This window comes from Alosa pseudoharengus, unplaced genomic scaffold (assembly GCF_046254945.1).
Source record: "Alosa pseudoharengus isolate Yale_2024_CS ecotype anadromous, Long Island Sound unplaced genomic scaffold, YU_APseudo_1.1 YU_APseudo_1.1_scf_5, whole genome shotgun sequence".
Lineage (NCBI taxonomy): Eukaryota > Metazoa > Chordata > Actinopteri > Clupeiformes > Clupeidae > Alosa > Alosa pseudoharengus.
This window is the reverse complement of record NW_027468837.1, coordinates 40,767,918-40,825,417: the sequence shown is the minus strand read 5'-3', so window position 1 is coordinate 40,825,417 and position 57,500 is coordinate 40,767,918. Positions and strand designations below refer to the sequence as shown.

At 45.6% G+C, this 57,500-nt stretch overlaps 3 protein-coding genes and 1 long non-coding RNA gene across 4 annotated transcripts in view; all 4 read left to right on the top strand.

Moving 5' to 3' along the window:
* Positions 1-4,244, top strand: part of skib (v-ski avian sarcoma viral oncogene homolog b) — a 55,415-nt gene extending 51,171 nt beyond the window's left edge. Inside the window, exons 5-7 of the mRNA XM_076268001.1 lie at positions 234-469; positions 666-896; positions 1,841-4,244. Of these exons, the coding sequence (XP_076124116.1) occupies positions 234-469; positions 666-896; positions 1,841-2,089 (716 nt within the window). The 3' untranslated portion in view covers positions 2,090-4,244. The remainder of the gene's footprint in view (positions 1-233; positions 470-665; positions 897-1,840) is intronic.
* Positions 4,245-9,146: 4,902 nt separating this feature from the next.
* LOC143104654 (uncharacterized) lies at positions 9,147-12,167 on the top strand. The gene is made up of 5 exons (XR_012983114.1): positions 9,147-9,233; positions 10,846-11,169; positions 11,291-11,350; positions 11,833-11,946; positions 12,117-12,167. It is a non-coding gene; the product is annotated as an uncharacterized LOC143104654 (long non-coding RNA).
* A 20,356-nt stretch (positions 12,168-32,523) lies between these two features.
* Positions 32,524-38,443, top strand: LOC143104158 (uncharacterized). Its single transcript, XM_076268115.1, has 7 exons — positions 32,524-32,604; positions 34,217-34,540; positions 34,662-34,721; positions 35,204-35,317; positions 35,488-35,534; positions 37,411-37,503; positions 37,747-38,443. The coding sequence occupies exons 1-7, from the start codon at positions 32,553-32,555 to the stop codon at positions 37,783-37,785; spliced, it is 729 nt and encodes a 242-aa protein (XP_076124230.1). The 5' UTR covers positions 32,524-32,552; the 3' UTR covers positions 37,786-38,443.
* Positions 38,444-41,198: 2,755 nt separating this feature from the next.
* Positions 41,199-57,500, top strand: part of plch2b (phospholipase C, eta 2b) — a 33,714-nt gene continuing 17,412 nt past the window's right edge. The window contains exons 1-8 of the mRNA XM_076269257.1: positions 41,199-41,549; positions 47,847-47,993; positions 48,836-49,079; positions 50,903-51,032; positions 52,741-52,911; positions 54,570-54,663; positions 55,070-55,273; positions 57,469-57,500. The exon at positions 57,469-57,500 is cut by the window's right edge and continues 89 nt beyond it. Of these exons, the coding sequence (XP_076125372.1) occupies positions 41,258-41,549; positions 47,847-47,993; positions 48,836-49,079; positions 50,903-51,032; positions 52,741-52,911; positions 54,570-54,663; positions 55,070-55,273; positions 57,469-57,500 (1,314 nt within the window). The 5' untranslated portion in view covers positions 41,199-41,257. The remainder of the gene's footprint in view (positions 41,550-47,846; positions 47,994-48,835; positions 49,080-50,902; positions 51,033-52,740; positions 52,912-54,569; positions 54,664-55,069; positions 55,274-57,468) is intronic.

The following is a 57,500-nucleotide window of genomic DNA, read 5'->3' as shown; positions in this document are numbered from 1 at the left end:
TTTCTCGCATGTTTTTCGCGAGCTTCCTGAATACTGGGTGTCTGCCAACTAGTGGTCAAGAGTACAAATGAGATTTTACACTGTACTCGCGTCTATCGTCTGTTTTATTCAGTAATGACGCTTGTCGCAGTATTGCAACATGGGCGGTTAGAGGGTTAAGACTTAAGCACTACACATGAAAGGAATAAAATAAAATAAACTCTCTTATTACCCCCCCCCCTTCACCCCCACAGTGCCCAGACCCTCCTCTTCTCTGGCTCCTCCCCCTTCGCTGCCATCCAGCAGGGGATTGGTCAGCTCGCTGAGTGGGGCGGGGCACTCGGAGCTGGAAGTGCTGCGGCACACGCTGCAGGGAGACCTGAGCTCGCGCGAGGCTCGAGAGCGCTTCCTACAGGACGTGCTGAGAATGCGACTCAAACAGGAGGAGAAGCTGAGCGCCGCCCTGCAGGCCAAACGCAGCCTGCAGCAGGTAACAGCTCTAGAGTGTGTGTGTGTGTGTGTGAGTGTGTGCGTGTGTGTTTGTGTGTGTGTTTGTCTGTATGTGTGGTTCTATGTCTAATGGTCCCTGTGCCCCTCAGAAGTTGGAGTTTGTGCGCATGTGTGTGTGTGTGTGTGTGTGTGTGTGTGTGTGTGTGTGTGTGTCTAACGGTCCCTGTGGCCCTCAGGAGCTGGAGTTTGTGCGCGTGACGAAGAAGGGTCGCCTGCGGGAGGCGCTAGAGGCCAAGCGGAGCCTGCGTAAGGAGATGGAGCGCCTGCGTGCCGAGAGCGAGCGGAGGGTGCGCGACGCCAGCGAGGCCTGCAGCCGCCTCAAGAGGGCGCTAGAGAGGGAACACCAGCTGCACGTGTGTGAGCGCGACTGTGAGTCCGACTCCCTACGGGCACGCTACTCCACACAGGTGAGTGTGTGTAGCATGAATCGGGGTGTTTAGTGAGTGAGTGTGTGTAATGTGGTGTGTGTGTTTAGTAGCTACTTCACACAAGTGAGTGTGTGTGTGTGTGTGTGTGTGTGTGTGTAATGTGGTGTGTGTGTTTAGTAGCTACTTCACACAGGTGAGTGTGTGTGTGTGTGTGTGTGTGTGTGTGTGTGTGTGTGTGTGTTTAGTAGCTACTCCACACAGGTGAGTGTGTGTGTAATGTGGTGTGTGTGTGTGTGTGTGTTAAGTAGCTACTCCACACAGGTGAGTGTGTGTAATGTGGTGTGTGTGTGTGTGTGTGTGTGTGTGTGTGTGTGTGTTTAGTAGCTACTCCACACAGGTGAGACACCTAGGAGTTAACACCTCAGAATAGAAAGAACAGATTGTTTACAGTAATATGTTTTGTGTGTGAAAGTGTTTAATATGGTATGTGTGTGAAAGTGTTTAATATGCTATGTGTGTGAAAGTGTTTAATATGCTATGTGTGTGTTTAATATGGTATGTGTGTGAAAGTGTTTAATATGCTATGTGTGTGAGAGTGTTTAATATGGTATGTGTGTGTTTAATATGATATGTGTATAAGAGTGTTTAATATGGTATGTGTGTGAGAGTGTTTAATATGATATATGTGTGAGAGTGTTTAATATGTTATGTGTGTGAGAGTGTTTAATATGTTATGTGTGTGAGAGTGTTTAATATGTTATGTGTGTGAGAGTGTTTAATATGATATATGTGTGAGAATGTTTAATATGGTATCTGTGTGAGAATGTTTAGTAAGGGTGTGTAATGTAGTCTTTTAAAGTGTTTACAGTAATGTTTGTGATAGTGAGTGTGAGTAGTGTGATGTGTTTAAATCTAATATGGTGAGGGTGTTAAATCTTTGTGTGTGTGTGTGTGTGTGTGTGTGTGTGTGTGTGTGTGTCCAGATTGAGGACCTGCAGGTGAAACTGCAGAAGGCGGAGGAGGACCGTGAGCAGCTGCGGTCAGATCTACAGAGGGAGCGAGAGGCTCGTCAGAACCTGGAGCGTGTGGTCAGGGACCTCCAGGGGCAGCTGGGGCCCAAACACACGGGCACCGACGACACGCCACACACACCACGCACACCACACACACCACGCACACCACGCACACCACACAGACAGGGAGAGCAGAGAGAAAGCGCTGATATCTCTTAACCATAGTGCAAAACTGAGCACAGAACAGCCGTGTGTGTGTGTGTGAGAGAGAGAGAGAAAGAGAGAGAGTGTGTGTGTGTGAGAGAGAGAGAGAAAGAGAGAGTGTGTGAGAGAGAGAGAGTGAGTATGTGTGTGTGTGAGAGAAAGAAAGAGTGAGTGAGTGAGAGAGAGTGTGTGTGTGAGAGAGAGAGAGAGTGAGTATGTGTGTGTGTGTGTGTGTGTGTGAGGGAGAAAGAGAGACAGTGAGTGAGATGGAGATAGTGAGTTTGTGTGTGTGAGTGAGTGTGAGAGAGAGAGAGTTTGTGTGTGTGTGTCAGGAGGATCTGAAGACTTATCTAGATAACATGCTTTGTATAAACACCAGAACAAATATATCAGAACACTCAGACAATTCACACAGAAGTGTGTGTGTTAATGACGCTAATGGGGATTGCAACAGTAACTATGGAAACTGACCTCAGGCCGGACTGACATTGGGCCGAACCAGCACCGGGCCCGCTGGTACCTGAGATGGTCAGGCTAACACGATGAACCCAGAACTGGATGGGCTTTCACAATGCACCACCAGGATCCTTCACCGGACAGGCTTTCACAGTGGACACCAGGATCCTAAGCTATTCGAGGACGTTTCATGTCACATAAGCTATTTCTGAGTGCAAAGGTGTTTACTTGAATATATACGCGTGTGGACTGCTGCATCCTCTGCCTCCGTTACCACGGCGACAGCAGTAGCGGACGTGGGCAGATGCTCTGCTCCTGCCACTGATGCACCCTGTGCACAAGGTCACAAGGTCGTACTTACAAACCAGGACATGGAACTGCAGTGATTGAGCTTTTCTTGTTTTTGTTAAGGGGTAATTATTCTCAGCCATCTTGCATGTGCGGCAACCACAGGCTCCCATTGCATAGAGATCTACATTTACAAACAAGCTTCTTGTATTTGTATTTTTGTTCTTATATACAGAAAGACCTGAAGTATTGGCAAGTATTAATCTGAACTTAGTCATAACATTTGTCCTTAACATCAATATTTATGCAAGTAATACTAATTAGCATTCATGTTCAACATATGTTATATTATAGAGAGATAAGAAGCGGAGAAGAGCAAATATGAGTGCGGTTCTGTACGACATGTTTCACAGAGATGTCATCCCACATATCTTCCTGACGGAGTTGATTTTCTTCTGCGAGGCCCCTTGCGTGGTTTGAATTGACAGAATGATAAATGAAGACAGAGTTATAAAAGAATGAAAAATTACGTCTCTGTTAAGCAACAAAACGTCATTTTTTATTTTTTATTGTTTGGGTGAGCACTCCGTTTACATAAACATGTATAAGCGGTTTATGAAATAACATTTCTACTTATATACAGATACCAATGTATATTTTTTTACTCTGCAACAAATTAATTGCACTTTTAAGAAAGAAATAGTATTGTGCATTTTCCTTCCTTGATTGTTTTTAAAATGACCATAAACCAACATGAATATTGAAACAGATCTACAGACGCTTGTAACCTATGTAGACACCACTTTAAGTGTTGGAGAAAGCTCATCAGTGAAATAACTAATAGCATTTGCTTGCTCTATATCTGTTGTAAAATCGGCCACTATTGTGTATCCACTTCGATTCCCGTTCAGATTGAGGTTTTGTCTCCCAAGCTCTAAGGGCATTTTATAGGAACGGAATCTGAAGCTGTGGACTTTGGAAACATGGCGCCAAAATGACCAGGTGATCTCATGTCTGCAACACACAGACAGGATAGAGGCCGGGCAGTGGCGTCCAGAACAACACGGTGGACACGATGTACAGTATTTACCTTTAGCGACTTTGATATATCGTTTTATTACCTTGATATCTTTGTAGCCCTTCTCCTATCAGGTGACCTGTTTTTGAAGGAAGAACAACTCGTCTCGCTTTTCCCCTTCAATGGCTTTATTTATTCTGAGTTCTTTGCAGATCTTTACGGTAGAGTAACCATAGTAACCATAGTAATCATCCTGTCGCTTCGCGTCCTTCTTGCCCTGCGGGAATGCAGTCTTAGTGGACTTGCAAGACCTGCGCTCTCTTAGTTACGGTCGTCATGTGGTCTACTATGTTACTGCTTCTTCAATGTTGTTTTTTCATTTAAAATCCCTATAATACCCATTAAACAGAATCAACTATATGAACCTCTGTGTTTCAGAAGTGGATGTGTATTTATTCTATGTGTGTGCGTCGTGCGTGTGTGTGCGTGCGTGCCTGCGTGTGTGTGTGTGTGTGTGCGTGCGTGTGTGTGTATGCGTATGCCTGCATTTGTGCGCGCGAGCGTGTGTGCTTTGGTGTCATTCATGTACATCCCTCAGTTCTGCTGTAATATACATTTTCATTTCACTGATTCTTGAGATAAGCGACAAAACATGTCCCCTGTCTTTAAGTTGTACACTGTAAATCATAACAGCTTCCCTTACTTAAATTGTTCTAGTAAGTAGAAATCAGTTTTTGTCTTTTGTTGAGATTACTTGCCTAAAATGAGTGTTACTTAATTTTGAAGTTTGTGCTACACTGTAAAGTTAGTTTGTTAACGTTGTTAGTTAACCTATACTTTAAAAAAGCATGCAAACCGATTGCCCTTGAAATTACTAATCTGGAATAGGAATTGCAAACTTTGCAAACGCTTACTGAGTGTAGTGCACTCAGTACTGAGAATTCCTATGTCACCTAACTAGGTCACTAGAAGTAAAGTATACTGTATGCTTATTAAACACAACACGTGTATTGAAGTTCTGCTAACTAATGTTACAGTTCAGCTTACTAACATAACATTTCCCATAATGCATTTCCAGAATGCCACAGCACCGGCCTACATATTTTAAAGGTATCACATATTAATCCTGAAATTCAATCTTAAAATACATTATATACAGTACATATGGAAAGTATCCACAGCACATTTGCTTTTGTTGCAGCCTTATTCCAAAATGGATTAAACTCATATTTTTCCTCAAAATTCTACACATAATACCCCATAATGACAACTTAAAAAAGTTTGTTTGAGATTTTTGCAAATGTATTAAAAATATCAAATAAATGAAATATTAACAAAGAAATCACTTGTTCATAAGTATTCACAGCCTTTGTGATCAAGCTCAAATTGAGCTCAGGTGCATTCTGTTTCCCCTGATCATCCTTGAGATGTTTCTAAAGCTTAATTGGAGTCCACCTGTGGTAAGTTCAGTTGATTGAACATGATTTGGAAAGGAACACACCTGTCAATTTAAAGGCACACACCTGGAAAGGCACACACCTGTCAATTTAAAGGCACACACCTGTCTATTTAAAGGCACACACCTGTCTATTTAAAGGCACTCACCTGTCTATTTAAGGTCCCACAGTTACCAGTGCATGTCAGCGCTAATGCAGAAGAGAATTGTGTTGCTCCTGCACACACACACACACACGTACACACACACACACACACCATGGATCCTATACGTAGCGGTCTAATGCAGAAGAGAATACAGCAGTGTTGCTCCTGCACACACACACACACGTACACACACACACACACACCATGGATCCTATACGTAGCGGTCTAATGCAGAAGAGAATACAGCAGTGTTGCTCCTGCACACACACACACACACACGTACACACACACACACACACACACACACACACACACACCATGGATCCTATACGTAGCGGTCTAATGCAGAAGAGAATACAGCAGTGTTGCTCCTGCACACACACACACACACACACACACACACACACACACACACCATGGATCCTATACGTAGCGGTCTAATGCAGAAGAGAATACAGTAGTGTTGCTCCTGCACACACACACACACACACACACACATGAACACGCGCACACACACACACACACACACACACACACATGAACACGCGCACACACACACACACACACACACACACACACGAACACACACACATACACACACACACACACACACCATGGATCCTATACGTAGCGGTCTAATGCAGAAGAGAATACAGTAGTGTTGCTCCTGCACACACACACACACACACACACACACACACACACACACACGAACACGCGCGCACACACACACACACACACACACACACACACACACACGAACACACACACACACACACACACACACACCATGGATCCTATACGTAGCGGTCTAATGCAGAAGAGAATACAGCAGTGTTGCTCCGGTGGGGTTTCACGACAGCAGCAAAACCCTTCGTGACATTTGAAGCTTCGGACGTCATCAGTCACGTGCTTATGCCAATTTAATACAAGCTCCAACAAAGAATTTGCTTTGCGGGAGTGTATGTAAATTTTTTGGGGGCAGTTGTGGCCTACTGGTTAGGGCTCCCCGATTCTCAGTACTGGTTAGGGCTCCCCGACCAGTAGGCACGGCTGAAGTTGTTCCCTGGCTGCCTTGCACGCGATTTGATTCACGCTGCTAAGGCAGCCTGGAAACTACCGCCCTAATTTTTGCCTCAGATAGGGAACCAATCACAGAACAGGGGGGGAAGCAAGACGATGATAAGCTATGCACAGACGCATTTGATAGACATCCGTGGCACCCAATAAACGGATCTGGGCATTTTTTTCAAATACGAGAAAATGAACGTTTGGTTCCCAGACCACGTCTCATTGAGAAGTGGTGGCGCTAGCCAGGCTACCCTTGAGCAAGGCACCTAACCCCTCACTGCTCCCCGAGCGCCACTGTAGCAAGGCAGCTCACTGCTCCGGATTAGTGTGTGCTTCACCTCACTGTGTGTTCAGTGTGTGCTTCACCTCACTGTGTGTTCACTAATTCAGGGATGGGATAAATGCAGAGACCAAATTCCTTGTATACGCAAGTATACTTGGCCTAGTAACCTGATTTACATTTTTACACAAGCTTCGGGGCCTCAGTGTTGAATGTCTCATCACTACTTTAAAGGTCCCAATGAGCACAGTGGCCTCCATCATCCGTAAATGGAAGAAGTTTGGAACCAGCAGGTATCTACCTAGAGTTGGCCATCCTTCTAAACTGAGTGATCGGGGGAGAAGGGCTTTAGTTAGGGAGGTGACCAATAACCCGATGGTCAAGAGCTCCAGGGTTCCTCTGTGGAGAGAGGAGAACCTTCCAGAAGGACGACCATCGCTGCAGCACTCCACCAATCAGGCCCGTATGGTGGGGTGGCCAGGCGCAAGCCACTCCTTAGTAAAAGGCACATGGCAGCCCACATGGCAGCATGCCTGGAGATGCCAAAAGGCACATGGCAGCCCACATGGCAGCCCAAATGGCAGCACGCCTGGAGTTTGCCAAAAGGCAAATGGCAGCACGCCTGGAGTTTGCCAAAAGGCACATGGCAGCCTGCCTGGAGTTTGCCAAAAGGCACATGACAGCCCGCCTGGAGTTTATGTGGTGATTTTATCTAGACATAATAATAATACTTGTGTGTGTGTGCTGGTTTATTGGAAACATTCCATTTACTATAAAGGTGTTGTTTGTGCCACTGTTATGCAACATTTACTGGAAGTCATGAGACTGAGCTGTCAAAGGCTAAGAGTGAAAGTAAAAACAGGGCCTGGGAGAGAAAGGTGCTTACCAGAAGGGCATAAATAGAAGGGGCTAGCAGAAGAGGAGATGCAGGGACCTTCCAGAGAGGGAAGTGAAACCAAAGTTGGGATGACACATAGAACCAAATCAAAACATACCCTGCCTGGCAACAGATTACACATAGAACTTGATCACATGTATTCTGCCTAGCAACACACATTTTTTAATGTTTGTATGAGAAGGAGTTTCCACCAATATCTCAAGTCCCAAAACGTTCTGATTGGCTAAAAGGGGCCTGGTGACGTTCCTGGTGATAGGAACGCCTCTCAGGCCCCTGAGAGCATAAAAGAGAGAGCTCAGGTACATTCAGATCAGATCTCATCGGGGTAGCAGCTGCAACTCATCACTCTCTTGCCTGACGGTTCAGTCCTGACATTGTTTGGATTGTATCATCACTGCAATACGGTGAATAAAGGATCAACAGTCTTCAGCATTTCTCGTCTTGGTGTTCTCCTTCGGGTCTTTGACATCAGAGTGCTAGTTGGATTGGAGGTTTCGGGAAGTGGATAATTTCCACGACATTTGCCAAAAGGCACATGGCAGCCCGTCTGGAGTTTGCCAAAAGGCACATGTGCCTGGAGTTTGCCAAAAGGCACATGGCAGCCTGCCTGGAGTTTGCCAAAAGGCACATGACAGCCCGCCTGGAGTTTGCCAAAAGGCACATGGCAGCCAGCCAGCCAGCCAGTGCTAGTTCCCTTTCAGCATCTGGTGCTCCAGATCCAGCTTGTCTTCTCTAAATACTCTTCAGAAGTTTTGAATATATGAGAAATCTCCTTTCACATACAATCTTAACATTTTTAAAGTAAAATAGTGCAAAATGAATTAAACATTATTAACCTGGTAAATTACTTACAACTGCAAACAGCTTATTTTGAATGGCTTGAAATGCCCAATTTTTAGCAATCCTATTTCTTTTCAACATTAATTTGGCTAAGCCCACATCAAAGGCTAGTTCATATAGAACTAGTTTTTTCTTTTTTTCTGTGAGGAAAATCTATTGAAGGTATCTACTAAATGCAATGATTGGCCTGATAAACGTTCTTTTTGACCAAGCAGTTTATGCATGTTCATGTACACAACCAGCTTTGTGAATGAAACCTTGCTTCAATACTACACAGGCACTATTATGTCTCCACTTGAGGTCAGAGCACAGAATTCGGACCCAGAGTCGTAAATAAAGCCAATTCTGCAGAGTTAAGGACCGGTGGTGTTAAGGACACGTTTTAAATCAGCATGGGGGAGTCTCCCTCTATTGAGCCCTCGATAGCAAGATAGCCCTCGTTACAGAGTTCAGCTGAAAGCAGAACTTTATTCTGTGTGATGCAGTTTCAGGGGATGTTGATGAAAGACAAATCCAATGAGATGTGTAAAGAGACTGCATGAGAAGGAAGGATGTGACATCACCATGCTATGTGTGTGTAAGACCATTAGAGCTGCCAACACCCTCGGTGTGTGTGAGAGAAACACGGAGACAGCAAAGCAACGGTCAGTAGAAATGCAGCCGATTATTTGGCTTTTCTTCTGCTGCACGCTCAGAATTGCAACAGGTGAGTTATTACAACACCAGACTGAATTATGACTTTCCAGAATAGTCTCTTAATTCATCACTAGTCATTATCACATATGTCACTAGTCACATACATTTCAGACTGTATATTGCTGTGTTTACAAGGAGTGAAATCTCATCAACCCGTTTGTATTACAGTTTTTCTCAGTCGCTTTGGTGCTTTTCTCACATCACTATTAACATTTGCACAGCAGTTAGTGCAATTCTCAAAACAATTAGTGCAAACTGCAAAACCTAGCGGATGACCTGCAAAAGCACGTCACTTGCTCAAAATGGATAGTCCATTCCTCAAAAGCAGGTATTCATGTCAATGAAACTGTCAGTGTCATCAAAATGAGAAGTCTTGACACCATCGTTTATAAACAAGATAGTCAAATGGCTTTGTCATGTTTTCATTATGACAGTTCTCTCGGTGTTTTCCAATGCAAAAAAAGGTCAGAACCGGTGACACTACCTGAACATGCTCAAGACAGCACTATACAGCACTTGCACAGCCATTTGAAAACTACAGTAAAGTTACACATTGCTGTAGTTAGGTGAGTAAGTGAGTACAACACACTGAATACGTACATTTTTACTCTATGCTCTTTGCAATTCTACAGCATTGTGACAGAATTTGATAACTAGTTCAACAATTTTGTATGTAATGACTCAAGCAATGAAATGAAGACTATTAGTTTTATTGGGAACGACTATTCAGCATTCATAAGTATAGTTCATTTTGACTGACATGACATAAGCAAATGATAATGTTAAAAAACAGCAGAGAATTGTATGAAAGCAACTGATACATGTCCAAAAGTATTTGCAATTTGTTCAGAGAAAGGAGAAATTGCTACTATGATGTGCACAAATGACTAAATGTTGTGGAGGTTGAACTAATAGTTATGAGAATTTTAATTCTGATCTGAAAAAAGCACCAAAGCGACTGAGAAAAACTGTAACCACAGCACACTGAATAAATGAATTACAGTTTTTCTCAATTACTAAGATGCACCTAATGACACTGGGATCCATTTGATCTTCATCTTGTCCATCTTGTCTTGTGCACAGCAGAAATCATCACTTGCAAATATGTTAACACCTTTATTTATAACAACATAAATGTAATATCTTTGCATCACTCCTTATTTATAAAAGATAGCACCTCTGAGTCTGCACTGCTATTTGCAAGCATGGATCAAAGAGGCCAAAAACACATACAGTAGAGTAATGAGAGTAGCCTGATGTTGGTCATTTGGAGAAGAAAGCAGTAAAAAGTACAAGATATAAGAGTCCAGAGTTCTTACTGTCTATGTCAGTAAACACGGGCATGCACTGTAAGTTTAGTTGAATGTAAAAATTAGTGTAGTCTAGGTGCTTACATGACAATGAGAGTTACATCTGGGGAGGAAAGAATGCAATTCATACTATGAGTAGAATAGACTATTTTAGACTATTTTACTGAAACTGATTCAGAATGACTGCTTCAGCAATACAATTTGTGTTGTTATAATGTAGGCCTATGTGAAAAGAAGGGGAAAATGCTCATGACAAGAAACTGAGCTATGTTGGCTTTAGACAATATTTGATAAGTGTCATGTTTCTTCCAGGATGCTCTCTAATGGAAAAGGACACAATATTTGAGATTGTGAAAAGCTCAGGAGAATCTGTGCTGCTGCCCTGCTCTTGTTCTTCTCTGCATGTCAAACCTGAGAGTGTGATATGGAATTTCTACAGATGGAGAGGGTCTCAATATGACCCACGCATTGATGTATCCAGTACAAGTGGACCCTATAGAGGCAGAGTTCAGATGTTTAACCATCTTTCACCAGGAAATGCGTCTCTGCTCATATCAGAGCTGACTGAGGAGGACCAGGGAATATATACGTGCTATCTTAACGAAGAGGTCAGGAGAATTAACCTCCTGATCCATGGTCAGTATTTTTTATGTTTTATCATCTGATTATTGATGGTGTTAGTCATTACCATGACATCAGTGGTTCTTTCATTAAAATATATTTTTTTCTGTTCCATATCTTCATCCTATATCACCAGCAAGCACGTCGACACCTAAAGCACCACCTAAAACACACACACCAGCAACTAATGAAAAAGGTTTGTCCCCTTTATCAACATTGCATTTTACATTTAGGGCAATATTATGTTGTTAGTGATCTTTGAATGTTTAAAAAGCATTTTCACAGCATTAACATTGGCATAGCAACCCAATTCTGATTTTTTGGTATCTAATGTATTGCTCTTTAAAGAGTTTAGAGTTTGTGTGTTGCTCTTTAAAACTGCAGTGCTAGCTATGTGGTGGTGTGTACTGCTGGCTCTTCCTCCTCTCACATGTGTGTTATCTCTGGTTAAAAACTATCTTCATTTGCTGGCTGGTGTGTGTTCTTTCCAGCTGTACCAGTACCTCTGCTGTGCAGCATCTACTGGTGCCCTTGTGTTGCATGGTCATGTTGGCATGTTTAGTGCTTACTGTACTGTATTTCCAGACACACTGCTGATGGTGAAGCTTGTACAGTACACAGTGACATGCAGCAACAGCTCTGTGCTCTGTTCACACTGACTGCTGGGTTTGTTTCCAGACACATCGAGGAACGGAGGAACTGAAACACCTCCATACATCTTCATCCTGGTTGCTGTGCTGCTGTTGCCACCGCTGCTGGGAGGAGTCATATTCCTGTACATGAGACACAAAGGTAGGATGATACACACATATGCACCATGCCCCACTACACCCCTCCCCCAAACACACAGAGAGAGAGAGAGACGGAGAGAGAGAGAGAGAGAGAGAGAGATGCATAATATGATTTCAGACAAATGCACACACAGAATCATCTTTTAAATGCAAAATTGTTTGTTCCATTAGGCCAAAAAGGTGAACGTACACAATCAGGACGAATGCAGGAGCGAAATGTAAGTTGTTTTAAGGTTTTTTTTACAATTACTCTGTCCTGTGTGTCTGGTTTAATCCAAATGGCATTGCATGGACTTTCTATTCTTTTTTCTTGGATGTGTGTGTGCATGTGTGTGCGTTTTTGGCTCATTAAAGGCACCTATTTTTTCAGATATACGCAAGAGAGGTGTCACATTCTCTCTCACATTCTGTCTGCCACATCGTGGCCACATGATTTCCTCTTCACATACAGCACAGTCTCTGGGCTGCACTTGGTGAAAACAAAATCACCTGGTTGTATTTGTTCATTAAACACATCATCATAGAACTGTTCTGATGAGCTATGTGGAACAGCAAAAGCATAACTGAACTGAAGGTGGCTTTAGTCAGCGAACACAAAAAGCTAAAGATACACTGTAGACCTGAAAAAACCCAAACAAGAAACACTCAAAGGATCCAAAAATGCAGCAGTTCACAAAGTTCATAATACCGGTAGTCACATAAATGGGCTAACAAAAGTTTCAGATCAAAAATGCAGAAACAGAAGAAGCAGGTTTTGTAACCAGGGCTCAATAACAACACAGGATGTAAAGCAATAGCAGCTCGGGAGGGCTCTAGACAGAGTGACAAACAGGGGAAGAGCATAGAATACAACAGAGAAGAAACTCAGAACAGCGGTCAGTAATGAGAGCAGTAGGCAACAGGTGAGGACAAGGACCAAGGAGACATCCATGAAATGCCAACAGCTCCATCTTGTGGTGATATGTGGGAGGCACGGAAACCTCACAAATGTATACTCATAGTTGCTGTAATCAAATTATGGAAATCATTTATTAAATGAAGTGAGGGCAGAGCCATAGACCCATTCTCTAACAGTCTTGGTGAGGGCAGTACATTTCCACAGCTCTCTCTCCCCTTCCCCCCAAACAGGGGCAATAAGATATAAATCAGATCAGTTAACATCAAATTAACTTTTTTTAATCTCACAAGAGAAAATTCAAATACCAATTCAATCTCCCAAACAAGTGTAAACAGAAATAACTATTTTGACAAAATGATGTTGTAGCAGCATTATCAACGATACACATAATGTGTAAAGACAGGGCTGCAGTAGCAGCGCTGCATCTGAGACATTCCTGCTGTGAATACACACATGCAGGCTAACAGCAACACAACCGCAAGGCAGCTGTGACGTAACACACACACCAGGGAGACGGTCTGAATCAGGCGTCAGTTCAGCAGAATCTGCATTGTTGCTCTGCTCACATCTCTACATCTGAGACACAAAAACACTCCAAATGCAATCTGTGTACTTTTCTCTCTGATTCACTGAAGCGACTGCTAGTGGCTGCTGTTCAGGCCATTGCAGGTGTCTCTTCCATATGCTGTGGCTTAATCCTCAGGACAGGAAATAGACTGCTAGGGACAGGAAGTGACATCAGACAAAATGGGGCACAGACCAAGAAGTCGATGTAAGCAAATAGAATCAAATACTAGACAATCTAAAACGCAAATGTAACTCTTTTTGGAAGGCTCTACAACCCCAAACACACACACACACACACACACACACACACACACACACAAACACACACACACCACACCACACCACACCACACACACACACACACACACACACGGCTGAAGTGCCCTTGAGCAAGGCACCAAACCCCTCACTGCTCCCCGAGCGCCGCCGTTGATGCAGGCAGCTCACTGCGCCGGGATTAGTGTGTGCTTCACCTCACTGTGTGTTCACTGTGTGCTGAGTGTGTTAAGGATATTGTTTGTGCAACTGTTATGCAACATTTACTGGAAGTCATGAGACTGAACTGTCAGAGACTAAGAGTGAAACTTAGAAGGAATAGCAGTGAAAGTAAAACCAGACAGGGTTTAGGAGATATGGAGGGGTTTACAAGAAAAGGAGGCAGAACCAAAAGTGAAAGTACACATAGAACCAAACGAACACATACTCTGCCTGGCAACAGATTACACATAGGACCTGGTCACATGTATTCTGCCTAGCAACACACATTTTTTAATGTTTAGATGAGAAGGGTTTTCCACCAATATCTCAAGTCCCAAAACGTTCTGATTGGCTAAACGGGGCCTGGTGACGTTCCTGGTGATAGGAACGCCTCCCAGGCCCCTGAGAGCATAAAAGGAAGAGCTCAGGCACATTCAGATCAGATCTCATCGGGGTGGCAGCTGCAACTCATCACTGTATTGCCTGATGGTTCAGTCCTGACATTGTTTGGATTGTATTCTCACTGCAATACGGTGAATAAAGGATCAACAGTCTTCAGCATCTCTCGTCTTGGTGTTCTCCTGCGGGTCTTTGACATCAGAGTGCTAGTTGGATCGGAGGTTCGGAAAAGTGGATAGTTTTTCCACGACAGATCTGGAGGTCCTACCGAGATTTGAAAGGATTCAACAAGGGAAGCAGTTCCGTCCCGGGTGAAGCAGACTTCTCCAGTACAGCTTTCGGGCCCAAAACTAAGGTAAGCGTTTTGCTTATTATTAGGAAAGCTGTGCTGTGGGAGTCGGTGGGTAGGCCGGGAAGGGGTGTTTGCCTGAATCCTCAAAAGAATAGTGGAGACACAAGACAGAGATTGGGTTGTGCTGTTGATCTTAAAAAGCGTTTTGTAATTTTGAAAACCGGTTAAAAGTAGTTTTCAACGAGAAAACTGAGTTAAATGGCCATGTAATAATTTCCAAGGAGGAAATCTAGTTTTCAAGGAGAAAGCTAAAAATAGTGTTTTGATTTCCAAGGAGGAAATCTAGTTTTCAAGGAGAAAACTAAAATAGTATTTAGTGTAAAGGGAGCGTGGGCTGCCCTAAAAATATATGTGTGTTTCAGAGAGAAGAACGGGTTAATAAGTAAACTGCAATATTAGCTGTGAGTTAAATGTGTAAAACTGTCCTGAACAAAGGGTGATGAACAAAATATATTTTATCATAACCTTTTGTTGTTTCTGTGAAAGCTGAGTGTGCGCCGTTGTGTTTTGTTTTGTTGCCTGGGCGTGGGCCCAAAATAGATGCAAGACAAGTACACACACACACTTGAGGTAGAGGAGCTCGGCGAGGGAAGGAGGATCGTCACCCTGACAGACAGCGGACGTCAAACTCACATTATTGAAGCCGCAACTGCGATATTCATAAGAAAGTTGCGCGACAACCACAGTCTGAACATAAGAAAATTGTTGCGGTTGTTGGAGGTTTATACAGATACCCCCCCCGAGTCCCCTGTTAGAGCAGCGGTGCCCAAGTTTAGGATTGTGAGAGACGATCAGCCAGGCCACCAAGGAAAAGTCCTCTACCGCCTTGAAGTTTCTGACAACTCGGATGAGGGAGAGCCTGACACAGACTCCCCAGAAGAGTTCACTCCAAACAGTAGCGTGAGAGAGGTAGAGACAGACATTAGACAGGGGGAAGTCAGTGCCCCACCAGAGACAAGATACAGCAGCCTAGGGTCCGAAGAAGAGGGGCGCCAGGAGTCAGGTCAGTGGGGTCCAGTGAGAGCTCCAACTCCCTATCCAGGTAACACCGTATCCCACCGGCTAATCCGTAGTTCATTCCGTATAGTTAATAGCCCAACCAGCCCCCGATATAGCTCACCACCCTCTACAAGCTACAGCCCAACCAGCCCCCTGTATAGCTCAAGCTACAGTCCAACTAGCTAGCTACAGCTGGAACAGGAGCCGGAACAAGAGAGAGAGCAGGAAGAAGTTCACGGCCCGATTGAGCCCCAGCCAGTGCGGGACATAGAACAGGAATTAAGAGAGATAGTTGGCCGAGACAGAGGTAGGCTGGCCAGTTTTATGAGAGAGTCTTTGTCAGTGTCAGTGTTCTGGAACAAGGAAGGGAGCAGTAGGGATAAATATTCAGTTCACATTGACCAGTTGGATAAGTACAGAGGAACCCACTCGAGGCTAGGCACCCGCATAGCGCCATTGGCCCTGCAGACAGTGATAGAGCAGGTAGGAAAGTTTGTAGGGGTGAACACGAGGCCGGTGGTTGACCAGCTCTTTGCCCCACCTGAGGGCAGAAAGCGCAAGTTTGAGAGAGACTCCCCAGCTGCAAGAAGGAGAAGAACAAATGGAGATTATAGATAGAAAACTAGGGAAAGGTAAAAGGGGAGGTATTGCTGCAAGGCCTCTATAACGACTGCTTAGCTGAATAACCTCCATGATAACTGCTTAGCTAAAAACTTGTAATCTGCTAACCTTGCTTAAAATGAAAGTTTTGTACTGGCTTCAATAAATAAAAGAGGAAATAAAGCCAATAAATGTACTTTGTGAAAAAACAAAATAAAAGGTTAAAAGGTAATTTTGAGTGAAGAAATATTATTGAAAAGAAAGGTAAGGACTCAAAGTCCCCGCTGATAAAATAACGTTGGTAAAATAAAGAGGATAGTTATAAGGATAAGATAAAAGTCAGAATTTAGAGAGAATAAACAGAGTAACGCCCATAAATAGCGAATGAACTTAGAAAGTAAGTGGCATATCACTTTCATTCGACAGCGGGATAATAAGTGGTGCGTATTTACAAGAAACCGAGAGGGCCTAGTGAGCGGGGCATATAGGTGCCATAGTTACACAGAGCTACTGGAGAAAGTAGAATACCTGATAGGGAAAGCTTACCCATTAGAGTTAGGAACGCCTATGGACACAAGGAGTGACGATAGCGATACATCAGATTAGCAAAAGCTCAGAAACTCAGTAGCTAGGTCCAGGAAAGGCTTTGAGAGTATATGGAACATCAGCAACAAAACGTAATCTGGACCATAGATATCACTGAGTACGGCGAACACGATTGGAAAATAAGCATCCGAGACCGAGAGGATCGATCAAGAACAAGTGGGGTACGTAGGGCGGTTCCCCTTTGGGTGCAGATTCCCTTTCAGGTGCAGATACCGGGACGAAATAGACGAGAAGGCAGCACTTCCCCTGGTGTATGAGCTAACCCCTTTTACCCTGCCACAGAAAGAACAAGAGGGAGCACAGCCCCAAGCAGCCGGGAGCGAAGAGGGAGCCATATCCGGCAGCTCAGAAATAAAAGAGACGTGGACAATAAGGGTCGCGGAAAGCGGAGATAGAGGGTGGAGCGTGAGCGCCATAAACAATAGAGGGGAGGTACTCGAGGGAGGAAGAGCTGAACTAAATACGGTCCTTGAAGATTGGGGAGAAGTAAGGGACACCATATTGTATACGGTAAGCGACCTCCGACTGGACTGGGAGGAAAAGGACCAGAACCGGTGCCAGAGGGAGAGAGAGAGGCAAGACAGAGAGGACTCCCTCAAGTTCAGCGATAGGGAAGAAGAAGTGAGGGAATTTGAAAGAGACAGTTTCAGGTATATGTGGGGTAATAGGGCCTACCAGTTTACTGAAGACGCTGACATCTAAAAGAAAAGTGACACATCAGACTAACAGAGACTCAAGAGCTCCGTGGACAAGGACAGAAAGGATTCTAAGAGGTGTATGGAACAGGGACAGCAGAACGTGCTCTGGGCCATAGATATCGTTGAATACGACGAACACGACTGGGAGATAAGCGTCAGAGACGGAAAAGGCCAGGAATACGTAGGATACGTGGGTAAAGTCCCCTTTAAGTGCAAATTCCCGTATAGGTGCAAGCATCGAGGCGACATAGACCTAAAGGCAACGCTTTCTTTGTTGGGGGAACTAACCCCTAATAGCCTGCCAGTGAGGAAGCAGGAGGAACCACAGCCCCTCGCAGCAGGAAGTGAAGGAGGAACATCAGGTGATCTGAAAATAAAAGAGAAGTGGACGATAAGGATCTCCGAGCACGGGAGTAACGGGTGGAGCCTGAGCGCAGTGAACGATAAAGGAAGGACATTTGAAGAAAGAAGAGGCAAACTAAATACTGTCTTCAAGGAGTGGGACGACGTGCGGAATTCTATACTATACTTAGTGAGCGACCTACGGCTGGATTGGGAAGAAAAGGACCAGAACAGGTGCAAGAGAGAAAGGGAAAGACAGTACAAGAAGGACCATCTTCTGTTCTGCACAGACCGGGAGGACATAGCGGAACAGGAAAGGAGAGACTACGGTTTGGACCTCTAAGAAGAATGGCGACCAGAGTAATGACACCCCTGGAGGAAGTAGTAAAGGAGAATGCCATTGCTGAGAAAGATGTAAAGAGCATCAACCATAAGTGGTTCCTAAGATACAAAGGAGACCACACAGCATGGCCAAAGGAAGGGTCACTCAACCCGACAATAATCGCGCAGATGAGGGAGAAAATTATGAACTACAAAGGCTATGACAAGAGCACACGGAGGCAGGAAAAGAGAGAGAAGGAGTTGAACACTCTGGAGGCCTTCGCAAAAATATCGGAAAGGAAGAGGAGGCAGAGGGCTGACCAGAGTGACACACCGCCTGATACTCCGCCCGCAACGCCCATCACAGAAAAGTGCCCCCAACTACAGCCCACAAGAAGGGAACTGGATGCTTTGATTCAAACATCAGAACCAGGGGCTCCACCCATGGAGGAGCCACGTCCTCCCCCATACAGGGAAAAGGACAAACTATACCCGGATGTGCCACGAGAGGAAGATAACGCGCGGGAGATATTCCGACGCCTGGAGGAAAGAAACCCGCGGGCCCTGGCGATACAAGCACCAGTGTATGGACCACAGGCCCCAACGGTGCACCTGGCAGTGCAGGCCCCGCTAGTAGTAAAAGGAATCACGCTGGAAGGATCCTGCGCGGAGGTACTGAAGGAAATAAAGAGGATAAGGAGAGAGCAGGCTCACCCCCAGTCAAGGCCATCAACACCCCAGCCGGCGTCTGCACGACCATCCCCACCATCATCCCCCACCGGGACGACCATCCCAGAATACCTCCTGGAGGGCACAGTGCCGGATGGAAGGAAGGAATGGACAGGAGGAGAAGAAGCTACGGAAGAGCAGGTGGTGAGTGACTTCCACGCAAGCACAAAAGGACATTGGGAGACAAATGGATCTCCGGTAACCAGCCCCCAAAAACCCTACTGGGAGAGCCAGAAGACGGGTGCGGGTGACCCGGAAACTGGAAGAAGCGAACCCCCACGCCTCCCAGGCCAAAGGGAGGAGCAGGCCCCTGGGGGGAGAGAAGAAAGACAGAAACAGTGGTTTGAAGAGCTGTGGGACCACCTGGAGGCAGTCATGAAAAAATGGATGAAGGCCACAGGGGAGGAGGAGAAAGGGGCCCAAGATGGAGAGGCCCTGGAAACCCTGGCCTGGGTGAGGTTGCAGGTGGACAAGGAACCTGTGATGGAGGGGTGCAAGGAGCTATGGCGGAGGCTCAAGGAATACATCCAGGCATGCTGGAAGGAAGTGGAAGAGGCCGTTAGACAAGCAGAAGACAGACACCGAAGAAAAAGAAAAGAGGAACAAGGGAGTGAAGAGCGGTATGAGAGAAAAATGATGAGAATGGAAGAAGGTCTGAAGGAGTTGAAAGCCGCTAAAAGGATTGGATCAAAAGAAGGAAAGCTGGCCGAGAAGATTATGGAGGAAATAATAGAGGTGGAAAGGTGGGGAGACGGAGGGGCAGGCCCAGGGAGCACGCCAGAGCATGCCAAGTATAAAAAGGCCTGCAGGGAATGCTGCGAGAGCCTAAATAGAGAAATGACAGAAGTCCTGAAAAGAATGAAGACCATGGTAGCGCAAGAAGAAAGGGAAGGAAAGCTCAGAGAGGAAGAAATGAAGAAGGACGAGGAACTGAAAAGAAAACAGGAGAGTAAGAAAAGGGAAAGCTGTCAAGAACCCAGACGAGAGTCCTCCGACAAAAAGGGGGCCCGCCGACTAACCTTCAAACTGACCTGCGGTCCAAGCACGATAGCGGAAGACGAAGAGGAAGACATGGACGGAGCAGACAGCCAGGTTGGCTCAGGAGAAGACTATGAGTCGGCGGAAGATGAAGAGGAAGGACTGGGTATCTTGGAACAGTTCCTTGTAGAGCAAGTTCAGAGAGAACTGCCACAGGTCTCGAAAGAAGCGGACCCCGCAGTGTGTCTTGGCTGCGGAAGAACATTTAGAGGAGAAAAGGGTGTGAAGGCCCACCAGCGACAAGTAGAGGCATGCAGAGGAAAGGCCGGAATGCTCCCAATGATGATCCCGCCAAGTGTACTCGCCACAGGACTGTTCGGAATCAGCAGGATGAAAAAAGGAGTGGAGAAAGGCCTGGACGAGATCAGAAAAGGGGTACGGAAGGGACTCAACGAAATTGAAGGGGGAGTGAAAAAAGGCCTGAAAGAAAACAAGAAGGAGCTGGAAAAATTGGAAAAGGAGGGAAAAAAGGAGAGAGAAAGGACCAGAAGAGAAAAGGAAAGGAGGGAACCCATCCCGGAAGAATCGGATGAAGAAGAAACAGTGGTGATGGCACCATTGATAACAAAAAATCAAACGGCCCACTACCAGCCGTGGACCCACTCAGATGTGAATGGCCTCATTTCACGACTCCCTGTCCTGCATGAGGGTGCGGGCCGATGGATAAGTCGGCTAGAATCAGAAACTCAAGGCCGAAATCTGGCCGTGGGAGACATAAAGTATCTACTCGGCCTGATATTGGGAAAGGCGGACACAGAGGCTGTACTGGAGAGAGAGAACCTAGGGCGGTTGATGAATGCCAACAGGGATGCCCTGTGTTTCGACAGTGTCCGAAATGATGTATGGAAAGCCTTGAGGGCAGCATACCCCAACCAGTACAGCCCCTCAGCCGTCTGGATAGAGAAGCTCAAAGATAGTGATAATCCTGCAGCCTTCGTGGAAAAGGCAGCGCAGGAATGGACGATAAGGATGGAACAAAGGCCAGAAGATTCAGGACCTCTCACCATGCAATTCAGGAGAGCGGTCATGGACGCCCTGCCAAAGGAAGTGAGAACACAGTTGGAAAATGACTGGCGCGTGGCAGCCATGCCCAAAGAGGAATTCAGGCTGGCAGTAGTGCACCATGTAACTCTGTACAGACAAGGGAAAGACAGGGAGGAGCAACAAGAAAAGGAGACCATAAGGAAGCTGACCCATGTGCAGCTCCAGGAAGCAAAGGGGGCAAAGAAGGCAGCCACCCAAGCTCCAGTGATGCCCACTACAGCCCCCGTCCCACAGCCACAACAACCAGTGGCACAACAACCAGTGGTACAGCAACCCATGGTGCAGCAGCCAGTAATGATGCAACCACAGCCTGTGCAGCCCATGATGCAGACATGGCAGCAAGCGCCATATGGACCCCCACAACAACAGCAACAGGGACAACAATGGTACCAGCCAAGAGGCAGAGGAGGATCCCGCCAGGGAAGAGGAGGACAAGGCAGAGGAGGCTATGGAAGAGGACAATACCAAGGTCAGCAAAACCAAGGGAACAACATTGAATGCTGGATATGCGGAGGAATAGGCCACATCTCCAGGAATTGCCCCACAAAAGCCAGAGGCCAGAACAACCAAGGAGGACAGGCAAATCAAGGACAAATGCAAGGGGGAAACTATGCCCCCCAACAAGGGAGAGCTCCACAACAAATGCAGGCACCCTCTGGTCCAGTCTCCCCTTACGGGGGAAGCTGGAATTGACGAGGCCCAGAAAACCCAGGGGAGGGTCAGTTCCCCGCCCTGACAAGGGGAGCTGACGCAGAACCAATGCTGCAGGTTCTAATCGAGGGCATGGAGGTAGAATGTTTAGTGGATACAGGGGCAACGTATACTTGTCTTCACCCAAAAGATGCCCAACACCTCCCCAGGTCGTCAGGAAAGTTTATGAAGACAGTGGGTTTTTCGGGGAAAACGCAGCTAATTCCAATGACAGCCCCAGTATCAATCCAAATAGAAGACAAGGAAATCAGGATACCAGTCTTAATAGCAGAACACACGCCCGTCAACCTATTGGGACGAGATGCGCTGTGCAACCTAAGACTTCAAATTGAGTGTTCCCCAACAGGAGTACAGATAACAGGACTGGCAACACAAATGGCCCTAAGAATAAGTGCCCCATCTCAAACTGAAACTCACCAGGTCTACTGGATTGGACGATTGGAACCAAACATAGAGCGAGTGGTCTACAACGAGCATGCCTTTCAAATAAACAGCCTTCATGCTCAGTTGAGGACGCCAAGATGCCCTTTTCACTGCACGATAAAATTCGACCAAACGCCAAACAAAGAGAGAGAAGAAAATTGGAACAGGGAAGTGGGCAAGTGGGGACGCATCCCACTTGACATACGCGCACTAGTGGTGGCCAAAGAAGGAGTAGCCGCTGAGGTGAAATTCGTGGAAGGATGGGATCTAGGCGTAATCTTCAACATGCCCGGAACAATGCCACACATCACCCTGAGAGTGGCCAGAGGTCACAGAGCAAGAGAAATGGGCCTAGTAATGCTCGAGGCCAAGTGCAACAAATGGAAAGATACAGGGAATGACCGACTACAAACGGCCATAAGCTGTGAAGGAGAACCAATGTTCAGGATAAAGTTGGACAGACCAGTCACCGTGTGGGGAGTCCCACAAGTGATCGAGATCATGGACACAGAACCGCAGGAGAAAGAGGAGATACCCTATGCTAAAGGGTGTCCATATGGGAATCGGTTCTGTCTCTACCGCCTATTCCCAGGAGCGGGGCGCCGCTGCTGGGACAAAACGAGACATGTGCCATTCAGCAAAGAAGATGCGGAGTGGAGCACATACATGCGACAGCTGTCATGGTGCCCCAAGAAAAGGGCAGCACAACCAGCAACACACTCCCAGGAAGGCCATCAGGGCGGACAAATGGCCTCGGAGGAGGTTCATGACATACCCTACGTTAAGGGATGCCCCTATGGCAACCCATACTGCATGTATGGCCTACTGGGAGGAGCAGGATATCGATGCTGGGATAAGGAGAACCATGTGCCCATCAACAAATCTGACCCAGAATGGGAGGAATACAAGAAGTACTACATAGACAATGAGACGGATAAAAAGACAGGGAGGCCGGGACCGACCCCCTGGAAAATGATGATGCTACAAGAAGCGACAGAGACAGGCACCGAACGAACAGAGAGAATATTGAGAAAAGTGCCGCCTGTGGTATGGTCACAAGGAGATGGTGACATAGGATTGGTCAAGTCAGCAAGCCCTGTGGAGTTCAGACTGAAACCAGGAGCGACGCTGCCTTTCCAACCACAGTACCCCATTTCAGCAGAAGCAGCTGAAGGAATAAGAGGAACAATTGAAGATCTCCTGGGAGCAGGAGTCTTAGAGGAAGTCCCAAGTGCGAGGTGCAACACACCCATATTTCCTGTACTGAAGGCAGACGGAGTGCGATGGAGAATGGTCCAGGACCTCAGACCTGTTAATGAACGCATCGAGGACTATCCAGCGGACGTCCCACATGCTAACGTACTGATGACCAACATCCCGGCGAGTGCAACGACGTTCTCCGCCATTGATCTGGTTCAAGCATTTTTTACGATACGAGTGGCACCCGCGAGTAGGGAGTTCTTTGCATTCAAATATCAAGGCAAGACGTTCCAGTACACAAGACTCCCACAAGGGTTCAAGCACTCACCGCACATTTTCAACCAGGCGCTCAAGGAGGACTTAAAACACATCGTGTGCCAGAGCACGATCCTGCAGTATGTTGACGATGTCTTGGTATGCTCACCGGACCAGGAAACGTGTGAGAAGGATACAGTCTACGTACTGACCGTTCTGGCCGAAGGGGGGTACAAAGCATCAAGGAAGAAGCTACAATTTGCACAGCCCCAGGTGATCTATTTAGGTCGCCGAATTTCGCATGGACACAAGGGCATCGCCCCAGAACACATTGAAGCAATTACCAAAGCACCGAAGCCAAACACAGTAAAGCAAATGATGTCGTTCATTGGACTCATAGGTTTCAGCAGCGACTGGGTGGAATGCTATGAACAAAAGATAGCCCCACTACGAGCCATGATCGTGCAAGCTGGAACCAGCCACCTGAGGAACCGTCTCACATGGACAATGGATGGAAATGAAGCGTTTGAACGCATCAAAGGAGAACTACAGCAAGCACCTGCACTTGCACTGCCGGATTACGGAAGACCCTTCTATCTGTACGTGTCGGTCAGGAAGGAAGCAGGAAAAGACGCGTACATGACCGCGATCGTGGCACAGACACAGTGTCATGGACGTGGCAAACAGGCAATCGCCTACTACAGCTCAAAGCTGGACGCGGTGGCCCAAGCCTACCCACCATGCTTCCAGGGTCTTGAAGCAGTATATTCGGCATACGTCAAAGCTTCCAACATTACCATGGGGTGGCCAGTGGTGATACACACCAGCCACGCAATAGCGCAGTTAGTGGAACAAGGGAAGTTCTGCGTGACGCCTCAGAGGCAGTTGAGGTACTACAATCTGTCACTCTGCCCAGATGTCACTATAAAGGCATGCGACACGGCAGGAAACCCGGCGGATCTCATCCCGCTTGATTATGAGGGCGAGCCACATGACTGTGTGGCGGATTCAATCGCCTTCTCTAAGCTGAGGGAAGACCTGCAGAGTGAGCCGTTAGGACAAGGAATCACCTACTTTGTGGATGGTTCTAGCCATAACTATGACAACAAAACGCATGCAGGGTTCAGCGTAGTGCAGATGAAAGGTCCAGAAACCTTTGTGACAGTTATGAGCGAACCGTGCACACAACCATGTTCAGCGCAGCTAGCTGAATTAAAGGCGCTGACAGCAGCATGCTCTTTAGCAGAAGGGCAGGATGCAACCGTACACACAGATAGCGCCTATGCTCACAATGTTTGCCATGTGCATGGCGCCCAGTGGAAACAGAGAGGGTTCAAGAAATCGGATGGGAGCCCGATTCAGCATCTAGAGCAAATTCAGTTGTTGTTAGCAGCCATGATGCGTCCAAAAACACTCGCAATATGCAAATGCAAAGCGCACTGTAAGGGACAGGACTACATTACCCTAGGGAATGCACAGGCAGATGAGGCAGCAAAGGAAGCGGCGTTAGAGGCTAGGAAGTTGAATACAGCCCCTAAATCCCCACAGGATAATGAGCCGCACAAAATACTGCTTAACAGGGCGATGCACAGTATGCCTTGCCCTACAAAATGCCCCTACCCCTACAATACGTGTATGTGGTGCTCCCAATGGTGTGATGACGACCATGAGCACCAGGTAGATCCCGCCTGTTGCGCGCTATGCCAAAGGGCCAGTTGCCCTGAGTGCTGCGACAAGCCTTGTGAAGCGAGATACTCACCGAGCGTAATTGATCGCTATTTCACAGCAACCGACACAGTGATACAAGCCCCAGTGGTCCGAACCTCGCCTGACGGACGAACCTTTAGGATTGTGGATCCTTTACTCACGCTTAGCGCTATTAAAGACGCACAGAATGCAGCTCCGCAGGCCGAGACGTTGTTATGGGAAGAAAGGGGTGCGTCGAAAGGCAGGAATGGGGTGTGGCGAAGTCATGACGGAAGGGTGGTGGCCCCAAGTGGACTCCTTGATCTCCTCATTCATGATGCGCATGATGTGGATCATTGCGCAAGGGGGGAGGTCAAGCGGCAGATACTTGACAAAGGGTTCTGGGCCCCATACCTTCAAGATCGCATCAATTACGTGTTAAGAAATTGCCACACTTGTGCCACACACAATTACAGAAACAACATAACAATAGGCATAGGACCACGGCCCCTGGGACACGTGCCACTCCCAGAGGGACCGTTCAAACACCTGGTGATGGATTACATCGACATGGGTCGAACGGTGAACACGTACAAACACGTACTGGTAATAATATGCCGCTACTCACGATGGGTAGAAGCCTGTCCAAGCCGAGGGCAGGACGAGAAAACGGTGATTCGATTCCTAGCGAGGGAGGTGATACCCAGGTTTGGGATCCCAGAAATAATCAGCAGCGACAATGGCCGAGCGTTTACGGCCAACACATGGAAAAAGATTGCACAGGCGCTGTGCATCAAGACTCGGTTTGGTTGTGTTTACCACCCGCAATCTCAGGGGATGGTCGAAAGAGCGAACGGAACGCTGAAGAATAAAATAGCGAAGATCGTCCGAAGCGCGCACGACGATCCAAACCTGCCAAACCTAAATTGGGTCGACGCACTGCCAATCGCGCTGATGAAAATGCGTTGTGAAAAAAATCGAACCACGCATCTGACCCCGCACGAAATGGTGACGGGGCGGGCGATGCCCACGCCACGGTTCAGAGGGGATCAGAGGCCCCCGCTGGAAATTCTAGAACAAGAGGTGAGCAGTTATATTAAACAGCTTTCTCAAGTTCACAGGGCAGTTTTCAACGAGCAGAAGAGAAGAGAGAGAGCGCGGGAGCAGAGGACTGAGCCAGGACCGATCCAAGTGGGAGACTGGGTGTACCTGAGGGTGTTTAAAAGGTCGTGTCTCGACCCCAGGGCAGAGGGGCCCTACAGAGTGACCCAGGCTACCCCCCGGGCGGTAAGAGTGCAAGGATCAGATTTGTGGTATCACCTTAACTCTTGTTACAGGGCGGTGCCACCAGAAGGAGCAAGAGGTCCAGAGGAGTCGGAGGACGATGACGGGGACCAGAGCCCGCCAGGACCCCCACCAGACTCCCCCGGGGAGGATGATGGTGGTGGGGAACAAAGGGGAGGACCGAGTACGCGTAGGAGTACGAGGCGGAGGATACTGCCGGCTCCTGCTGATGGCCCTGGGCGCAATGTACCTGGGGTGCCTGCTGTTCTCCCTCCCCTATCTGTGCCTACAGGTGCTGGCGATGCTGGGGCCGAGCCAGGCTCGAGGAGGAGAAGGCGATATCCACCTGAGGTGGGAACCACTCCCGAATCCCAAGTACCCAGACCTGCCACAGCCTCAACCAGCGGTGGTCCACCAGCCGACCCTACAGCCCACTCTCATGCCACGGACACACCCGACCTCACAGGAAGCGACGCCGAAGAAGCGCCGAGGCCGGAAGAAGAAGCACCGCCATCGCCACCATCGCACCAGCGAGGGAACGACACCATCGACTTTGGGGACTTCTACAGCGACTGGGATTACCCATACCCAGCCGACGCCCCTGCCAACGACCAGAGTGGAGCACAGCAAGCTGCCGCAGAAATGGCCAAGGCCCTCGACGCACTCAGACTACCCGCTGTCCTTACGCCTCCCCCCCGGACACCTCCTCAGCAGGGCTCGCGGCTTCCTGCGGAGCCTGTGGTGGAGAGGCCGACGGACTCAGGGCACGACACGGGCGGCCCCCACTCCGGGGATGACCGCCCAGGGACCAGCCAAGAAACAAGACGAATTCTCCAAGGGACCAACTGGGGCAGTTCCCCCGGTACCCATTGGATTGGAGGCTTCGACGAGGCCCTTGACTGGCCCCTCCCGGGCTCCCCAGAAGACGACGAGAGCGACGAAGGGGGTGCAGACTGCCACCCCCAATGACTCTCTGCGAGAAGACGGAGAGGAGATGCTCAACGACAGTGCCCTAGACACGGACAATATTCTGTACATAGAAGGATCAGGAGATGAGACACACACACCAGAACCAGAAGCATCGGGGAGTAACGAATACATCCCGGTGCTGGACAATGCAGTGACTCAAAGCAAAAATGAGAGCAAGAATGTAAATAGTACAAGCATGCTTCCCGAGGTCTTGAAAAAGGAACAGGTTAATGGGACTCAAACCAAGAACAGAAGGAAAAGATCCACGGGCGCTTTGGGCGCCTGGGAGAATAATTCATGGATGCAATGGGCCAAATACACAGCAAAGACAGTAAAACCAGAAGGAGGGTGTTATGTGTGTTCGGCGGTGAAACCAAAGCTGACGGTGCTGCCAGCACCAGGAACTGGAGAAGAAGATATAGTGCACCAAGAGTCAGGGAAGCAGTACACGGAAGACAAGTTCTCCCCGTTTGGATGTCTTGTGCGACTGGGAAGCGAGGAGCTACGGAAAATATGGACTAAGATAGGCCCATCATCCGGAAAACAGACAGGGGAAGCGCACAAGCTCCAGCAGAACGAGGCAAGGTGCAGGAAGGACTACCCAGGCATGGGGACCAGGGTGATAAAGAAAACCCATCATCTCTATGAGATTCCAGGGGATGTAGAGTTCGAGTGTTTTGAAGTACACCCCACGGCAAACACAGTCAAGGAAGGTGTGAAGGATGTAGGAGCATTCGAAGGACGCTGTGCAGCCAAGTGGGTCCACGAACTCAACAACTTCTACTTCCGCCTGGTGGAGAATAGCGACCACGGGAAGAGGATTGGAGTTGAAATAAATACCACGATGCTGAGCGTGAATTGGATGTACGAACAGGATATTCCGCTGGCAGACTTATGGTGGGCCTGTGGAAGACGATGGGGACTGCGAAACACCCTTCCAAAATACTGGAGAGGAAAGTGTGCCAGGGTCACCCTGGCCCAGCAAACCTACATAGTCCCCTGGTCAGAACGCAACTCAACATTGAACTCAACCAGCCCAGGGGCCAACCAGCAAACGCCGATAAAAGGGAACCTGAGGAGAAGCCGAAGAGACGCTGACGATGGAGTGTATATGGACGTATTCGGACAACCCCACAACGTCCCGAGACAGTTCAAGGCACGGGACGAGGTACTCGCCGGATTTGAAGCCGCCCTCCCCTTCTACGGAGCATCCGTAGGCATCGCCAAGAATGTTCAATGGATCAACTACATCCACTACAACGCCCTGCGGTTCATGAATGCCACTATAGACGCGTTCAACGCGTTTGACAGGAGGTTGAACGCCACCACAAAAATGGCAATGGAAACCAGGATAGCAGTGGACTGGATACTAGCAAAGGAAGGTGGGGTGTGCGCGATCGTTGGAACAGACTCGTGTTGTACGTACGTCCCAGGTGAAGGCGAGAACATGGACGACTTCACAAACGCAATGAAAAGACTCAAGGCTGTAAACAAGGAAGCCCACGAGAACTCTGGAAAAGGACTGACGTTTGATGGAATCCCGGATATCTCAGGAATCTTTGCCCCTGTAACCCGGTGGCTGACGGACACCTTTGGGTCATGGGGGGGTAAGATTGTAGCATTTCTGGGGAAGTTATTGCTAGGAGCAGCCTTAGTGGTAGGAATGTTTTGCTGTATTACTCAATGTTGTGGAAAAGTTTGCTCAAAGGTGGTTGCTAGACAGCTCTTGGTCCAGAATGTAATGATACCATGGGATGAGGAGGATGAAAGTGAGAGAATTCTTTTAGTGCAAACTAGTGTGGGACGAATAATGGAAGACGAGTTCAACGAGGGTCATGTAATGGAGAGCGACTTCCTCGCTCGAATGCTGGAACAGGAGCGGGAGCAGGAGCAGGAGTTTCCTCCCCCGGAGTTTCCTCTCCCGGTCATGTACGAGTAGAGGTGGGGTCCTGCGAGTCACCCATCTCTACACACGCACACTGACTCACGCTCACATACACAACACTGACAGGTAATTCACAAGACACATGCCTGCACGCCCAGGTGACAGAGTAAAAAAGTAGGGTTATGGGCTGTGACCTGACACGAATAAGTCGCACGAATAAGTCGCATTAAGTAATCTTGATTCAATTTTATATGAGGTTTTAGCCCTCAACTGCAAGGCCATCCAAACCCGGCCAGGTATAACCAAGGCTTGCTACTAGAAGCGCTCACCTCACCCCAACTTACCGTACGTCGGGCCTGGCCCGCCTAGTGGTGTGGCAGGTGTGTGGCGCGGTCAGCGCTCGAGGACGGGTACGACCCCAATGGCCAGCAGGGGCAACCTAAGGCAGAGCATGGCGGCCCGTCCCCTCGGTGTGGCGCGCCTGCGGCCGGCGCGCTCACCCGTTCTCACGCTAGTGTGAATGCCCGGAGGAATCCGGAGGAGTAAGGGGATGACGTTGCGAGTAACAAAGGGGGGTGGTGCATAAAGGCCAGACAAGGGCCATATATACACCATTTACATACTCTATACAAGAATTTACTTAAGGAGCCATATACCTGGGAGAAGGATGGGTGAGTGACGAGTGGGATCATGAAGTTGTTATGTAACTCCGATTTGGCACCGATGGCCGTTGCATGAAAATTCTTTTATGCTCAAAGTGACTAGCACATTAGCCGCTTTGGGGACAAATCCGTCTCGGGTCCTAGCCATATGTTCATAACAAGGAGTTGGTCGTTCTGTCACCTGCTCTGGGCGTCCAGGGCTCTTGATTCATCATTTACTCTTATATATAAGGTTTGCGGAATAACCTTGCGCCCGTAGGGTATAGATGAGTGACGGATTAGGCTGCGCCAATGCCTGATACCATACCTAGTGCATTGAGTGCCATGAAGCATGGGGTTTTACTTAACCTCGTGTGCAAAAAAGTGACTGGTTGAAATATATGAGGTTTCAGGTCACTTTGGGGACGTATCCGTTTCGGGTCCCAGCCATTTGTTTTAGTCGATAAATGGGAAGATTTCACAACTCGTTCTTACGAGTAATTGGTCCTTCTGTCACTTGATCTGGGCGTTCGGGGTTTGCTTACCAATGTTATTACTTACTCACATAAGGGCAGTGATGCCGACACATTCTTATTAGTTCTTACATAAGGTTTAAGGTTTCATGTTTAACATTAGGTTTTTAATAATAGACACTATTCCCCTGTAACTTGCTCATGTGCATCTAGCCTGAGGTGTCGCGACGATATATAAGAGGTTATGGCACACTCCTGTGTTTAAATACTGCTTATGCTGCATAGTGAGGCTAATTTAGCCTCAAAGGGGGGAATATGTGGTGATTTTATCTAGACATAATAATAATACTTGTGTGTGTGTGCTGGTTTATTGGAAACATTCCATTTACTATAAAGGTGTTGTTTGTGCCACTGTTATGCAACATTTACTGGAAGTCATGAGACTGAGCTGTCAAAGGCTAAGAGTGAAAGTAAAAACAGGGCCTGGGAGAGAAAGGTGCTTACCAGAAGGGCATAAATAGAAGGGGCTAGCAGAAGAGGAGATGCAGGGACCTTCCAGAGAGGGAAGTGAAACCAAAGTTGGGATGACACATAGAACCAAATCAAAACATACCCTGCCTGGCAACAGATTACACATAGAACTTGATCACATGTATTCTGCCTAGCAACACACATTTTTTAATGTTTGTATGAGAAGGAGTTTCCACCAATATCTCAAGTCCCAAAACGTTCTGATTGGCTAAAAGGGGCCTGGTGACGTTCCTGGTGATAGGAACGCCTCTCAGGCCCCTGAGAGCATAAAAGAGAGAGCTCAGGTACATTCAGATCAGATCTCATCGGGGTAGCAGCTGCAACTCATCACTCTCTTGCCTGACGGTTCAGTCCTGACATTGTTTGGATTGTATCATCACTGCAATACGGTGAATAAAGGATCAACAGTCTTCAGCATTTCTCGTCTTGGTGTTCTCCTTCGGGTCTTTGACATCAGAGTGCTAGTTGGATTGGAGGTTTCGGGAAGTGGATAATTTCCACGACATTTGCCAAAAGGCACATGGCAGCCCGTCTGGAGTTTGCCAAAAGGCACATGTGCCTGGAGTTTGCCAAAAGGCACATGGCAGCCTGCCTGGAGTTTGCCAAAAGGCACATGACAGCCCGCCTGGAGTTTGCCAAAAGGCACATGGCAGCCAGCCAGCCAGCCAGTGCTAGTTCCCTTTCAGCATCTGGTGCTCCAGATCCAGCTTGTCTTCTCTAAATACTCTTCAGAAGTTTTGAATATATGAGAAATCTCCTTTCACATACAATCTTAACATTTTTAAAGTAAAATAGTGCAAAATGAATTAAACATTATTAACCTGGTAAATTACTTACAACTGCAAACAGCTTATTTTGAATGGCTTGAAATGCCCAATTTTTAGCAATCCTATTTCTTTTCAACATTAATTTGGCTAAGCCCACATCAAAGGCTAGTTCATATAGAACTAGTTTTTTCTTTTTTTCTGTGAGGAAAATCTATTGAAGGTATCTACTAAATGCAATGATTGGCCTGATAAACGTTCTTTTTGACCAAGCAGTTTATGCATGTTCATGTACACAACCAGCTTTGTGAATGAAACCTTGCTTCAATACTACACAGGCACTATTATGTCTCCACTTGAGGTCAGAGCACAGAATTCGGACCCAGAGTCGTAAATAAAGCCAATTCTGCAGAGTTAAGGACCGGTGGTGTTAAGGACACGTTTTAAATCAGCATGGGGGAGTCTCCCTCTATTGAGCCCTCGATAGCAAGATAGCCCTCGTTACAGAGTTCAGCTGAAAGCAGAACTTTATTCTGTGTGATGCAGTTTCAGGGGATGTTGATGAAAGACAAATCCAATGAGATGTGTAAAGAGACTGCATGAGAAGGAAGGATGTGACATCACCATGCTATGTGTGTGTAAGACCATTAGAGCTGCCAACACCCTCGGTGTGTGTGAGAGAAACACGGAGACAGCAAAGCAACGGTCAGTAGAAATGCAGCCGATTATTTGGCTTTTCTTCTGCTGCACGCTCAGAATTGCAACAGGTGAGTTATTACAACACCAGACTGAATTATGACTTTCCAGAATAGTCTCTTAATTCATCACTAGTCATTATCACATATGTCACTAGTCACATACATTTCAGACTGTATATTGCTGTGTTTACAAGGAGTGAAATCTCATCAACCCGTTTGTATTACAGTTTTTCTCAGTCGCTTTGGTGCTTTTCTCACATCACTATTAACATTTGCACAGCAGTTAGTGCAATTCTCAAAACAATTAGTGCAAACTGCAAAACCTAGCGGATGACCTGCAAAAGCACGTCACTTGCTCAAAATGGATAGTCCATTCCTCAAAAGCAGGTATTCATGTCAATGAAACTGTCAGTGTCATCAAAATGAGAAGTCTTGACACCATCGTTTATAAACAAGATAGTCAAATGGCTTTGTCATGTTTTCATTATGACAGTTCTCTCGGTGTTTTCCAATGCAAAAAAAGGTCAGAACCGGTGACACTACCTGAACATGCTCAAGACAGCACTATACAGCACTTGCACAGCCATTTGAAAACTACAGTAAAGTTACACATTGCTGTAGTTAGGTGAGTAAGTGAGTACAACACACTGAATACGTACATTTTTACTCTATGCTCTTTGCAATTCTACAGCATTGTGACAGAATTTGATAACTAGTTCAACAATTTTGTATGTAATGACTCAAGCAATGAAATGAAGACTATTAGTTTTATTGGGAACGACTATTCAGCATTCATAAGTATAGTTCATTTTGACTGACATGACATAAGCAAATGATAATGTTAAAAAACAGCAGAGAATTGTATGAAAGCAACTGATACATGTCCAAAAGTATTTGCAATTTGTTCAGAGAAAGGAGAAATTGCTACTATGATGTGCACAAATGACTAAATGTTGTGGAGGTTGAACTAATAGTTATGAGAATTTTAATTCTGATCTGAAAAAAGCACCAAAGCGACTGAGAAAAACTGTAACCACAGCACACTGAATAAATGAATTACAGTTTTTCTCAATTACTAAGATGCACCTAATGACACTGGGATCCATTTGATCTTCATCTTGTCCATCTTGTCTTGTGCACAGCAGAAATCATCACTTGCAAATATGTTAACACCTTTATTTATAACAACATAAATGTAATATCTTTGCATCACTCCTTATTTATAAAAGATAGCACCTCTGAGTCTGCACTGCTATTTGCAAGCATGGATCAAAGAGGCCAAAAACACATACAGTAGAGTAATGAGAGTAGCCTGATGTTGGTCATTTGGAGAAGAAAGCAGTAAAAAGTACAAGATATAAGAGTCCAGAGTTCTTACTGTCTATGTCAGTAAACACGGGCATGCACTGTAAGTTTAGTTGAATGTAAAAATTAGTGTAGTCTAGGTGCTTACATGACAATGAGAGTTACATCTGGGGAGGAAAGAATGCAATTCATACTATGAGTAGAATAGACTATTTTAGACTATTTTACTGAAACTGATTCAGAATGACTGCTTCAGCAATACAATTTGTGTTGTTATAATGTAGGCCTATGTGAAAAGAAGGGGAAAATGCTCATGACAAGAAACTGAGCTATGTTGGCTTTAGACAATATTTGATAAGTGTCATGTTTCTTCCAGGATGCTCTCTAATGGAAAAGGACACAATATTTGAGATTGTGAAAAGCTCAGGAGAATCTGTGCTGCTGCCCTGCTCTTGTTCTTCTCTGCATGTCAAACCTGAGAGTGTGATATGGAATTTCTACAGATGGAGAGGGTCTCAATATGACCCACGCATTGATGTATCCAGTACAAGTGGACCCTATAGAGGCAGAGTTCAGATGTTTAACCATCTTTCACCAGGAAATGCGTCTCTGCTCATATCAGAGCTGACTGAGGAGGACCAGGGAATATATACGTGCTATCTTAACGAAGAGGTCAGGAGAATTAACCTCCTGATCCATGGTCAGTATTTTTTATGTTTTATCATCTGATTATTGATGGTGTTAGTCATTACCATGACATCAGTGGTTCTTTCATTAAAATATATTTTTTTCTGTTCCATATCTTCATCCTATATCACCAGCAAGCACGTCGACACCTAAAGCACCACCTAAAACACACACACCAGCAACTAATGAAAAAGGTTTGTCCCCTTTATCAACATTGCATTTTACATTTAGGGCAATATTATGTTGTTAGTGATCTTTGAATGTTTAAAAAGCATTTTCACAGCATTAACATTGGCATAGCAACCCAATTCTGATTTTTTGGTATCTAATGTATTGCTCTTTAAAGAGTTTAGAGTTTGTGTGTTGCTCTTTAAAACTGCAGTGCTAGCTATGTGGTGGTGTGTACTGCTGGCTCTTCCTCCTCTCACATGTGTGTTATCTCTGGTTAAAAACTATCTTCATTTGCTGGCTGGTGTGTGTTCTTTCCAGCTGTACCAGTACCTCTGCTGTGCAGCATCTACTGGTGCCCTTGTGTTGCATGGTCATGTTGGCATGTTTAGTGCTTACTGTACTGTATTTCCAGACACACTGCTGATGGTGAAGCTTGTACAGTACACAGTGACATGCAGCAACAGCTCTGTGCTCTGTTCACACTGACTGCTGGGTTTGTTTCCAGACACATCGAGGAACGGAGGAACTGAAACACCTCCATACATCTTCATCCTGGTTGCTGTGCTGCTGTTGCCACCGCTGCTGGGAGGAGTCATATTCCTGTACATGAGACACAAAGGTAGGATGATACACACATATGCACCATGCCCCACTACACCCCTCCCCCAAACACACAGAGAGAGAGAGAGACGGAGAGAGAGAGAGAGAGAGAGAGAGATGCATAATATGATTTCAGACAAATGCACACACAGAATCATCTTTTAAATGCAAAATTGTTTGTTCCATTAGGCCAAAAAGGTGAACGTACACAATCAGGACGAATGCAGGAGCGAAATGTAAGTTGTTTTAAGGTTTTTTTTACAATTACTCTGTCCTGTGTGTCTGGTTTAATCCAAATGGCATTGCATGGACTTTCTATTCTTTTTTCTTGGATGTGTGTGTGCATGTGTGTGCGTTTTTGGCTCATTAAAGGCACCTATTTTTTCAGATATACGCAAGAGAGGTGTCACATTCTCTCTCACATTCTGTCTGCCACATCGTGGCCACATGATTTCCTCTTCACATACAGCACAGTCTCTGGGCTGCACTTGGTGAAAACAAAATCACCTGGTTGTATTTGTTCATTAAACACATCATCATAGAACTGTTCTGATGAGCTATGTGGAACAGCAAAAGCATAACTGAACTGAAGGTGGCTTTAGTCAGCGAACACAAAAAGCTAAAGATACACTGTAGACCTGAAAAAACCCAAACAAGAAACACTCAAAGGATCCAAAAATGCAGCAGTTCACAAAGTTCATAATACCGGTAGTCACATAAATGGGCTAACAAAAGTTTCAGATCAAAAATGCAGAAACAGAAGAAGCAGGTTTTGTAACCAGGGCTCAATAACAACACAGGATGTAAAGCAATAGCAGCTCGGGAGGGCTCTAGACAGAGTGACAAACAGGGGAAGAGCATAGAATACAACAGAGAAGAAACTCAGAACAGCGGTCAGTAATGAGAGCAGTAGGCAACAGGTGAGGACAAGGACCAAGGAGACATCCATGAAATGCCAACAGCTCCATCTTGTGGTGATATGTGGGAGGCACGGAAACCTCACAAATGTATACTCATAGTTGCTGTAATCAAATTATGGAAATCATTTATTAAATGAAGTGAGGGCAGAGCCATAGACCCATTCTCTAACAGTCTTGGTGAGGGCAGTACATTTCCACAGCTCTCTCTCCCCTTCCCCCCAAACAGGGGCAATAAGATATAAATCAGATCAGTTAACATCAAATTAACTTTTTTTAATCTCACAAGAGAAAATTCAAATACCAATTCAATCTCCCAAACAAGTGTAAACAGAAATAACTATTTTGACAAAATGATGTTGTAGCAGCATTATCAACGATACACATAATGTGTAAAGACAGGGCTGCAGTAGCAGCGCTGCATCTGAGACATTCCTGCTGTGAATACACACATGCAGGCTAACAGCAACACAACCGCAAGGCAGCTGTGACGTAACACACACACCAGGGAGACGGTCTGAATCAGGCGTCAGTTCAGCAGAATCTGCATTGTTGCTCTGCTCACATCTCTACATCTGAGACACAAAAACACTCCAAATGCAATCTGTGTACTTTTCTCTCTGATTCACTGAAGCGACTGCTAGTGGCTGCTGTTCAGGCCATTGCAGGTGTCTCTTCCATATGCTGTGGCTTAATCCTCAGGACAGGAAATAGACTGCTAGGGACAGGAAGTGACATCAGACAAAATGGGGCACAGACCAAGAAGTCGATGTAAGCAAATAGAATCAAATACTAGACAATCTAAAACGCAAATGTAACTCTTTTTGGAAGGCTCTACAACCCCAAACACACACACACACACACACACACACACACACACACACAAACACACACACACCACACCACACCACACCACACACACACACACACACACACACGGCTGAAGTGCCCTTGAGCAAGGCACCAAACCCCTCACTGCTCCCCGAGCGCCGCCGTTGATGCAGGCAGCTCACTGCGCCGGGATTAGTGTGTGCTTCACCTCACTGTGTGTTCACTGTGTGCTGAGTGTGTTTCACTAATTCACGGATTGGGATAAATGCAGAGACCTAATTTCCCTCACGGGATCAAAAGAGTATACTTATACTTATACTTAAAAAGCGTACTCTAATGCTGTGATGCTGTGTCTTGTCTGTAGAATGATGATTCCTCATCAACGTATGCAGCTCTTCAGCATCGCTACAATGCAGAGCAAATGTACTCAACCATTGGACAGAACGCTGGCGTCCAGGTGTGTGTCTGTGTGTGTGTGTGGGGGGGGGGGAATCCAGTTTTTTAACCTAACAACTAGATAACCACTTAAGGTCAATCCAGACGGTTCATGCCAACAGCTGTTTAGGGTTAGATAATGCTTGTCACATATATGGGTACATATATAAGTAATAAAAATATCAAAATGTTTAGAGATGTTTAGTATTTCGGTGTTTGTGTATGTTTTAACTTGATTGTTGTGATGGACTGGATTGTGTTTTAGGCCATTACTGGAGATTATAAAAATCAGAGTTCAGATTGAAGTTCCTGCATGAGACTCCAGAGGGCGCCATCTCAACTCCCCTTCAGCAGTAGGCCTATGGTGCTTGTAAGAATAAGCCTAAAGTTACATGCAACAGGTTAACTTGTTTTTGTACAAAGCGTGTGTTTGTTTTAGTGCTGTTTTATTCTTCTCTCATGTTGTAACCCTGTAGCCAAAAACAGAGTCAATGATGTGTAGAAATAGTGGTTTAGATCATCTCCATTTTCCATTCAGTGACAATCTCAAGTTTTATGGTGGAAATAGAAAATGTGTTATACTGCATGACACAGTTTAATGCAATGTGGAGGCATGGTGTTATGTTTGTTATTTTTATCATTTGCAGAAACTGTTCCATGCCTTTCAAAAAAACAACAACTTACAGAGACTTTTTGTAAAGCTGCTGTTAGTCTACGTGTTTAATTAAAAAAGAAACAAATGTCTGTTTTGTGCAGTACAGAGTTTCATCATGTGAAGTATCCAGGATGAAATGGAGATATGTTTATAAAAGTAATGAATATAATGAAATTACAAGACATTTTTTTCAGCTAATCTGTGTGTTTCAGATTGAGCGATTGTATAAATCATATGAACAACTGTTTTATACTTGTATAATGGAAATACAATTAATAATTTTGTTTCTTTGGTGACTAGAGAGAAAATCTTCAAAGCCAGACTTGGTGCTTACTGTACGTATAAGTGTAAATACAGTATGTACATTTTGTATATAAATAGAATGCTATGGGTAGGGTAGGGTAGTACTTAAATCTCTAGAACAGAATATTTGTATACGTACAAACAATATAGTGGATAAAACACAAATCCCACCTGAACTCTACTACTTACTTCTGAGAGCTTCATGCCCATCCTGTCTAAATCATATGAAGTGGTGGGCAATTGGCTTTGGTTGTTGTAGCAGGTATTCACTTCATGTGTTACTGTTAAATGTACTTGAAGTTTACCTTTTGCTATGTGTTTGTATAGATTCTGACAGTGGTTACATCACTGCTGTTGTTAGGGAGTTCAGCTGAAGCAGAATGTTGCTTCCCCCACAAAGTGTATAGTGACTGCGGCCCTGTATCTTACACCCAGTCAGTGGCGGATTCTGCATCCAGTGGTGTGGCAGAAGGTGTGGTCTGGCGCATGATCCAAAAATCGCTATTTATTACACCCTCTAAAAATCATTACAGCACCAAGACCAAGAGAAACCTGGTCAGAAATCTGTGGTGAGTTGTTTATGTGTTATTTTAAGAGCATTATCAACAGTGATATGGGCGGGTGCACAACACGCATACATGAGCAGGCATGCTCAGAGTGGGCACTGCAGGCGTGATCAGAGTGGGCACTGCAGGCGTGATCAGACTCAGAGTGGGCACTGCTCAGACTCAGAGTGGGCACTGCAGGCATGATCAGACTCAGAGTGGGCACTGCAGGCGTGATCAGAGTGGGCATTGCAGGGGTGATCAGACTCAGAGTGGGCACTGCAGGCGTGATCAGAGTGGGCATTGCAGGCGTGATCAGAGTGGGCACTGCAGGGGTGATCAGAGTGGGCATTGCAGGCGTGATCAGACTCAGAGTGGGCATTGCGTGGACAGTGGAGAGGGTTTCACACTGCAGCTTATCGACTGGTGTGCTGATAATGATTGTGACCTTGTCTTAATCATTTTTCTGTTGTTTTCTGTATTGTGATTCTTTGGGATGTACATAGTTCTGAATTGTCACTGGGACTCCCCCTGGAACACTTGCTGTGTGAGGATCAAGAGGTGAACGGGTACTTTACAGTATGTACACTCAAGACATCTTTGCAGATTTGTAGGTGAAGTAGCTCAGTTGGGCCCTTATCCCACTTTTTATGATCAAGCCTGTACAGGGGTCCCCAAATCTCACCGCCATACAGAGCAATTGCATTGATAATGGAGTCCATCTTAAACCAGAATTTAGTTGGTGGATTGAATTTATAAAGCTGTTTTATAATTAAGAAATATGTCCTTTGTGCTTTGAGATTAAACCTTCCTGATGATGTTATTGTAAGTACTAAATAGTTATAATGTGATACTTGCTTTATGGCGGTTTCTCCAATTTTGAAATTGGTGTATTTTCTAGATGCCCTAGATTTCTTTTGGAAAACCATTATTTTAGTTTTGTCAATGTTAATTTGTAATGCCCAGATTTTACCATACGAGTCGAGAATATTGAGGCTCTTATGCAGGCCCTCTTTGGATGGCGATAGCGATATTTTCTCTCTCTCTCTGCTGTAGAATAATAGCTAGATATAAATAATAACAATAAGCTTTATTTGTATAGCAGCTTTATTTGTATAGCACTTTTATTTGTATAGCACTTTTCATACACAGAATGCAGCTCAGGTCATGTAACCCCCACTGTCACCTCCCTCTGTAAACATACGTGTGGGCAGGCCATATCCCTCACCTGGCCAATTAGGTACAGACCACCTCACTCATCTAGCCAATCAGGCTAGGCACAGCACACTCTTCTGGCCAATCGGCAGCAAGACCAGAACAATAAGCTCATTTGGCTGTCAGCTCTCCTTAGTGGCCGAACAGCAGGACTGCATCATCCTAGAAACCTGTTGCACATTATTTAAACTAAACTCAAGAAAAAACAACACACACAAATAAAGAGCTGGAACCCCAAAGGAGCTGATTATTTGAGGAGCTGATTATTTGAGGAAGCTACTTGTGGCTCCGGTGCCCGTAAAGAAGCCCCCAATGGAGTAGGAAACCCTGTTAGAGGGAAGCTGAGGCTACATCCAGGATTACAGACTTACTGCCTGCTGCTGCTCTGTGTGTGTGTGTGTATGTGTGTGTGTGTATGTGTGTGTGTGTGAGCCCTCAGTCTCCTGAAGAAGAGCTGGACAGGTGGCAGCTATGTGCACCTGCCCAAGGCTGTGAGCTGCAGCGAGGGAGAGAGGCTAGTCACGCCGACGGAGCGTGTGGAGGTGACGGGACAGAGACAGGAACTGGACGATGGTATGCCTCAGATGGAGACTCTCCTCGCTGCGTTGACCTCCACTTGAGGACAGGGCGTGTGCTACTGGGCACTGCTTTCTGTGCCGAGACTCTGAGAGGTGTTTGTCGTGGAGATTCTGTGCTGTGACTCAGTGCTGAAACCCAGAGTTGTTCTCTGTGTGCTACTGTGTGCCACTGTGTGCTACTGTGCCAAGACTCAGTGCTGACTGGTTCTCTGCGGTGCTACTGGTAGCTGGACGACTCTGACTGGTTCTCTGCGGTGCTGCTGTGCTGACCCCGTGCGTTGATGCTGGACGTCTCTGAACCTTAACAGACCCAGCAGCACCTGCAGTGACCCCTGGAGTGAGTAGTGACCCCTGCAGTGACCCCTGGAGTGAGTAGTGACCCCTGCAGTGAGTAGGCCCGCCGGGTCGGACTAGACTCAAGGATGCCCGGCATGCAGCAGCCCGGATGGACGCGAGGATGACCAGCATGCAGCAGCCCGGATGGACGCGAGGATGACCAGCACACCCCGCAGCTCGTCTCCAGCCATGGCGCCGCGGTCCTCATCCCCTCTGCTCTCCCCTGCCCCCGCCCGCCGAGGGTCCAACTCGTCGTCGGGGAAACGGGCCTCTCCGTCCGCCTCGCGGTCTCCCTCGCCGTACGCAGAGGCGACGCCGGGCCTCATGACGTCGCCCAAGCTGTGGCAGAAGGTCTACGTCTCGCGCCTGGCCGAGGAGTTCTTCTGGATCGGAGGCAGCATCGTCGCTACGCCCAAATGGAAGCTCGGACAAATCGGTAACATATTCCAGAGGTTCTATTCCAGCTGTGCTCCTGTCAATCATGAGCGTGCTGTCTAGGGTTAAGCATGAGAGGCAGAGAGCTCTGGTGTGTGTGTGTGTGTGTGTGTGTGTGTGTGTGTGCACCCAAAAATGCTTGCATAAGGAATTTATCATACACAGCTTTATTGACATGAGTGCATCAGCCTTACTTGGTGATTCGTGTCTGTAGTATCTGTGTTGTTTCTGGATGTGTTGTGCCCTAAGACATTTCAAAGTTGTGTTTCCACAAGGAATTTAGTCTCTATTCCTGATGTTAGGTGCTAGGTTTTATGATAATCTCTCTCACTGGTGGAGTCGATCATTTGAATAACAAGATTAATTTACCTCTCTATATGCGTTCCATAAGTACCTCTCTATATGCGTTCCATAAGTACACCTCTGATCCTTAAATCTCACTTTAAACAATATATATATATATATATATATATACAGTTTAAATATTTATATATATATATATATATATATATATATATATATGAAAATAAATGAACACTCCCCTCAATGTCAACACTTATTTCTTTGCATTGATGTGCGACTACAGAGTTGATGAACTCCGGTGATATGCAAATCGATTCGGAATCGATTAATCTGCACTAATTTTTTATATATAATACAATATTAGGGCTGTCAAAATAACTGATTCATTTCGATTAATTAATTTTAAGAAAAAATAACTGATTAAAAAAATTTGTGCAGATTAATCGATTCCGTATGACCTTTGACCCCAAGCAGTTCTAGTCAGTAAAAATTAGACTGTAAAATAAAGGGGAGAGAAGAAAACGTGCTGCCTGGATCATTGATTGGAACATTTACTTTTAAAAAATGGCCTGATGGTGTTGATAAAAAATAAAGTGTTGAAAATAAAGTCCTCTGCAATGTCTGCAGCAAGGATTTGCATATCACCGGAGTTCATCAACTCTGTAGTCGCACATCAATGCAAAGAAATATGTGTTGACATTGAGGGGAGTGTTCATTTATTTTCATTGTGTCCCCTAGGTTATATCTGTGGCCTGAAATGCCTTGTATGTGAAAAAAAACTTCTTCCCTAAGCACTTTTGAATTTATTTCCTCAGCATATTAGGTCATATCATAGATTATTATGGGAATTATTTGAACAGTGAAAATAATAATAAAAGAGTCTTTGAACTTTAATGTCACTAATGCTGATTATTCAATGATTCATTTGAATTTAAATATTTAAAATACTTTCACAGCAAAAATTATCGATTGAGTCGAATTATCGATTGACAGCCCTAATACATATATATATATATATAATAACTAGTCCAGGAATACCCGTGCTTACTAGCCAGGCTAACGTCATACCCTAATCTCAAATGAGACGGGGTCTGGGAACTAGGCATTCATTTTCTCATATTTGAAACGTGGTTTACGAATGCCCAGAGCCGTTTATTGGGCACTACGAATGTCTATCAAATGCATCTGTACGTGGCTCATAACGGCTACAGTGTGTCATCATCGTCTTGCTGCCCTCCCTCCGTTCTGTGATTGGTCCCCTTACTGAGGCGAAAATTTGCTCCATGGTATCCAGGCACCCAGGCTACGTGCTTACCAGTTTATTAGTTTATCCTGCTATGTACGAGCACCATGCACGTAAACATATGTGTGTGTGTGTGTGTGTGTGTGTGTGTGTGATTATTGGTACCATCCACATAAACGTGTATGTGTGTGTGTGTTATTATGAGTACCATGCACGTAAACATGTATGTGTGTGTGTGATTATGAGTACCATGCACATAAACATGTATGTGTGTGTGTGATTATGAGTACCATGCACGTATACATGTGTGTGTGTGTGTGTGTGTGTGATTATCGGTACCATCCACATAAACGTGTGTGTGTGTGTGTGTGATTATGAGTACCATGCACGTAAACATGTATATGTGTGTGTGATTATCGGTACCATGCACATAAATATGTATGTGTGTGTGTGATTATCGGTACCATGCACATAAACGTGTATGTGTGTGTGATTATCGGTACCATGCACATAAACGTGTATGTGTGTGTGTGTGTGTGATCATGAGTACCATGCACATAAACGTGTATGTATGTGTGTGTGTGTGTGATTATGAGTGCACATAAACATGTATGTGTGTGCAGTGATTACTGTGATTATTGGTACCATGCACATAAACATGTATGTGTGTGTGTGTGTGTGTGTGTGTGTGATTATGAGTACCATGCACATAAACATGTGTGTGTGTGTGTGTGATTATGAGTACCATGCACGTAAACATGTGTGTGTGTGTGTGTGTGTGTGTGTGTGATTATGAGTACCATGCACATAAACATGTACTGTATGTGTGTGTGTGTGTGTGATCATGAGTACCATGCACATAAACATGTACTGTATGTGTGTGTGTGTGTGATTATGAGTGCACATAAACATGTATGTGTGTGCAGTGATTACTGTGATTATGAGTACCATGCACATAAACATGTATGTGTGTGTGAGCTCCCGTGTCATCCAGAGACAATCCCTTTATTGTTATTACGTGCCCAGCGGCCTGCACAGTCCAGCGGGTCCGATAATGAGTAGCCTGCCACCTTGCAGATTCTCGCTCTTGCCTGGACCAGGCACAGGCATATGGGCAGCAGGGGATTCTGGGGGATTAGACGCCGCGTATCACATGACCCTTCGCCTGTCCTACTTTCCCTCAGACGTCTCAGGGTGCAGGCCAGGTGCGCTGCCCAGGTGATGGGGGAAGAGTGTGAGAGAACCGCTAATAATAATAATAATAATAATAATAATAATACCGGTAATATAATCATAGTGACAGCTTATTGACATCTTGTCATGCAATGATGTAGTAATTGGACACAAGTAATCTCCCCAGCGCTGAGGAAGGTGGCTGGGGAGGTGGAGTGGGGGGTGGCGTGGGAGTGAGTTGTAGGTGATAAGCAGGTGATTAACAGGGGGAGAGTGGGGGCTTAGGTGATGAGAGGGGTTAAGCACACAACCCCTGCTCTAGTAAACAAGAGCTACACACAGTAGGCTATAGGCCACGGCCCTTTATAACACGGCAAGCCAGAGTTCAGAGTGCAGACCTATTGTAGCAACACTAACCCTGCTAGCCAGCTAGCCAGCTAGTCAACACTAACCCTGCTAGCCAGCTAGTCCCTGCTAGCCAGCTAGTCAACACTAACCCTGCTAGCCAGCTAGTCAACACTAACCCTACTAGCCTGCTAGCCAGCTAGTCAACACTAACCCTGCTAGCCTGCTAGCCAGCTAGCCACTCCACAGTGCAGCCTACAACCCCTTATCCTCCCACTTGATGGCCATTTTTGTAAGACACTTCGGCAGCTATTTTACTATTCAAGTGAATAGGAAGCCATAGGCAAATCTGTGTTTAAATCTGAATTAAACAATATAAATATCTCACACAAATTTCTAAAATGAGGCTAAAAAGGATAAAAATGTGGTTGGTTACTTACATTACAGGACAACTGGCGTTAGGAACTAACCCCACACATTTCCATGGAGGGTTCTAACCCCACACATTTCCACAGAGGATTCTTTGAGTAGGAAGCCTCTGGCTGAACACACACAGCCTTCCACACACTCTTCCTGAGAGATCATGACAACCTTCAAAGATGAAAACCGCCCAGATATTGTTTGGTCATTTTTCATTCTCCCTACTCCCACCACCAGAGTTGGTGTGGTTCAATGAACCCCCCACCTACACCTCCACCCTCACCTGCACCCGCACCATCTACACCCCCATCTGCATCACCTGCACCTGCACCCCCACCCCCACCTCCACCTGCACCCCCACCTACACCCCCACCTACACCTCCACCCTCACCTGCAACCGCACCATTGCACCACCTCCACCTGCACCCCCACCTCCACCCCCACCTACACCCCCACCTGCACCTCCACCTGCACCCCCACTTCCACCCCCACCTACACCCCCACCTGCACCTACACCATCACCCGCACCACCTACACACCCACCCCCACCTGCACCCCCACCTACACCACCTGCACACCATTGTCCAGCCTGACAGATACATCTGCACCAGCTCACTCTGTTAAAACAGGGTCCTAGAACAGAGACAACTGCATTCAGCATCTTCACAACCCAGTATGCTCCTGCACTGGGACAGTTGCTCACTTCAAATGTGATGTTCTTGAGGTGAGTGTGTGTGTGTGTGCGTGTGTGTGTGTGTGTGTGTGTGTGTGTGTGTGTGTGTGTGTGACAGAGAGAGAGAGAGTGTGAGAGAGAGTGTTTTACTCTGGTCAGATGAGATGTCCTTGACGTGGAACTCTGTTTCTCAGAGAAAAGAACATTGCCATGACAACAGATCCTTTGGACGTCCTTCAAAACATTCTATTCTGATAAAAACAGCCAGTTTGGCTGAGCCCTTGGGCCTGTATCTCAAATCATTTCTAGCTCAGTGAGTTTACCTGCGTCTATTCAAAAGGACAAGAGCATGTCGCATGGCATTGGGTGACCAGTAACACATGACGTCCAACTTGTTGAAAACAAAGAAGCGTTATTGGGTTAAGAGTCAGAGTGCAAGAGTGTGTGACTGGCCTGGGTGAAGAGTCAGGGTGCAAGAGTGTGTGTTGGGTTAAGAGTCAGGGTGCAAGAGTGTGTGTTGGGTTAAGAGTCAGGGTACAAGGGTGTGTGCCTCTGTGCCTCTGTCAACTTCTATTCTTCACCTTTATTTCTCTCCATACACACACACTCACACACACACACACACTCACACACACTCTGACTGTCTCTCTACTCTCTCTCCATCTCAGTGGATAGATGTACTCAGGGCCTGAAGTCAACTTTTTTGGCCACCAGCCACTGTGGCAGGTGAATTTTGAAATCCACATGCCACAGTGGTTTTTTACCAGCCAAAATTATTTTGTGCCCAAAATAAAGGTGAACGACTCAGAAAATGCATAAGAATGGTTCTTGAACTTGTACAGAATACACATTGTAAAAGTAAAAAAGTACTTTGTTAATAAATTACTCAAGTAGGTCTAACAAGTTACTTTGTTGTAGGCCTACATTTTTATATTTTTGATGGACCTTTAAAGGGATACAAAAGTATCCTTTATGCCTATTTGCTTTTCTCCTCCTCTGTAGGCTAATCATCAAACATATTTTAAAAGCCCAATTCAAATATATTTTATTTAATACTTTGTCATAGCCAGAATAAGCATTACTGTACGTGGCTATGGATTGAAAAGCAGTCTTCCAATACATTGCAGCTGATTCTTCTGCTTTGCATTGCTAGAAGTCTGTTATAACTCCACCATACAGACAATGTAACATAAAAAACAATGGCTATATTATGGGTAGACCTATATTTAGGCTATAATAGCCTAGGCATATCCACTTGGGCAGAGCGACAGAGCAGGCTATCTGTTTTCTCAGCCACCATCTCATGTCATGTCCTGCAACATAAATGAATGCTAGGCTTTTTCTAACGTGTATGCTCGATTTCCAGTGCATTTGATTTGCTTGTAAATTAAGTTGTAGGCCTACTTTCCTTGTCCAATGTGATTGTTGAACGATGCTGGCCAGAAATGAATATACGTGAAAGTTTCCGTGTCATGTCATAGCCTACCTCTAGTCTCGTTGCTACTCTGGCAGCCTCGCCAGAAGATGCAGCAACTGTACGTCATTGTGTTAACTGAGCTGTTAGCTAGGCCAGACATTACTTTTATAATCGTGGGCTAACGCATTCTGATGCCCTGTTTCTTTTCTCCTGGGAGAGGTGCGCTTTTCCCTCTTCGAGATACTTTCTCCAATAATAAACTTGTACTCGTAATGTAAGGCAATTGAAATGTAGCGGAGTAAAAGAGTAGATTATTGGCTCAAAAATGTACTTGAGTAAGAGTAGAAGTAGGCTACCGTTTTGAAAAAGGAAAGTCGTTTGCCGTTCCTCGAAAAAAAAATGTAACGCGTTAGGCTACTACCCACCCCTGCAAATGGGTTTGATCTCGCTTTCTCCGAGCCTACAAACGGCAATCTGGACAGTGCATCTCCTTGCTCAGTGTTGTGTTGTCTTATTGGCTACCCGCCAACGTGGCAGGTACATTGACAGTTTCACCCGCCAATCACAAAAGTTACCCGCATTTGGCGTGTGGGCGGGTGCCAATTTCATGCCCTGGATGTACTGTATGTGTACAATGCAACACAGCTCTCAGATACTCACCTTTCTTTCTCTCTCCTCTCTCCACCTCCCTCGCTCCACCTCTCCCTCCATCCCTCCATCTCAGTGGAGAGGTGTATGTGTACGATGCAGGACGGTTCTCTGATGCTGAAGCTGAGGGGGAAATCCAAGACTCTGACGCGCAGCTTCTACCTGGACGAGCATCGGTCCTGCATCCGCTGGAAACCCTCTCGCAAGCGGGAAAAGGCCAAGAGTGAGTCAGAGAGAGCACACACACACACACACACACACACACACACACTGCTTATTCTTATTCACCTGCTCTGGTTCCTCATTCCATCATTCCACACTGAGTTATGAGTCCTTACGCTGACGACTCTGTCCTATTTTACTTACTGAGATTCTGCGTCCCTTAGTCACCATTAGCTCATGAGTCCTTCCTTATTCTGAGCTCTGCTCCTTGTCTCCTTGAACTCCTAGTCACCATTAGCTTATGTGTCCTACCTTGTCTCTTAGTCTCCATTGACTCATGAGTCCTTCCTTGTCTCCTTCCTTGTGTCTTAGTCTCCATTGACTCATGAGTCCTTCCTTATTCTGAGCTCTGCTCCTTGTCTCCTTGAACTCCTAGTCACCATTAGCTTATGTGTCCTACCTTGTCTCTTAGTCTCCATTGACTCATGAGTCCTTCCTTGTCTCCTTCCTTGTGTCTTAGTCTCCATTGACTCATGAGTCCTTCCTTATTCTGAGCTCTGCTCCTTGAACCCTAGTCACCATTAGCTCATGTGTCTTTCTTTGTCTCCTTCCTTGTGTCTTAGGGTACGTTCGTAAATTCAATCTGACACGCTCTGGACGCTCTGAGAAGCTTTGATTAAATACACGACAATTCCGAATTTGCGAACAGTTAAGTGTGCTCGGAGCGCTCGGAGTGGCAATTTACGAACGCACCCCTAGTCACCATTGACCCATGTGTCCTTCCTTTTCTCCTTCCTTGTGTCCTAGTCACCATTGACTCATGAGTCCTTCCTTGTCTCCTTCCTTGTGTCCTAGTCACCATTGACTCATGAGTCCTTCCTTGTCTCCTTCCTTGTGTCCTAGTCACCATTGACTCCATCCATGAGGTGTGTGAGGGCCGACAGACGGAGATCTTCCAGCGCTTTGCCCATAACAACTACGACCCCAACTGCTGCTTCAGCATCTACCATGGCGACCACATGGACTCGCTGGACCTGGTGGCGTCGAGTGCGGAGGATGCGCGCACCTGGATCACAGGCCTCAAGTACCTGCTGGCTGGCATCAGCGATGAGGACAGCCTGGCCAAGCGCCAGCGCACCAGAGACCAATATCCTTCAGGGCAGGCAGGGGGGTCAGGGAGAATTGGAGATAAGGACTAGGGTGGAAAGCTCTAGAAAGGTCCCTTTCACATTAGCCTGGCCTAGCCCACCTAAAGTCTCCACTCTTTTCATCTCCCAAGACACTAGTCTGGCTCCTCACAATGCGTTTGCTTCCCTCAGCCACCAGGGTGGAGAGGGCCTGACGTGAGTTTCCCAATCAAAACGGTAGTAGCAACGATTTGGTTTATTATCAGTTTGTAAAGGTTAGGCAAAGCAGGAAATAATATGAGGAATCATTGATCAATAGGGATCCCTTATCAATGTGAGCAATTAGGCTGGGCTAATAATTTAATGCAAAGTCTATGCCCATTACAATGTTAGGGTTGGAAATATTTCCCAGAGTGAGTACCCAGACTTTCTTCACAAGGTGATACAAAGTGGTGAGTCTGTTGAAACCAGTTCTACTTTGGTGACTAGGCTACTTTAGCATTGGTGACTAGGCTACTTTAGCATTGGGTGACTAAGCTACTTTAGCATTGGTGACTAGGCTACTTTAGCATAGACCTCTGAAGTTCGCCTACAAAAAAGAACCAAAACGGCCATATTTGCCCATATAAGGAGATCCGGTTGTAAATTGAAGCTACAGTAAGTACCTATGGCAAGTTGCATTGCAAGTGCTCCTTGTTGGTGCCCCCCCCTTCCCCATCCCCCCCCACCTTTCTTATGCAGCCCTTGCCGTTTAATCTACTAAACCCCTCTTCTACTGCACTTTTTACCCCCCTCCCCCCCATAAATGCACAAATAGGCTGACACCAGACATAATTTCACTGCATTTCTTACATCCAGTAACTATATGCATGTGACAATAAACTTCCTTGTATCCTTGTAAGTTAGCTTTGGGGTAGCAAAAATCTAAGTGTGCCGCCTTCACATACCGGAGATCACAGTATCCACTCGAAGGCAGAGGACAAAAGTGTGTTCAGGAAAACGTCTGTATTTCAGAATTTTTCATCCCCGCGAGAGTTTAAAGAAGCCCTATGCAAGTCTGGTTATTCCTTCGCTGTTTCTGGGTTTTCGCCTGATTTGGGCTCGCATTTTTCACGACATAGCTCCCCCTGCAACCTCGGTAGCAAGTGACTGCTACGCTAAACCCCTACTAGCTAGCGAGCTATCCATCAATAAACCAAGCTAAACACATACAGGGCTCACAATAAAACGGTCAAATGGTTTTTGCTAAAATTGTTGCATAGGGCTTCTTTAACAGGTGCGATAATTCAAAATCCCCATGTTATTTTCCCATAGGAAAAATCGCCAGATACCGGATGTCAAAGATGGCAGCTTTTTTGTAGGCGAACTTCAGAGGTCTATTGGTGACCAGTCTTCTTTAGCATTGGTGACTAGGCTACTTTAGCCCTGGTGACCAGTCTTCTTTAGCGTTGGTGACTGGGCTATTTTAGCATTGGTGACCAGGCTACTTTAGCATTGGTGACTGGGCTATTTTAGCATTGGTGACCAGGCTACTTTAGCATTGGTGACTAGGCTACTTTAGCATTGGTGACTAGGCTACTTTAGCATTAGTGACTGGGCTACTTTAGCATTGGTAAATAGGCTACTTTAGCATTGGTGATGGGGCTACTTTAGCATTGGTGAATGGGCCTCGTTCCTGCATCTCAGTGGTATATCTGTGTGGCTTGTTGTTTTCTCACTATAAAGAAAAAGTTGCAACAGTTGAATCAGGGCCAGATCCATACCAGATCCAGATCCATTCCAGATTCCAGATCCTTTCTAGAACGCTCTCTCTCTGGTAGTTTGTCCTTGACTCGCTGTGCACATGGCTGCGTCAGACATTCACAGAGGCCGATAAAAATGGTGACGGGAACCTGAGCATTGGGGAAGTGCTGCAGCTCCTGCACAAGCTCAACGTCAACCTGCCCAGAGAGAAGGTCAAGGAGATGTTCCAGGTAATATGTGTGTATGTGTGTGTGTGTGTGTGTGTGAGAGAGGGAGGGAGAGAGAGAGACAGAAAGAGTTCCAGCTAGTGACATCACTGCAGGTACAGCTGTCTTATTTGCCATCAGGCAGAGGTCAGAAACACACATTTGTGCCTTTATAACAAAACACACATTTCGGCTTATATTATTGTGACGAGGGCATCAAATGACAAATATTTCAGCTTATATTATTGTGAGGTGGGCATAAATGACACACATTTCGGCTTATATTATTGTGAGGTGGGCATCAAATGAACATGCACCGAATGCTGATTGGCTGACATGTAGGAACAACACAACGTTGCCATAGCACAGCCCTTTCGTGTGTGTGTGTGTGTGTGTATGTTTGTGTGTGGCACAGCCCTTTTATGAGTGTGTGGGAGTGTGAGTGGCCGAAACTTGACTAATAAGTACACACACAGGCAAAGAGTAAGTATACTCTGTGGCAATATCCCATGTCGTTTTAAAATACTGGTCTGAATGGATTTAGCATTGCATGTTAACCTTAAGCAATCTGATCTGAATGAGTTTTTGGGTTGTGTGGTGTGTGTACCATAAGGAGTAATCAGTAAATCCTCATGATCGTCAGTCCCGTCAGGAACACAGATGTGTGTGTGTGTGTGTGTGTGTGTGTTTGTGTACAGTATGTGTGTTTGTCACTCCATGTTTATGCATGGATATGTGTGTATGTCTTTGCACATGTGTTTGTGTACAGTATGTGTTTGTAAGCGACACATTTGTGTAGCGTGTGTGTAAGCCATGTGTATGTAGGTTTGTGTGTGTTATCACGAGGTTTGTGTGTGTTATCGTGAGCTGCGTGTGTGTATATCGCATCCTCTCATGCAGGTGTCAGTGTGTGTGTGTGTGTGTATGGCGTCCTCTCGTGGGTGTCAATGTGTGTGTGTATGTTGTGTGTGAATGTGGCCTCCTCTCCATGTGGATGTCAGTGTGGATGTGTGTGTGTTTGTGTGTTTTCATGAGCTGTGTGTGTGTGTGTGTGTGTGTGTGTTTTCATGAGCTGTGTGTGTGTGTGTTTTCGTGAGCTGTGTGTGTGTGTTTAGCTGCGTGTGTACGCTAGTGTGAAGGCGTCCTGTAGACTGGGCCATATGGTGCTGAGGGAGCAGATGGCACGCGTGTATTTCTGTGTGTGTTGAACACGCAGGACTCCAATAATCCAGCCCCTGTGTGTGTGTGTCCGAGTCCTCCAACAGACCGCTGTTTGGAGCTGGAGTTACAGAGAGTGTCCAAACAAACTGGGCTTCAGTTTGTAAACAAGTGTTTGTTGTTTGTTTGAATGCCAGTCTAAATGTGTTAACTTTCTGAAGATTTTGTAAAAGATAAACCATTTTATGAGCTAAATTCACCTACCACCTACTTAAGTTAACAATGTCCATGATGCACATTCATGCATTTATTTTGAACTGCTTGCCATCAACACATTTAATATAACTTGTCAACATGCCCATATTTCAGCATGCATATGGTGTGTTGATGCAGATTAACACTGTGGGTATTTTATTCCACTCTGTAAACATGACTGAGATTGCTGCATTGACCTGTAGGCCTACAGGGTTTCTGCAGGTATCAACAAGTTAAATTTAAGACTTTTTAAGACCTTTTTAAGACCATTATAAATAAAATTTTTGGTGTGTGACTGTGTGTGCTCTGCCTCCTTTAGGAAGCAGACACAGATGATAATGAAGGTTCTCTGGCCTTCGAGGAGTTCTGTGCCTTCTATAAAATGATGTCCACACGACGAGACCTCTACATTCTCTTGCTGTCCTACAGCCACCAGAAGGAGTACATGGACCTGAGAGACCTGCAGCGCTTCCTGGAGGCCGAGCAGAAGGTCAGAAGGGCTGGTGCCCGGCCTCTCACTGCACTCTCCACTGCCTCTTTTAGCGTTAGCTATGCTAGCCTCTCACTGCACTCTCCACTGCCTCTTTTAGCGTTAGCTATGCTAGCCTCTCACTGCACTCTCCACTGCCTCTTTTAGCGTTAGCTATGCTAGCCTCTCACTGCACTCTCCACTGCCTCTTTTAGCGTTAGCTATGCTAGCCTCTCACTGCACTCTCCACTGCCTCTTTTAGCGTTAGCTATGCTAGCCTCTCACTGCACTCTCCACTGCCTCTTTTAGCGTTAGCTATGCTAGCCTCTCACTGCACTCTCCACTGACTTCTTTAGCATTAGCTATGCTAGCCTCTCACTGCACTCTCAGGTTCTTTTAGCATTAGCTATGCTAGCCTCTCACTGCGCTCACAGGTTCTTTTAGCCTTAGCTATGCTAGCCTTTCACTGCACTCTCAGGTTCTTTTAGCATTAGCTATGCTATAGCCTTTCACTTAGAGTGACCAGATTTCTTGGAACTAAAATCGGGACACTTTGCTTGTCACTGTAGTGCACGTGCATGCACACACCTTTAAGGTGAACATGCACCAGGTCAGACAGACACAGACATTAGGCTCAATTTTACGTTTAGCTCAAAACTTACAGGGGGGTTGGGGAAAATTATTAAATATTGTTAAGTAAACGCACAAGTTCTGCGCCCTTTCAGCTAGAGAATAGCCTGCACTATGCCTTAAACACACGTGTTTAGTCCACTGTTTGTCTCCTGAACATTCCTCACCCATTATCCAGACATGCATGAAAACATTTAACTCACAGCCATAGGTTATTGAGAATGATGTTTTTTTTTTCTTGGCATTGTCGTAGCATAGCAATATAACAGGCAGATATGAAGAGGCATTGCAACAATGTTTACAAAGATACATTGTAACGTTGGCTGCAAAGATTACCCTGATACACACACACACACACACATTGTCAAAATCATATCATATGCCGGTAACTTAAGGCTACAGTCTCTCTACATCGTATCATACACCGGTCACTTAAGGCTACAGTCGCTGACAAATGGGACAAATGGGACGCTTTCATAGTGGTTGGTAGGTGTAAACTGGGACATTTTAGCGTCCCGAAAGGTTTTTGTCCGGACTCGGGACACACAATTCATATTGATGGAAATGTTAGTGCCAGACTAGTATCTCCCTGAGAGGAGCTCTAAGTGGGCGTGGCCAGAATAGCACCTTAATAACGAGAATTAGGGTAGCCCTGCTAACCACTACACTACTGCACGCTAGCCCATCTCCTTAACCACTACACTACTGCAGGCTAGCCCAGCTCCTTAACCACTATACTACTGCAGGCTAGCCCAGCTAACCACTACACTACTGCACGCTAGCCCAGCTCCTTAACCACTACACTACTGCAGGCTAGCCCAGCTCCTTAACCACTATACTACTGCAGACTAGCCCAGCTCCTTAACCACTACACTACTGCACGCTAGCCCAGCTCCTTAACCACCATTCCTTATTTCTGTCTTTCTTAGCGGGGGTATAACAAACCCCTGTGGCAGAAAAACACTTCAAAGATCTAAATATTTACCCCTCTAGTTGAACATGTATCTCACATAGGGATTTAATGTGTTTTCTATGCTGTTTGTTCACAGATGTTCAACGTGACACGGGAACATTGCCAAGAAATCATAACCCTTTTTGAACCAAACCCTCAGAACGTAGATGACATGGTCCTGGGCATAGACGGTGAGTGAACTACTTTTCTGTTTTCCACAACAGCAGGAATCAGGAAAAGGTGAATGTGGAAGTTCTGAAGACGTAAAAGTAGAAGTTATGAAGACATAGGAGATGATTGTCCTCTTCAACAACTGGGCAGCATGGTGTTTAAAACTCTGTTTCAATATGTTCCTCGTCATCACAGTGTTAGTGTGGCATGGGGTAGGTTTGTTTGCATGGCTGTGTGTGTGTGTCCGTATGTGTCTGTGTTACAGTAACTCTTTCTGGTCGCCTCAAAGTTAGTGCCCATGTTTGTGTATGTGTGTGTGTGTGTGTGTGTGTGTGTGTATGTGTCGCATGGGGGAGGGCTGTGTGTATGCCTATTTGTGTGTGCGTGTGTGTGTGTGTGTGTGTTCACTATCCCTGGTCCCCTCAGGCTTCACTAACTACATGCGTAGTCCGGCGGGGGACATCTTTAACCCGGAGCACTACCAGGTGACCCAGGACATGACGCAGCCCCTGTGCAACTACTACATCTCATCCTCCCACAACACGTACCTGACCGGAGATCAGTTCCTCTCGCAGTCCCGCGTAGACATGTACGCCTACGTCCTGCAGACCGGCTGCAGATGTGTCGAGGGTAAGTGTGTGTGTGTGTGTGTGAGAGTGAGTGTGTAAATGTGAGTGAGTGTGAGTGTGTGAGTGTGTGTATGAGTCCCCCCCCCCCCCATCTCTCCCTCCCCCGACCCCCATCTCCCCTCCCCCAGGCTTTCATGTTCTGAGTGTAGCTGCATGACTGTGGGTAATATCAGAGAATGTCTAATAAGGGGAGAACCTTCACTCTCGGAACTCTTCCGGTGTAGTACTGCATCTAGGGGCGCTCGCGGGCGAGTCCAGAATGAATGGAGGTCTATGGAGCTGTACCCCTCAAAATCCACTTTTCTCGGGATATTATTTTTTTTCAAGTAATTTGAATATTGTGTTCGAAAGGGGAGGCAAAGACAATACACTTGGTGGAGTATTATATTTATACTATAGACTATATGTATTATATTTATACTATAGACTATACTGTATTATATTTATACTATAGACTATATGTATTATATTTATACTATAGACTATACTGTATTATATTTATACTATAGACTATACTGTATTATATTTATACTATAGACTATATGTATTATATTTATACTATAGACTATACTGTATTATATTTATACTATAGACTATATGTATTATATTTTTATACTATAGACTATATGTATTATATTTATACTATAGACTATACTGTATTATATTTATACTATAGACTATATGTATTATATTTATACTATAGACTATACTGTATTATATTTATACTATAGACTATATGTATTATATTTATACTATAGACTATACTGTATTATATTTATACTATAGATTATACTGTATTATATTTATACTATAGACTATACTGTATTATATTTATACTATAGACTATATGTATTATATTTATACTATAGACTATATGTATTATATTTATACTATAGACTATATGTATTATATTTATACTATAGACTATATGTATTATATTTATACTATAGACTATACTGTATTATATTTATACTATAGACTATATGTATTATATTTATACTATAGACTATACTGTATTATATTTATACTATAGACTATACTGTATTATATTTTTACTATAGACTATACTGTATTATATTTTTTAAAGTCACTTAATTGTTCTAAAAAGCCTTTCAAACGTGTCAATGACGTCATTCATTAGCATGATCATAGCATAGCATAGCATCAATGCTAGCGTGTTATGGGCAACAACAACCTGTAAGAAAACGAAAGGACATGACTCCCGGATTATTTCACTTTTTTTTTCTTTTTTTTAAGTATATTTTTTTGGCCTTTTATGACTTTAATTTACAGGATAGTAGAGAATGACGGGAAGTGAGTGGGAGAGAGAGTCGGGGCGGGATCTGGAAAGGACCACGGGGCGGGAATCGAACCCGGGTCGCTGGCGTACGGTGCAGATGCCCCAACCAGTTGCGCCACGGCTGGGGCCAGGATTATTTCACTTTTGATTGATCCATTTTGCGAAAAATGAAATAAAATCTGAGGGTTTCAGTTGTTAAATAGGTGAAAACAATAAATGTAGCCATGTAGCTCCATAGGACCCCATGTATTTTGGACTCGCCCGCGATCGCCATCTAGGTGAACTCTGGTGAACTGCAGCCAAATTCGGTTTGTATGGGATTAATAGAGAGTGGGGAGGCTCTCCGTAGACGGGCTCTGGTAATATGGAGCGGATTCATTATTCATGTTCTGGGTGTAGCTGCAGGACTGTGGGTAATATGGAGCAGATTCATTATTCATGTTCTGGGTGTAGCTGCAGGACTGTGGGTAATATGGAGTGGATTCATTATTCATGTTCCGGGGAACAGCTTGTCAGGAGCACAGATGGAGTTGGTGCTGATGTTACTGTGGACTCCTGCAGGAAACTGCTCCTCCATACCCTGATCTGTGTGTGTGTGTGTGTGTGTGTGTGTGTGTGTGTGTGTGTGTGGGCTTTCCCTCTACCCTCTGTGTCCATGTGTATTTACTATCCATACTAGTTCATACTATCTATGAGCCTGATAGCCCTGATTTATGTATGTATGTTTGTGTGTGTACTGTATGTGTGTGTGTGTGTGTGTGTGTGTGTGTGTGTGAGTGTATGTGTGTGTGTGTGTGTGTGTGTGTGTGTGTGTGAGTGTGTGTGTGTGTGCACATGTGCACAGTCCACTTTCCCTTCTAATGTGTGTGTGTGTGTGTGTGTGTGTGTGTGTTTAGTGGACTGTTGGGACGGTCCTGACGGGGAGCCT

What these genes read in the sequence shown, in the direction of transcription:
- LOC143104158 (XM_076268115.1), top strand. Translation starts at nt 32,553, where the DNA reads ATGCAGCCGATTATTTGGCTTTTCTTCTGCTGCACGCTCAGAATTGCA. An exon ending in CACGCTCAGAATTGCAACAG is followed by an intron (nt 32,605 to 34,216) that starts GTGAGTTATTAC and finishes TGTTTCTTCCAG; the next exon opens with GATGCTCTCTAATGGAAAAG. An exon ending in AATTAACCTCCTGATCCATG is followed by an intron (nt 34,541 to 34,661) that starts GTCAGTATTTTT and finishes CTATATCACCAG; the next exon opens with CAAGCACGTCGACACCTAAA.